The 72,089-nt window shown below is 49.2% G+C and overlaps 1 protein-coding gene across 1 annotated transcript; it reads left to right on the top strand.

Annotated features, from left to right (window-relative positions):
- Positions 1-15,115: 15,115 nt before the first annotated feature.
- Positions 15,116-51,893, top strand: LOC142190745 (tyrosinase-like). Its single transcript, XM_075262316.1, has 6 exons — positions 15,116-15,217; positions 16,239-16,397; positions 39,231-40,100; positions 41,652-41,862; positions 43,087-43,228; positions 51,710-51,893. The coding sequence occupies exons 1-6, from the start codon at positions 15,116-15,118 to the stop codon at positions 51,891-51,893; spliced, it is 1,668 nt and encodes a 555-aa protein (XP_075118417.1).
- Positions 51,894-72,089: the final 20,196 nt, after the last annotated feature.

Genomic DNA, 72,089 nt, shown 5'->3' with positions numbered 1-72,089 from the left:
TTTATCCTAAACTAGCCCATGAGAGGCCGCTCTGAAGACAAAACTGAGCGGACCTGTCCTGGGCTGACGTAGACGTCTCCGCACAGGCGGCCATACTAAGACATCATCACGCCTCCTGTGCTGGGACGCAGATGTCTTATGCGCGGGTGATGGTAGCAGCTCCATCGAGGGCTCACAGGTAGGTGAGTGAGGGTCCCTTGTGCTGGAGTTATCCCTGCAGGTAACGGCCTATGTCCCCACCTCTCCCCAGTCCTGCTCATGGCCGCCCCCGCTTCCCCTTCTGCTATAGGACACAGTAATGGGGAGCAGAAGCGGCTGAGAACAGGAGTGGGCCCGGGGCCCGCCAACCCCAACAACTACCACCATTGTTATAATAATCAGAGACCCGAGAGGTGAAGACACATAATAATCCGTGTTACTCACCTCTCCCTGCTCCAGTGTTACTCCTCACACAGGCGACTTATCATGTTATGTCCATATTCATTATTCATTTATATCTGTATGTATTTACAATGTTACCACTAGCAGATGTGTATAGTATACAGTCGGGGGGGGGGGGGCATCCTGTAATTGTCCGCGTCAGGGAGCACAGAGCCCTGGTTCACCACTAGTTTAGATCATATGGAGGGTACACAGTATGGCATTGGATTACTGTGCCCCACTAGTGATTACTGTGCCCCACTAGTGATTACTGTGCCCCACTAGTGACTAATGTGCCCCACTAGTGATTAATGTGCCCCACTAGTGATTAATGTGCCCCACTAGTGATTTCTGTGCCCCACTAGTGATTAATGTGCCCCACTAGTGATTAATGTGCCCCACCAGTGATTAATGTGCCCCACCAGTGATTAATGTGCCCCACTAGTGATTAATGTGCCCCACCAGTGATTAATGTGCCCCACCAGTGATTAATGTGCCCCACTAGTGATTACTGTGCCCCACTAGTGATTAATGTGCCCCACTAGTGATTAATGTGCCCCACCAGTGATTAATGTGCCCCACTAGTGATTAATGTGCCCCACCAGTGATTAATGTGCCCCACCAGTGATTAATGTGCCCCACTAGTGATTAATGTGCCCCACTAGTGATTAATGTGCCCCACCAGTGATTAATGTGCCCCACCAGTGATTAATGTGCCCCACCAGTGATTAATGTGCCCCACTAGTGATTAATGTGCCCCACCAGTGATTAATGTGCCCCACCAGTGATTAATGTGCCCCACCAGTGATTAATGTGCCCCACTAGTGATTAATGTGCCCCACCAGTGATTAATGTGCCCCACCAGTGATTAATGTGCCCCACCAGTGATTAATGTGCCCCACTAGTGATTACTGTGCCCCACTAGTGATTAATGTGCCCCACCAGTGATTAATGTGCCCCACCAGTGATTAATGTGCCCCACTAGTGACTACTTCCATGTGATCTCCGCACCAGGAGACTGGGCTTTCCAGGATTTCTCAGCACAACCTTCCATTATTATGGCACTTGTGTGTCACTCAGCTTTCTAAGACACAGGAGCGGTGCCGGCATCTTCTGATCTTCCAGCACTTTCCCTCTCTCACAGTCTAGGATAGAATTTCTTTATCCTGTTTCAGGGTTGACGTTGCGATTTCTCTCCGCCCACTTGACATATTTCCCAATGTCTCATTTTACTTCATTACAGAAATATCAAAGAAGAAAACTCAAATAAATGTGCGAAAATCGGCCGAGCCCTGTCCGCAGAATCCTGCATGGCGCCACACCACTGGATCTGTGAGAGAGAAGCCAAGAGATCCGACACCCAGTCCTGACATATTGTCTGCACAGGGAGGAACACGGGTCACATGGTACAAGAGGGGGCGGGGAGATGGTGCAGGGTCAGGAACAAGGTCACAGGGAGGTCAAGGGGTCACATGAAATAAATATCCACCTAGATAATAATACTGCACATAGAGCTTAATAATAATAATGTACATATAGTGAGCGCAGCTCTGGAGTATAATACAGGAGAAGTAATATAATGTAATACAAAAAACTCTCTGAATGAGAAGGCGTGGCCAAACTTTTGGTCTGTACTGGAACTCCTCCACCCCCACACCAGATCCCCTTCTACCCTATATAACTCCTCCACACCACACCAGATCCCCTTCTACCCTATATAACTCCTCCACCCCCTCACCAGATCCCCTTCTACCCTATATAACTCCTCCACCCCCACACCAGATCCCCTTCTACCATATAACTCCTCCACCCCCACACCAGATCCCCTTCTACCCTATATAGCTCCTCCACCCCCACACCAGATCCCCTTCTACCCTATATAACTCATCCACCACCACACCAGATCCCCTTCTACCCTATATAACTCCTCCACCCCCACACCAGATCCCCTTCTACCCTATATAACTCCTCCACACCACACCAGATCCCCTTCTACCCTATATAACTCATCCACCCCCACAACAGATCCCCTTCTACCCTATATAACTCATCCACCCCCACAACAGATCCCCTTCTACCCTATATAACTCCTCCACCCCCACACCAGATCCCCTTCTACCGTATATAACTCATCCACCCCCACACCAGATCCCCTTCTACCCTATATAACTCATCCACCACCACACCAGATCTCCTTCTACCCTATATAGCTCCTCCACCTCCACACCAGATCCCCTTCTACCCTATATAACTCCTCCACACCACACCAGATCCCCTTCTACCCTATATAACTCCTCCACCCCCACACCAGATCCCCTTCTACCCTATATAACTCCTCCACACCACACCAGATCCCCTTCTACCCTATATAACTCATCCACCCCCACAACAGATCCCCTTCTACCCTATATAACTCATCCACCCCCACAACAGATCCCCTTCTACCCTATATAACTCCTCCACCCCCACACCAGATCCCCTTCTACCGTATATAACTCATCCACCCCCACACCAGATCCCCTTCTACCCTATATAACTCATCCACCACCACACCAGATCTCCTTCTACCCTATATAGCTCCTCCACCTCCACACCAGATCCCCTTCTACCCTATATAACTCCTCCACACCACACCAGATCCCCTTCTACCCTATATAACTCCTCCACCCCCACACCAGATCCCCTTCTACCATATAACTCCTCCACCCCCACACCAGATCCCCTTCTACCCTATATAACTCCTCCACCCCCACACCAGATCCCCTTCTACCCTATATAACTCATCCACCACCACACCAGATCCCCTTCTACCCTATATAACTCCTCCACCCCCACACCAGATCCCCTTCTACCCTATATAACTCCTCCACACCACACCAGATCCCCTTCTACCCTATATAACTCATCCACCCCCACAACAGATCCCCTTCTACCCTATATAACTCCTCCACCCCCACACCAGATCCCCTTCTACCGTATATAACTCATCCACCCCCACACCAGATCCCCTTCTACCCTATATAACTCATCCACCACCACACCAGATCTCCTTCTACCCTATATAGCTCCTCCACCTCCACACCAGATCCCCTTCTACCCTATATAACTCCTCCACACCACACCAGATCCCCTTCTACCCTATATAACTCCTCCACCCCCACACCAGATCCCCTTCTACCATATAACTCCTCCACCCCCACACCAGATCCCCTTCTACCCTATATAACTCCTCCACCCCCACACCAGATCCCCTTCTACCCTATATAACTCATCCACCACCACACCAGATCCCCTTCTACCCTATATAACTCCTCCACCCCCACACCAGATCCCCTTCTACCCTATATAACTCCTCCACACCACACCAGATCCCCTTCTACCCTATATAACTCATCCACCCCCACAACAGATCCCCTTCTACCCTATATAACTCCTCCACCCCCACACCATATCCCCTTCTACCGTATATAACTCATCCACCCCCACACCAGATCCCCTTCTACCCTATATAACTCATCCACCACCACACCAGATCGCCTTCTACCCTATATAGCTCCTCCACCCCCACACCAGATCCCCTTCTACCCTATATAACTCCTCCACACCACACCAGATCCCCTTCTACCCTATATAACTCATCCACCCCCACACCAGATCCCCTTCTACCCTATCTAACTCCTCCACCCCCACACCAGATCCCCTTCTACCCTATATAACTCCTCCACCACCACACCAGATCCCCTTCTACCCTATATAACTCATCCACCACCACACCAGATCTCCTTCTATTACATATAACTCCTCCACCACCACATCAGATCCCATTCTATCACAGATAACTCCTCCACCACCACCACACCAGATCCCCTTCTACCCTATATAACTCATCCACCACCACACCAGATCTCCTTCTATCACATATAACTCATCCACCACCACACCAGATCTCCTTCTATCACATATAACTCCTCCACCACCACACCAGATCCCCTTCTACCCTATATAACTCCTCCACCACCACACCAGATCCCCTTCTACCCTATATAACTCCTCCACCCCCACACCAGATCCCCTTCTACACTATATAACTCATCCACCACCACACCAGATCTCCTTCTATCACATATAACTCCTCCACCACCACATCAGATCCCCTTCTACCCTATATAACTCATCCACCACCACACCAGATCTCCTTCTATCACATATAACTCATCCACCACCACACCAGATCTCCTTCTATCACATATAACTCCTACACCACCACACCAGATCCCCTTCTACCCTATATAACTCCTCCACCCCCACACCAGATCCCCTTCTACCCTATATAACTCCTCCACCCCCACACCAGATCTCCTTCTATCACATATAACTCCTCCACCACCACACCAGATCCCCTTCTACCCTATATAACTACTCCACCCCCACACCAGATCCCCTTCTACCCTATATAACTCATCCACCACCACACCAGATCTCCTTCTATCACATATAACTCCTCCACCACCACATCAGATCCCCTTCTATCACAGATAACTCCTCCACCACCACACCAGATCCCCTTTTACTCTATATAACTCATCCACCACCACACCAGATCTCCTTCTATCACATATAACTCATCCACCACCACACCAGATCTCCTTCTATCACATATAACTCCTCCACCACCACATCAGATCCCCTTCTATCACAGATAACTCCTCCACCACCACACCAGATCCCCTTTTACCCTATATAACTCATCCACCACCACACCAGATCTCCTTCTATCACATATAACTCATACACCACCACACCAGATCTCCTTCTATCACATATAACTCCTCCACCACCACACCAGATCCCCTTCTACCCTATATAACGCCTCCACCCCCACACCAGATCCCCTTCTACCCTATATAACTCATCCACCACTACACCAGATTTCCTTCTATCACATATAACTCCTCCACCACCACACCAGATCCCCTTCTACCCTATATAACTCCTCCACACCACACCAGATCCCCTTCTACCCTATATAACTCTTCCACCACCACACCAGATCCCCTTCTACCCTATATAACTCCTCCACCCCACACCAGATCCCCTTCTACCCTATATAACTCCTCCACCCCCACACCAGATCCCCTTCTACCGTATATAACTCATCCACCCCCACACCAGATCCCCTTCTACCCTATATAACTCCTCCACCCCCACACCAGATCCCCTTCTACCCTATATAACTCCTCCACCCCCACACCAGATCTCCTTCTATCACATATAACTCATCCACCACCACACCAGATCTCCTTCTATCACATATAACTCCTCCACCACCACACCAGATCCCCTTCTACCCTATATATCTCCTCCACCCCCACACCAGATCCCCTTCTACCCTATATAACTCATCCACCCCCACACCAGATCCCCTTCTACCCTATATAACTCCTCCACCCCACACCAAATCCCCTTCTACCCTATATAACTCCTCCACCCCCACACCAGATCCCCTTCTACCGTATATAACTCATCCACCCCCACACCAGATCCCCTTCTACCCTATATAACTCCTCCACCCCCACACCAGATCCCCTTCTACCCTATATAACTCCTCCACCCCACACCAGATCCCCTTCTACCCTATATAACTCCTCCACCCCCACACCAGATCCCCTTCTACCGTATATAACTCTTCCACCACCACACCAGATCCCCTTCTACCCTATATAACTCCTCCACCCCACACCAGATCCCCTTCTACCCTATATAACTCCTCCACCCCCACACCAGATCCCCTTCTACCGTATATAACTCATCCACCCCCACACCAGATCCCCTTCTACCCTATATAACTCCTCCACCCCCACACCAGATCCCCTTCTACCCTATATAACTCCTCCACCCCCACACCAGATCTCCTTCTATCACATATAACTCATCCACCACCACACCAGATCTCCTTCTATCACATATAACTCCTCCACCACCACACCAGATCCCCTTCTAACCTATATAACTCCTCCACCCCCACACCAGATCCCCTTCTACCCTATATAACTCATCCACCCCCACACCAGATCCCCTTCTACCCTATATAACTCATCCACCCCCACACCAGATCCCCTTCTACCCTATATAACTCCTCCACCCCACACCAGATCCCCTTCTACCCTATATAACTCCTCCACCCCCACACCAGATCCCCTTCTACCCTATATAACTCATCCACCCCCACACCAGATCCCCTTCTACCCTATATAACTCATCCACCCCCACACCAGATCCCCTTATACCCTATATAACTCCTCCACCCCCACACCAGATCTCCTTCTATCACATATAACTCCTCCACCACCACACCAGATCCCCTTCTACCCTATATAACTCCTCCACCACCACACCAGATCCCCTTCTACCCTATATAACTCATCCACCACCACACCAGATCTCCTATCACATATAACTCCTCCACCACCACACCAGATCCCCTTCTACCGTATATAACTCATCCACCCCCACACCAGATCCCCTTCTACCCTATATAACTCCTCCACCCCCACACCAGATCCCCTTCTACTCTATATAACTCCTCCACCACCACACCAGATCCCCTTCTACCCTATATAACTCATCCACCCCCACACCAGATCTCCTTCTATCACATATAACTCCTCCACCACCACATCAGATCCCCTTCTATCACAGATAACAACTCCACCACCACACCAGATCCCCTTCTACCCTATATAACTCATCCACCACCACACCAGATCTCCTTCTATCACATATAACTCATCCACCACCACACCAGATCCCCTTCTACCCTATATAACTCATCCACCACCACACCAGATCCCCTTCTACCCTATATAACTCCTCCACCCCCACACCAGATCTCCTTCTACCCTATATAACTCCTCCACCACCACACCAGATCCCCTTCTACCCTATATAACTCCTCCACCACCACACCAGATCCCCTTCTACCCTATATAACTCATCCACCACCACACCAGATCTCCTATCACATATAACTCCTCCTCCACCACACCAGATCCCCTTCTACCGTATATAACTCATCCACCCCACACCAGATCCCCTTCTACCCTATATAACTCCTCCACCCCCACACCAGATCCCCTTCTACCCTTTATAACTCATCCACCCCCACACCAGATCCCCTTCTACCCTATATAACTCCTCCACCCCCACACCAGATCTCCTTCTATCACATATAAGTCCTCCACCACCACATCAGATCCCCTTCTATCACAGATAACTCCTCCACCACCACATCAGATCCCCTTCTACCCTATATAACTCCTCCACCACCACACCAGATCCCCTTCTACCCTATATAACTCATCCACCACCACACCAGATCTCCTTCTATCACATATAACTCCTCCACCACCACACCAGATCCCCTTCTAACCTATATAACTCCTCCACCACACCAGATCCCCTTCTACCCTATATAACTCCTCCACCCCCACATCAGATCCCCTTCTACCCTATATAACTCCTCCACCCCCACACCAGATCTCCTTCTATCACATATAACTCCTCCACCCCCACACCAGATCCCCTTCTACCCTATATAACTCATCCACCACCACACCAGATCTCCTTCTATCACATATAACTCATCCACCACCACACCAGATCTCCTTCTATCACATATAACTCCTCCACCACCACACCAGATCCCCTTCTACCCTATATAACTACTCCACCCCCACACCAGATCCCCTTCTACCCTATATAACTCCTCCACCACCACATCAGATCCCCTTCTATCACAGATAACTCCTCCACCACCACACCAGATCTCCTTCTATCACATATAACTCATCCACCACCACACCAGATCTCCTTCTATCACATATAACTCCTCCACCACCACATCAGATCCCCTTCTATCACAGATAACTCCTCCACCACCACACCAGATCCCCTTTTACCCTATATAACTCATCCACCACCACACCAGATCTCCTTCTATCACATATAACTCATACACCACCACACCATATCTCCTTCTATCACATATAACTCCTCCACCACCACACCAGATCCCCTTCTACCCTATATAACGCCTCCACCCCCACACCAGATCCCCTTCTACCCTATATAACTCATCCACCACTACACCAGATTTCCTTCTATCACATATAACTCCTCCACCACCACACCAGATCCCCTTCTACCCTATATAACTCCTCCACACCACACCAGATCCCCTTCTACCCTATATAACTCTTCCACCACCACACCAGATCCCCTTCTACCCTATATAACTCCTCCACCCCACACCAGATCCCCTTCTACCCTATATAACTCCTCCACCCCCACACCAGATCCCCTTCTACCGTATATAACTCATCCACCCCCACACCAGATCCCCTTCTACCCTATATAACTCCTCCACCCCCACACCAGATCCCCTTCTACCCTATATAACTCCTCCACCCCCACACCAGATCTCCTTCTATCACATATAACTCATCCACCACCACACCAGATCTCCTTCTATCACATATAACTCCTCCACCACCACACCAGATCCCCTTCTAACCTATATAACTCCTCCACCACCACACCAGATCCCCTTCTACCCTATATAACTCCTCCACCCCCACACCAGATCCCCTTCTACCCTATATAACTCATCCACCCCCACACCAGATCCCCTTCTACCCTATATAACTCCTCCACCCCACACCAGATCCCCTTCTACCCTATATAACTCCTCCACCCCCACACCAGATCCCCTTCTACCGTATGTAACTCATCCACCCCCACACCAGATCCCCTTCTACCCTATATAACTCCTCCACCCCCACACCAGATCCCCTTCTACCCTATATAACTCCTCCACCCCACACCAGATCCCCTTCTACCCTATATAACTCCTCCACCCCCACACCAGATCCCCTTCTACCGTATATAACTCTTCCACCACCACACCAGATCCCCTTCTACCCTATATAACTCCTCCACCCCCACACCAGATCCCCTTCTACTCTATATAACTCCTCCACCACCACACCAGATCCCCTTCTACCCTATATAACTCATCCACCCCCACACCAGATCTCCTTCTATCACATATAACTCCTCCACCACCACATCAGATCCCCTTCTATCACAGATAACAACTCCACCACCACACCAGATCCCCTTCTACCCTATATAACTCATCCACCACCACACCAGATCTCCTTCTATCACATATAACTCATCCACCACCACACCAGATCCCCTTCTACCCTATATAACTCATCCACCACCACACCAGATCCCCTTCTACCCTATATAACTCCTCCACCCCCACACCAGATCTCCTTCTACCCTATATAACTCCTCCACCACCACACCAGATCCCCTTCTACCCTATATAACTCCTCCACCACCACACCAGATCCCCTTCTACCCTATATAACTCATCCACCACCACACCAGATCTCCTTCTATCACATATAACTCCTCCACCACCACATCAGATCCCCTTCTATCACAGATAACAACTCCACCACCACACCAGATCCCCTTCTACCCTATATAACTCATCCACCACCACACCAGATCTCCTTCTATCACATATAACTCATCCACCACCACACCAGATCCCCTTCTACCCTATATAACTCATCCACCACCACACCAGATCCCCTTCTACCCTATATAACTCCTCCACCCCCACACCAGATCTCCTTCTACCCTATATAACTCCTCCACCACCACACCAGATCCCCTTCTACCCTATATAACTCCTCCACCACCACACCAGATCCCCTTCTACCCTATATAACTCATCCACCACCACACCAGATCTCCTATCACATATAACTCCTCCTCCACCACACCAGATCCCCTTCTACCGTATATAACTCATCCACCCCACACCAGATCCCCTTCTACCCTATATAACTCCTCCACCCCCACACCAGATCCCCTTCTACCCTATATAACTCATCCACCCCCACACCAGATCCCCTTCTACCCTATATAACTCATCCACCCCCACACCAGATCTCCTTCTATCACATATAACTCCTCCACCACCACATCAGATCCCCTTCTATCACAGATAACAACTCCACCACCACACCAGATCCCCTTCTACCCTATATAACTCATCCACCACCACACCAGATCTCCTTCTATCACATATAACTCATCCACCACCACACCAGATCCCCTTCTACCCTATATAACTCATCCACCACCACACCAGATCCCCTTCTACCCTATATAACTCCTCCACCCCCACACCAGATCTCCTTCTACCCTATATAACTCCTCCACCACCACACCAGATCCCCTTCTACCCTATATAACTCCTCCACCACCACACCAGATCCCCTTCTACCCTATATAACTCATCCACCACCACACCAGATCTCCTATCACATATAACTCCTCCTCCACCACACCAGATCCCCTTCTACCGTATATAACTCATCCACCCCACACCAGATCCCCTTCTACCCTATATAACTCCTCCACCCCCACACCAGATCCCCTTCTACCCTATATAACTCATCCACCCCCACACCAGATCCCCTTCTACCCTATATAACTCCTCCACCCCCACACCAGATCTCCTTCTATCACATATAAGTCCTCCACCACCACATCAGATCCCCTTCTATCACAGATAACTCCTCCACCACCACATCAGATCCCCTTCTACCCTATATAACTCCTCCACCACCACACCAGATCCCCTTCTACCCTATATAACTCATCCACCACCACACCAGATCTCCTTCTATCACATATAACTCCTCCACCACCACACCAGATCCCCTTCTAACCTATATAACTCCTCCACCACACCAGATCCCCTTCTACCCTATATAACTCCTCCACCCCCACATCAGATCCCCTTCTACCCTATATAACTCCTCCACCCCCACACCAGATCTCCTTCTATCACATATAACTCCTCCACCCCCACACCAGATCCCCTTCTACCCTATATAACTCATCCACCACCACACCAGATCTCCTTCTATCACATATAACTCATCCACCACCACACCAGATCTCCTTCTATCACATATAACTCCTCCACCACCACACCAGATCCCCTTCTACCCTATATAACTACTCCACCCCCACACCAGATCCCCTTCTACCCTATATAACTCCTCCACCACCACATCAGATCCCCTTCTATCACAGATAACTCCTCCACCACCACACCAGATCTCCTTCTATCACATATAACTCATCCACCACCACACCAGATCTCCTTCTATCACATATAACTCCTCCACCACCACATCAGATCCCCTTCTATCACAGATAACTCCTCCACCACCACACCAGATCCCCTTTTACCCTATATAACTCATCCACCACCACACCAGATCTCCTTCTATCACATATAACTCATACACCACCACACCATATCTCCTTCTATCACATATAACTCCTCCACCACCACACCAGATCCCCTTCTACCCTATATAACGCCTCCACCCCCACACCAGATCCCCTTCTACCCTATATAACTCATCCACCACTACACCAGATTTCCTTCTATCACATATAACTCCTCCACCACCACACCAGATCCCCTTCTACCCTATATAACTCCTCCACACCACACCAGATCCCCTTCTACCCTATATAACTCTTCCACCACCACACCAGATCCCCTTCTACCCTATATAACTCCTCCACCCCACACCAGATCCCCTTCTACCCTATATAACTCCTCCACCCCCACACCAGATCCCCTTCTACCGTATATAACTCATCCACCCCCACACCAGATCCCCTTCTACCCTATATAACTCCTCCACCCCCACACCAGATCCCCTTCTACCCTATATAACTCCTCCACCCCCACACCAGATCTCCTTCTATCACATATAACTCATCCACCACCACACCAGATCTCCTTCTATCACATATAACTCCTCCACCACCACACCAGATCCCCTTCTAACCTATATAACTCCTCCACCACCACACCAGATCCCCTTCTACCCTATATAACTCCTCCACCCCCACACCAGATCCCCTTCTACCCTATATAACTCATCCACCCCCACACCAGATCCCCTTCTACCCTATATAACTCCTCCACCCCACACCAGATCCCCTTCTACCCTATATAACTCCTCCACCCCCACACCAGATCCCCTTCTACCGTATGTAACTCATCCACCCCCACACCAGATCCCCTTCTACCCTATATAACTCCTCCACCCCCACACCAGATCCCCTTCTACCCTATATAACTCCTCCACCCCACACCAGATCCCCTTCTACCCTATATAACTCCTCCACCCCCACACCAGATCCCCTTCTACCGTATATAACTCTTCCACCACCACACCAGATCCCCTTCTACCCTATATAACTCCTCCACCCCACACCAGATCCCCTTCTACCCTATATAACTCCTCCACCCCCACACCAGATCCCCTTCTACCGTATATAACTCATCCACCCCCACACCAGATCCCCTTCTACCCTATATAACTCCTCCACCCCCACACCAGATCCCCTTCTACCCTATATAACTCCTCCACCCCCACACCAGATCTCCTTCTATCACATATAACTCATCCACCACCACACCAGATCTCCTTCTATCACATATAACTCCTCCACCACCACACCAGATCCCCTTCTAACCTATATAACTCCTCCACCCCCACACCAGATCCCCTTCTACCCTATATAACTCATCCACCCCCACACCAGATCCCCTTCTACCCTATATAACTCATCCACCCCCACACCAGATCCCCTTCTACCCTATATAACTCCTCCACCCCACACCAGATCCCCTTCTACCCTATATAACTCCTCCACCCCCACACCAGATCCCCTTCTACCCTATATAACTCATCCACCCCCACACCAGATCCCCTTCTACCCTATATAACTCATCCACCCCCACACCAGATCCCCTTATACCCTATATAACTCCTCCACCCCCACACCAGATCTCCTTCTATCACATATAACTCCTCCACCACCACACCAGATCCCCTTCTACCCTATATAACTCCTCCACCACCACACCAGATCCCCTTCTACCCTATATAACTCATCCACCACCACACCAGATCTCCTTCTATCACATATAACTCCTCCACCACCACACCAGATCCCCTTCTACCGTATATAACTCATCCACCCCCACACCAGATCCCCTTCTACCCTATATAACTCCTCCACCCCCACACCAGATCCCCTTCTACCCTATATAACTCCTCCACCACCACACCAGATCCCCTTCTACCCTATATAACTCATCCACCCCCACACCAGATCTCCTTCTATCACATATAACTCCTCCACCACCACATCAGATCCCCTTCTATCACAGATAACAACTCCACCACCACACCAGATCCCCTTCTACCCTATATAACTCATCCACCACCACACCAGATCTCCTTCTATCACATATAACTCATCCACCACCACACCAGATCCCCTTCTACCCTATATAACTCATCCACCACCACACCAGATCCCCTTCTACCCTATATAACTCCTCCACCCCCACACCAGATCTCCTTCTACCCTATATAACTCCTCCACCACCACACCAGATCCCCTTCTACCCTATATAACTCCTCCACCACCACACCAGATCCCCTTCTACCCTATATAACTCATCTACCACCACACCAGATCTCCTTCTATCACATATAACTCCTCCACCACCACATCAGATCCCCTTCTATCACAGATAACTCCTCCACCACCACATCAGATCCCCTTCTACCCTATATAACTCCTCCACCACCACACCAGATCCCCTTCTACCCTATATAACTCCTCCACCACCACACCAGATCCCCTTCTAACCTATATAACTCCTCCACCACCACACCAGATCCCCTTCTACCCTATATAACTCCTCCACCCCCACACCAGATCCCCTTCTACCCTATATAACTCATCCACCCCCACACCAGATCCCCTTCTACCCTATATAACTCCTCCACCCCACACCAGATCCCCTTCTACCCTATATAACTCCTCCACCCCCACACCAGATCCCCTTCTACCGTATGTAACTCATCCACCCCCACACCAGATCCCCTTCTACCCTATATAACTCCTCCACCCCACACCAGATCCCCTTCTACCCTATATAACTCCTCCACCCCCACACCAGATCTTCTTCTATCACATATAACTCCTCCACCCCCACACCAGATCCCCTTCTATCACATATAACTCCTCCACCACCACACCAGATCCCCTTCTACCCTATATAACTACTCCACACCACACCAGATCCCCTTCTACCCTATATAACTCATCCACCACCACACCAGATCCCCTTCTACCCTATATAACTCATCCACCCCCACACCAGATCCCCTTCTATCACATATAACTCATCTAATATCTCTATGGGATTTTCTCTACTTGAGTCTGATGAAGTCCATGTAATACGGCCGAAACGTTACTCTACACCTTGTTATGTTTGTAAATAAAACACTGGAATTGCAAGACATGTACAGTCTGAAGTGTGAAGTCTTTTCCTTCTTGCCAGTAAGAATTAAGGCACCACCCCTTAATTACCAAACTGATAGGCTAAGATCAGAGACGCCAAGAACTCCATAAAGCCAATGGGATGTTCAGATGTTTCTTTCCTGCAGTGCGGGGAGTGTGTCGCCAAATATGAGACAGATATTATGTAGGATTGGAGATGAGTCCAGAGAGGACGGTAAAGCCATACTATAAGATTGTGCGTGTGGATTCCATCTGTACCCAGGATTTAGGGTTGGTGAAGCGCCATCAGTCTGATAGGGTAGAGAGATGAGAGGCGGGATCGTAGTCTGGAGTGTTTGGGACTCCGAGTGAGGGAATCATTGTAATTCCCAAGTAGTCTAGTTCAGTCCATCTTCAGTCATAGGTGGGGTTGAGCCGATCTTGAGAGTTCAGGATCGATTTTAAATTCCAATTTCTGATCATTTTCCAGCCGAACCCAATTGCGAAATTTGCTCAATCACCGATCGGGTTCCAAACTTTCCCGATTCCGATTGCTTAACCCTGGTCAATGCTTCTCTATGGGAAAAGTCACTTTTAGGGTTGAGCCGATGTTGAGATTTCAAAATCCAATTTGCAATCACTTTCCAGCCGATCGCCAATCGGGATCCGATCTTTTCTGATCCCCATCGCTCAACCCCAGTCATAGGTAAAGTTCAGACTTAGATGTGCCAAGAGAGGAGGAGGACTGATCAGAGGGGGTATCTGGCTCTTATTTGGGGCCTTCAATGCGGAGAGATGTTCCTCTGGGAGATTCGGTAATTGGAGACGATGTAGAAATTTGGACACAAGATGCCCCATGTTACCACCACTGGTCTCGGTGATGAGGGGGCTGCGCTTATGCTGGGGGTGATTATTCCCCCAAAGGGGTTACCCTATACTCTACGGACTGGGGGTGTTCTGGGCGACCTGATGTTGTCGGTGCAGACACAGAAGATGAAACAGAGATGAACTTTTACTGAGGTGCAGATCCTTAAATATACAATAACGGGGTACACCTGGTGACACAGCAGAGTCCTGGGGTGCGGGGAGATTAGATGACGGGTGTTCCTCACCCTATAAATGTTACAGCCCTAAGGAGCATCCGGGTTCCTATTTGGCCCATAGGAGGACGCCCCCCACCATAATAGCACACAACATCCCCCTCATGTTACGGAGTCCTGATAGCTCAGAGTATTGGGGTGTAATAATTAGGGTGGGGGGATGCCCCACAGGTCTGGCCTTGGCCCCTGGCTCCTGTGGTCATGCTATGGAGCTTGTGTTCCAGAATATTCTCTCCACAGGCTCAGGCTGACAAAATGGTGATACCGGACCCCCTTCAGGGTGATGGCTGGACAGACAGGGGACGGGATCTTGTGAATAGTTGGAGGATGTCACCTCCCCAACCTTCAGATACCGACACTGAGCTCTCTGTTTACCTCACAGGACTTCACTTTTACCAGGTGATGTCCTCCCATTGGACATTGGGTTACTATACAATCCTATGGGCGGTGTAATGTATATGTGAGACTCACTAGGTGGCACTGAGACTCAGGATCTGATGGTGTGATCTGGCTAGAAGGATGCGGGATCCGGGTCCAAGATGGCGGGTCCCGAGGAGAAGGCGAGCAGTAGGTCACAGGACTGAGCGTTGTGAGGGAATCTTGAAGATTGTCCAAAAGAAGCCCAATTAGAAAGACTGGGGATTGGAGGAGAGGTAAAAGTGAGATGTGAAGGGGGCCTTCTCCAAACTGCCACCAAGAGATCTCTCCCCCTCCCCCACAGGTGTTCTATGGGATTCAGGGCTGGACTCATTGCTGCCACTTTACAAGTCTCCAGGGCTTTCTCTCACCACCATTTTCTAGTGCTGACCTGAAGTGTGTTTTGGGTCCTTGTCCTGCTGGAAGAGCCCTGACCTCTGAGGGAGACCCAGCTTTCTCACACTGGGCCCTACATGATGCTGCACAATGTGTTGTTCGTCTTCAGACTTCATAATGCCATGCACACGGTCAAGCAGTCCAGTGCCAGAGGCAGTAAAGCAACCCCAAACCATCAGGGACCTCCGCCATGTCTGACTGTAGGGGGCGTCTTCTTCTCTTTTTCCTGTAATCTCTATGTTGAGGCCTTCTCCTACTTTTGTCTCCTCTGACCAGAGAACATTCTTCCAGAACGGTTTTGGCTTTCTCAGGTAAGTTTTGGCAAACTCCAGCCTGGCTTCTGTCTGTGGGTAAGAAGTGGGGTCTTCCTGGGTCTCCTACCATACAGTCCCTTCTCATTCAGACGCTGACACTGGATAGTACAGGGTGACACTGTTGTACCCTCGGACTGCAGGGCAGCTTGGACTTGTTTGGATGTTAGTCGAGGTTCTTTATCCGCCATCCGCACAATCTTGCGGTGAAATCTCTGGTCAATGTTTCTTTTGCGTCCACATCACGGGAGGTTAGCCACAGGGCCATGGGCTTTACACTTCTTACTGACACTGCGCACGGTAGACACAGGAACATTCAGGGCTTTGGAGATGGACTTGTAGCCTTGAGATTGCTCCGGCTTCCTCACAATTTTGCTTCTCAGGTCCTCAGACAGTTCTTTGGTCTTCTTTCTTTTCTCCATGCTCAATGTGGTCACACAAGGACACAGGACAGAGGTGGAGTCAACTTTAATCCATTTCACCTGGCTTCAAGTGTGATTTAGTTATTGCCACCACCTGTTAGGTGCCTCAGGTAAGTAACAGGTGCTGTTAATCACACAAATTACAGAAACATCACATGATTTATCAAACAGTGCCAATACTTTTGTCCACCCCCTTTTTTATGTTTGCTGTGGAATTAGATCCAATTTGGCTTTTTGACAATTCTTTTTGTGGTTTTCCATTGAAGACAAATTAAATGAAGAAAATACCAAAGAATTTGTGCTGTGTAATCATTATCTGGAAGAACACGAGGATTATCTGACAGAATCGCAGGGGTGCCAATACTTTTGGCCAACACTGTATGTATTATGACTACTTGTACTGCTCAGTTATGCAGATGGAAGGGGGAAGTCGGGACCAGCGCTAACCTCAGAGACACTGCTATACAAGGTCAAGATAGAAGATTCATCTTTTCTGGATAAAAAGTTGTTCATCCCTGACTTCAAGCAGTGAGGGGGGAGGGGGGGAGCAACTCTGCAGTAAGCCATAAGAAAATACTACTAATAATTCATCTATCTCCACACCAGTTCTATCCTATAGACCATCCACCACCACACCAGATCCCCTTCTATCCTATACCATCCACCACCACACCAGATCCCCTTCTATTCTCATATAACTCATCCACCACCACACCAGATCCCCTTCTATTCTCATATAACTCATCCACCACCACACCAGATCCCCTTCTATTCTCATATAACTCATCCACCACCACACCAGATCCCCTTCTATTCTCATATAACTCATCTACCACCACACCAGATCCCCTTCTATTCTCATATAACTCCTCCACCACCACACCAGATCCCCTTCTATTCTCATATAACTCATCCACCACCACACCAGATCCCCTTCTATTCTCATATAACTCATCTACCACCACACCAGATCCCCTTCTATTCTCATATAACTCATCCACCACCACACCAGATCCCCTTCTATTCTCATATAACTCATCTACCACTACACCAGATCCCCTTCTATCCTATAGACCAACCACCACCACACCAGATCCCCTTCTATCCTATAGACCAACCACCACCACACCAGATCCCCTTCTATCCTAAATACCATCTACCACCACACCAGATCCCCTTCTATTCTCATATAACTCATCTACCACTACACCAGATCCCCTTCTATCCTATAGACCAACCACCACCACACCAGATCCCCTTCTATCCTATAGACCAACCACCACCACACCAGATCCCCTTCTATCCTATAGACCAACCACCACCACACCAGATCCCCTTCTATCCTAAATACCATCTACCACCACACCAGATCCCCTTCTATTCTCATATAACTCATCCACCACCACACCAGATCCCCTTCTATTCTCATATAACTCATCCACCACCACACCAGATCCCCTTCTATTCTCATATAACTCATCTACCACCACACCAGATCCCCTTCTATTCTCATATAACTCATCTACCACTACACCAGATCCCCTTCTATCCTATAGACCAACCACCACCACACCAGATCCCCTTCTATCCTAAATACCATCTACCACCACACCAGATCCCCTTCTATTCTCATATAACTCATCTACCACTACACCAGATCCCCTTCTATCCTATAGACCAACCACCACCACACCAGATCCCCTTCTATCCTATAGACCAACCACCACCACACCAGATCCCCTTCTATCCTATAGACCAACCACCACCACACCAGATCCCCTTCTATCCTAAATACCATCTACCACCACACCAGATCCCCTTCTATTCTCATATAACTCATCCACCACCACACCAGATCCCCTTCTATTCTCATATAACTCATCCACCACCACACCAGATCCCTTTCTATCCTATATACCATCCACCACACCAGATCCCCTTCTATCCTATATACCATCCACCACCACACCAGATCTCCTTCTATTCTCATAAGACTCAGTGACCGGCTCACCAGATCTTCCCTATTCTCATGGCGTAAACCAAACACCAGGAGATCACCGAGCCGCGCATAGTGTAACACTGTTTACAAGAATAGACAATGGAGGGGATATAGTGGATGAGATTGTCACCTTGGCAGGTTGTGAACTCGGCCACAGCCACTAGGAGGCAGTATGGAGGCAATTACCAGAGTGTCCCTCTCTGGGCAGATGGGACAGCAGGATCCCATAGGCACCCAAGGGCGTCACTGGGAATGTAAGAAGGACTGAAGGTCACCTAAGGATTGGGTCAGGAGAAGAGGAACCGTGCATTACCCAGGAAGAGTACAATCCAAAGTCTGTATTGATACAACACTGCTCGTTTCGGGGTTGATTTCCCCTTTTCATGTGTACAATAAAACAATATCTAAGTTATTTATCCATTCCCTATTGTCACTCCCTCCTCACTGATGTCACAGTTGTCTTGTAAGTCGTCTTCTGTATCCTAGGACTGACGTTGTCTCCTCACTTTGTGGCTCCGCCATGGTTCCTGCACTTCGTACTTTTCCCCTTAGGGCAATGACTACTGGAAGGATTTCTTACCGCAGCTCCAGAGTCGCGCAGACTTGGCAGGGACTAATATTTGACTTCAGTCTCCCCACCTGCTTGTCGTTGATCTTCTTGCATCAGTCAGACATTGTGCACCAGTTACTTCACAGACGGCAGCGATGACGTCTCAGGTAGGACCTCTGCTTAAGGGTCTCCATACCTAGGACTGTATCTTCTCAGGTTATTTATGACCAGGGCTCAGGTACCTGATGGTGAACGTTACACGGGAGTGATATACTGGGCTCGGTCCCATATGTGCAGGCAGGACCATATGCTCCATATTCAGGACTATCATGTATAGATCTATAGAGGCGGCTGATCCAGTCCATCATGGCCAAGTGAAGCCTTTCCTATGGGGAGGTCACATATCAGAAGGTACCTGGGCTGCTCCAAGAATGGGGCAATGTGGTCACTATAGTGAAATATTCCCAGATATGGTGGTGGCCACTCGGGTATCTATGTACACTCTCTATGGGAACAGTGTGATCACTATGGTCACTATGGTCACTGGTCTGTAGGATCACTATGATCACTGGTCTGTAGGACAACTATGGTCACTGCTCTGTAGGGTCACTATGGTCACTGGTCTGTATGATCACTATGGTCACTGGTCTGTAGGATCACTATGGTCACTGGTCTGTAGGATCACTATGGTCACTGGTCTGTAGGATCACTATGATCACTGGTCTGTAGGATCACTATGATCACTGGTCTGTAGGATCACTATGGTCACTGCTCTGTAGGGTCACTATGGTCACTGGTCTGTATGATCACTATGGTCACTGGTCTGTAGGATCACTATGGTCACTGGTCTGTAGGATCACTATGGTCACTGGTCTGTAGGATCACTATGGTCACTGGTCTGTAGGATCACTATGGTCACTGGTCTGTAGGATCACTATGGTCACTGGTCTGTATGATCACTATGGTCACTGGTCTGTAGGATCACTATGGTCACTGGTCTGTAGGATCACTATGGTCACTGGTCTGTAGGATCACTATGATCACTGGTCTGTAGGATCACTATGATCACTGGTCTGTAGGATCACTATGGTCACTGCTCTGTAGGGTCACTATGGTCACTGGTCTGTATGATCACTATGGTCACTGGTCTGTAGGATCACTATGGTCACTGGTCTGTAGGATCACTATGGTCACTGGTCTGTAGGATCACTATGGTCACTGGTCTGTATGATCACTATGGTCACTGGTCTGTATGATCACTATGGTCACTGGTCTGTAGGATCACTATGGTCACTGCTCTGTAGGGTCACTATGATCACTGGTCTGTATGATCACTATGGTCACTGGTCTGTAGGATCACTATGGTCACTGGTCTGTAGGATCACTATGGTCACTGGTCTGTAGGATCACTATGGTCACTGGTCTGTAGGATCACTATGGTCACTGCTCTGTAGGGTCACTATGATCACTGGTCTGTATGATCACTAGTCTGTAGGATCACTATGGTCACTGGTCTGTAGGATCACTATGGTCACTGCTCTGTAGGATCACTATGGTCACTGCTCTGTAGGATCACTATGGTCACTGCTCTGTAGGATCACTATGATCACTGGTCTGTAGGATCAGTATGGTCACTGGTCTGTAGGATCACTATGGTCACTGGTCTGTAAGATCACTATGGTCACTGGTCTGTAGGATCACTATGGTCACTGCTCTGTAGGATCACTATGATCACTGCTCTGTAGGATCACTATGGCACTGGTCTGTAGGATCACTATGGTCACTGCTCTGTAGGATCACTATGGTCACTGCTCTGTATGATCTCTATGATCACTGGTCTGTAGGATCACTATGATCACTGGTCTGTAGGATCACTATGGTCACTGCTCTGTAGGATCACTATGATCACTGGTCTGTAGGATCTCTATGGTCACTGGTCTGTAGGATCACTATGGTCACTGGTCTGTAGGATCACTATGGCACTGCTCTGTAGGATCACTATGGTCACTGGTCTGTAGGATCACTATGATCACTGGTCTGTATGATCACTATGGTCACTGGTCTGTAGGATCACTATGGTCACTGCTCTGTAGGGTCACTATGGTCACTGGTCTGTATGATCACTATGGTCACTGGTCTGTAGGATCACTATGGTCACTGGTCTGTAGGATCACTATGGTCACTGGTCTGTAGGATCACTATGATCACTGGTCTGTAGGATCACTATGGTCACTGGTCTGTAGGATCACTATGGTCACTGGTCTGTAGGATCACTATGGTCACTGGTCTGTAGGATCACTATGGTCACTGGTCTGTATGATCACTATGGTCACTGGTCTGTAGGATCACTATGGTCACTGGTCTGTAGGATCACTATGGTCACTGGTCTGTAGGATCACTATGGTCACTGGTCTGTAGGATCACTATGGTCACTGGTCTGTAGGATCACTATGGTCACTGGTCTGTAGGATCACTATGGTCACTGGTCTGTATGATCACTATGGTCACTGGTCTGTATGATCACTATGGTCACTGGTCTGTAGGATCACTATGGTCACTGCTCTGTAGGGTCACTATGGTCACTGGTCTGTAAGATCACTATGGTCACTGGTCTGTAGGATCACTATGGTCACTGGTCTGTATGATCACTATGGTCACTGGTCTGTATGATCACTATGGTCACTGGTCTGTAGGATCACTATGGTCACTGCTCTGTAGGGTCACTATGGTCACTGGTCTGTAGGATCACTATGGTCACTGGTCTGTAGGATCACTATGGTCACTGGTCTGTAGGATCACTATGGTCACTGGTCTGTAGGATCACTATGGCACTGGTCTGTAGGATCACTATGATCACTGGTCTGTAGGATCACTATGGTCACTGGTCTGTAGGATCACTATGGTCACTGCTCTGTAGGATCACTATGATCACTGCTCTGTAGGATCACTATGGCACTGGTCTGTAGGATCACTATGGTCACTGCTCTGTATGATCTCTATGATCACTGGTCTGTAAGATCACTATGATCACTGGTCTGTAGGATCACTATGGTCACTGCTCTGTAGGATCACTATGATCACTGCTCTGTAGGATCACTATGATCACTGCTCTGTAGGATCACTATGGTCACTGGTCTGTAGGATCACTATGGTCACTGCTCTGTAGGATCACTATGATCACTGCTCTGTATGATCTCTATGGTCACTGCTCTGTAGGATCACTATGGTCACTGCTCTGTAGGATCACTATGGTCACTGGTCTGTAAGATCACTATGGTCACTGGTCTGTAGGATCACTATGGTCACTGGTCTGTAGGATCTCTATGATCACTGGTCTGTAGGGTCACTATGGTCACTGGTCTGTAGGATCACTATGGTCACTGGTCTGTAGGATCACTATGATCACTGGTCTGTAGGATCACTATGGTCACTGGTCTGTATGATCACTATGATCACTGGTCTGTAGGATCACTATGGTCACTGGTCTGTAGGATCACTATGGTCACTGGTCTGTAGGATCACTATGGTCACTGGTCTGTAGGATCACTATGGTCACTGGTCTGTAGGATCACTATGGTCACTGGTCTGTAGGATCACTATGATCACTGCTCTGTAGGATCACTATGGTCACTGGTCTGTAGGATCACTATGGTCACTGGTCTGTAGGATCACTATGGTCACTGGTCTGTAGGATCACTATGGTCACTGGTCTGTATGATCACTATGATCACTGGTCTGAAGGATCACTATGGTCACTGCTCTGTAGGATCACTATGGCACTGCTCTGTAGGATCTCTATGATCACTGCTCTGTAGGGTCACTATGGTCACTGGTCTGTATGATCTCTATGATCACTGGTCTGTAGGATCACTATGGTCACTGGTCTGTAGGATCACTATGGTCACTGCTCTGTATGATCTCTATGGTCACTGGTCTGTAGGATCACTATGGTCACTGCTCTGTAGGATCACTATGGTCACTGGTCTGTAAGATCACTATGGTCACTGGTCTGTAGGATCACTATGGTCACTGGTCTGTAGGATCTCTATGATCACTGGTCTGTAGGGTCACTATGGTCACTGGTCTGTAGGATCACTATGGTCACTGGTCTGTAGGATCACTATGATCACTGGTCTGTAGGATCACTATGGTCACTGGTCTGTATGATCACTATGATCACTGGTCTGTAGGATCACTATGGTCACTGGTCTGTAGGATCACTATGGTCACTGGTCTGTAGGATCACTATGGTCACTGGTCTGTAGGATCACTATGGTCACTGGTCTGTAGGATCACTATGGTCACTGGTCTGTAGGATCACTATGATCACTGCTCTGTAGGATCACTATGGTCACTGGTCTGTAGGATCACTATGGTCACTGGTCTGTAGGATCACTATGGTCACTGGTCTGTATGATCACTATGATCACTGGTCTGTAGGATCACTATGGTCACTGGTCTGTAGGATCACTATGGTCACTGGTCTGTATGATCACTATGATCACTGCTCTGTAGGGTCACTATGGTCACTGGTCTGTAGGGTCACTATGGTCACTGCTCTGTAGGATCACTATGGTCACTGGTCTGTATGATCTCTATGATCACTGGTCTGTAGGATCACTATGGTCACTGGTCTGTAGGATCACTATGGTCACTGGTCTGTAGGATCACTATGGTCACTGCTCTGTAGGATCACTATGGTCACTGGTCTGTAGGATCACTATGATCACTGCTCTGTAGGGTCACTATGGTCACTGGTCTGTAGGATCACTATGGTCACTGCTCTGTAGGATCACTATGGTCACTGGTCTGTAGGATCACTATGATTACTGGTCTATAGGATCTCTATGATTACTGGTCTATAGGATCACTATGATCACTGGTCTGTAGGATCTCTATGATTACTGGTCTGTAGGATCACTATGATCACTGGTATGTAGGATCACTATGATCACTGCTCTGTAGGATTACTATGACACTGGTCTGTAGGATCACTATGGTCACTGGTCTGTAGGATCACTATGATCACTGCTCTGTAGGATCACTATGATCACTGCTCTGTAGGATCACTATGATCACTGCTCTGTAGGATCACTATGATCACTGCTCTGTAGGATCACTATGGCACTACTCTGTAGGATCTCTATGATCACTGGTCTGTAGGATCACTATGGTCACTGGTCTGTAGGATCTCTATGATTACTTGTCTGTAGGATCACTATGGCACTGGTCTGTAGGATCACTATGGTCACTGGTCTGTAGGATCACTATGATCACTGCTCTGTAGGATCACTATGATCACTGCTCTGTAGGATCACTATGATCACTGCTCTGTAGGATCACTATGATTACTGGTCTATAGGATCACTATGATCACTGGTCTGTAGGATCTCTATGATTACTGGTCTGTAGGATCACTATGGTCACTGGTCTGTAGGATCTCTATGATCACTGGTCTGTAGGATGACTTTGATCACTGCTCTGTAGGATCACTATGGTCACTGCTCTGTAGGATCACTATGGTCACTGGTCTGTAGGATCACTATGATCACTGGTCTGTAGGATCACTATGATCACTGGTCTGTATGATCACTATGGTCACTGGTCTGTAGGATCACTATGGTCACTGGTCTGTAGGATCACTATGGCACTGGTCTGTATGATCTCTATGGTCACTGGTCTGTATGATCTCTATGGTCACTGGTCTGTAGGATCACTATGATCACTGCTCTGTAGGATCACTATGGTCACTGCTCTGTAGGATCACTATGGTCACTGGTCTGTAGGATCACTATGGTCACTGGTCTGTAGGATCACTATGATCTCTATGGTCACTGGTCTGTAGGATCTCTATGATCACTGGTCTGTAGGATCACTATGATCACTGCTCTGTAGGATCACTATGGCACTGGTCTGTAGGATCACTATGGTCACTGCTCTGTAGGATCACTATGGTCACTGCTCTGTAGGATCACTATGGTCACTGCTCTGTAGGATCACTATGGTCACTGCTCTGTAGGATCACTATGATCACTGGTCTGTAGGATCTCTATGGTCACTGCTCTGTAGGATCACTATGGCACTGCTCTGTAGGATCACTATGGTCACTGCTCTGTAGGATCACTATGGCACTGCTCTGTAGGATCTCTATGGTCACTGCTCTGTAGGATCACTATGGCACTGCTCTGTAGGATCACTATGGTCACTGCTCTGTAGGATCACTATGGTCACTGCTCTGTAGGATCACTATGGTCACTGCTCTGTAGGATCACTATGGTCACTGGTCTGTAGGATCACTATGGTCACTGGTCTGTATGATCACTATGGTCACTGGTCTGTAGGATCACTATGGCACTGGTCTGTAGGATCACTATGGTCACTGCTCTGTAGGATCTCTATGATCACTGGTCTGTAGGATGACTTTGATCACTGCTCTATAGGATCACTATGGCACTGCTCTGTAGGATCACTATGGTCACTGCTCTGTAGGATCACTATGGTCACTGCTCTGTAGGATCACTATGGCACTGGTCTGTAGGATCACTATGGCACTGCTCTGTAGGATCACTATGATCACTGCTCTGTAGGATCACTATGGTCACTGGTCTGTAGGATCACTATGGCACTGCTCTGTAGGATCTCTATGGTCACTGGTCTGTAGGATCACTATGGTCACTGCTCTGTAGGATCACTATGGCACTGCTCTGTAGGATCACTATGGTCACTGCTCTGTAGGATCTCTATGGTCACTGGTCTGTAGGATCACTATGGTCACTGCTCTGTAGGATCACTATGGCACTGCTCTGTAGGATCACTATGGTCACTGCTCTGTAGGATCACTATGGCACTGCTCTGTAGGATCTCTATGGTCACTGCTCTGTAGGATCACTATGGCACTGCTCTGAAGGATCACTATGGTCACTGCTCTGTAGGATCACTATGGTCACTGCTCTGTAGGATCACTATGGTCACTGGTCTGTAGGATCTCTATGGTCACTGCTCTGTAGGATCACTATGGCACTGCTCTGTAGGATCACTATGGTCACTGGTCTGTAGGATCACTATGGCACTGGTCTGTAGGATCTCTATGGTCACTGGTCTGTAGGATGACTTTGATCACTGCTCTGTAGGATCACTATGGTCACTGGTCTGTAGGATCACTATGGCACTGGTCTGTAGGATCTCTATGGTCACTGGTCTGTAGGATGACTTTGATCACTGCTCTGTAGGATCACTATGGTCACTGGTCTGTAGGATCACTATGGCACTGGTCTGTAGGATCACTATGGCACTGCTCTGTAGGATCACTATGGTCACTGGTCTGTAGGATCACTATGGTCACTGGTCTGTAGGATCACTATGGTCACTGGTCTGTAGGATCACTATGGTCACTGGTCTGTAGGATCACTATGGCACTGGTCTGTAGGATCACTATGGTCACTGCTCTGTAGGATCACTATGGCACTGGTCTGTAGGATCACTATGGCACTGCTCTGTAGGATCTCTATGATCACTGGTCTGTAGGATCACTATGGTCACTGGTCTGTAGGATCACTATGGTCACTGGTCTGTAGGATCACTATGGTCACTGGTCTGTAGGATCACTATGGTCACTGCTCTGTAGGGTCACTATGGTCACTGGTCTGTATGATCACTATGGTCACTGGTCTGTAGGATCACTATGGTCACTGGTCTGTAGGATCACTATGGTCACTGGTCTGTAGGATCACTATGATCACTGGTCTGTAGGATCACTATGGTCACTGGTCTGTAGGATCACTATGGTCACTGCTCTGTAGGGTCACTATGGTCACTGGTCTGTATGATCACTATGGTCACTGGTCTGTAGGATCACTATGGTCACTGGTCTGTAGGATCACTATGGTCACTGGTCTGTAGGATCACTATGGTCACTGGTCTGTATGATCACTATGGTCACTGGTCTGTAGGATCACTATGGTCACTGCTCTGTAGGGTCACTATGATCACTGGTCTGTATGATCACTATGGTCACTGGTCTGTAGGATCACTATGGTCACTGCTCTGTAGGATCACTATGATCACTGGTCTGTAGGATCTCTATGGTCACTGGTCTGTAGGATCACTATGGCACTGCTCTGTAGGATCACTATGGTCACTGGTCTGTAGGATCACTATGATCACTGGTCTGTATGATCACTATGGTCACTGGTCTGTAGGATCACTATGGTCACTGCTCTGTAGGGTCACTATGGTCACTGGTCTGTATGATCACTATGGTCACTGGTCTGTTGGATCACTATGGTCACTGGTCTGTAGGATCACTATGGTCACTGGTCTGTAGGATCACTATGATCACTGGTCTGTAGGATCACTATGGTCACTGGTCTGTAGGATCACTATGGTCACTGGTCTGTAGGATCACTATGGTCACTGGTCTGTAGGATCACTATGATCACTGGTCTGTAGGATCACTATGGTCACTGGTCTGTAGGATCACTATGGTCACTGGTCTGTAGGATCACTATGGTCACTGGTCTGTAGGATCACTATGGTCACTGGTCTGTATGATCACTATGGTCACTGGTCTGTAGGATCACTATGGTCACTGGTCTGTAGGATCACTATGGTCACTGGTCTGTAGGATCACTATGATCACTGGTCTGTAGGATCACTATGGTCACTGGTCTGTAGGATCACTATGGTCACTGGTCTGTAGGATCACTATGGTCACTGGTCTGTAGGATCACTATGGTCACTGGTCTGTATGATCACTATGGTCACTGGTCTGTATGATCACTATGGTCACTGGTCTGTAGGATCACTATGGTCACTGCTCTGTAGGGTCACTATGGTCACTGGTCTGTAAGATCACTATGGTCACTGGTCTGTAGGATCACTATGGTCACTGGTCTGTATGATCACTATGGTCACTGGTCTGTATGATCACTATGGTCACTGGTCTGTAGGATCACTATGGTCACTGCTCTGTAGGGTCACTATGGTCACTGGTCTGTAGGATCACTATGGTCACTGGTCTGTAGGATCACTATGGTCACTGGTCTGTAGGATCACTATGGTCACTGGTCTGTAGGATCACTATGGCACTGGTCTGTAGGATCACTATGGTCACTGCTCTGTAGGATCACTATGATCACTGCTCTGTAGGATCACTATGGCACTGGTCTGTAGGATCACTATGGTCACTGCTCTGTATGATCTCTATGATCACTGGTCTGTAGGATCACTATGATCACTGGTCTGTAGGATCACTATGGTCACTGCTCTGTAGGATCACTATGATCACTGCTCTGTAGGATCACTATGATCACTGCTCTGTAGGATCACTATGGTCACTGGTCTGTAGGATCACTATGGTCACTGCTCTGTAGGATCACTATGATCACTGCTCTGTAAGATCTCTATGGTCACTGGTCTGTAGGATCACTATGGTCACTGCTCTGTAGGATCACTATGGTCACTGGTCTGTAAGATCACTATGGTCACTGGTCTGTAGGATCACTATGGTCACTGGTCTGTAGGATCTCTATGATCACTGGTCTGTAGGGTCACTATGGTCACTGGTCTGTAGGATCACTATGGTCACTGGTCTGTAGGATCACTATGATCACTGGTCTGTAGGATCACTATGGTCACTGGTCTGTAGGATCACTATGATCACTGGTCTGTAGGATCACTATGGTCACTGGTCTGTAGGATCACTATGGTCACTGGTCTGTAGGATCACTATGGTCACTGGTCTGTAGGATCACTATGGTCACTGGTCTGTAGGATCACTATGGTCACTGGTCTGTATGATCACTATGGTCACTGGTCTGTAGGATCACTATGATCACTGGTCTGTAGGATCACTATGGTCACTGGTCTGTAGGATCACTATGGTCACTGGTCTGTAGGATCACTATGGTCACTGGTCTGTAGGATCACTATGATCACTGGTCTGTAGGATCACTATGATCACTGGTCTGTAGGATCACTATGGTCACTGGTCTGTAGGATCACTATGGTCACTGCTCTGTAGGGTCACTATGGTCACTGGTCTGTAGGATCACTATGGTCACTGGTCTGTAGGATCACTATGGTCACTGGTCTGTATGATCACTATGATCACTGGTCTGAAGGATCACTATGGTCACTGCTCTGTAGGATCACTATGGCACTGCTCTGTAGGATCTCTATGATCACTGCTCTGTAGGGTCACTATGGTCACTGGTCTGTATGATCTCTATGATCACTGGTCTGTAGGATCACTATGGTCACTGGTCTGTAGGATCACTATGGTCACTTGTCTGTATGATCACTATGATCACTGCTCTGTATGATCTCTATGGTCACTGCTCTGTAGGATCACTATGGTCACTGGTCTGTAAGATCACTATGGTCACTGGTCTGTAGGATCACTATGGTCACTGGTCTGTAGGATCTCTATGATCACTGGTCTGTAGGGTCACTATGGTCACTGGTCTGTAGGATCACTATGATCACTGGTCTGTAGGATCACTATGGTCACTCGTCTGTAGGATCTCTATGATCACTGGTCTGTAGGATCACTATGGTCACTGGTCTGTATGATCACTATGATCACTGGTCTGTAGGATCACTATGGTCACTGGTCTGTAGGATCACTATGGTCACTGGTCTGTAGGATCACTATGGTCACTGGTCTGTAGGATCACTATGGTCACTGGTCTGTAGGATCACTATGGTCACTGGTCTGTAGGATCACTATGATCACTGCTCTGTAGGATCACTATGGTCACTGGTCTGTAGGATCACTATGGTCACTGGTCTGTAGGATCACTATGGTCACTGGTCTGTATGATCACTATGATCACTGGTCTGTAGGATCACTATGGTCACTGGTCTGTAGGATCACTATGGTCACTGGTCTGTATGATCACTATGATCACTGCTCTGTAGGGTCACTATGGTCACTGGTCTGTAGGGTCACTATGGTCACTGCTCTGTAGGATCACTATGGTCACTGGTCTGTATGATCTCTATGATCACTGGTCTGTAGGATCACTATGGTCACTGGTCTGTAGGATCACTATGGTCACTGGTCTGTAGGATCACTATGGTCACTGCTCTGTAGGATCACTATGGTCACTGGTCTGTAGGATCACTATGATCACTGCTCTGAAGGGTCACTATGGTCACTGGTCTGTAGGATCACTATGGTCACTGCTCTGTAGGATCACTATGGTCACTGGTCTGTAGGATCACTATGATTACTGGTCTATAGGATCTCTATGATTACTGGTCTATAGGATCACTATGATCACTGGTCTGTAGGATCTCTATGATTACTGGTCTGTAGGATCACTATGATCACTGGTATGTAGGATCACTATGATCACTGCTCTGTAGGATTACTATGACACTGGTCTGTAGGATCACTATGGTCACTGGTCTGTAGGATCACTATGATCACTGCTCTGTAGGATCACTATGATCACTGCTCTGTAGGATCACTATGATCACTGGTCTGTAGGATCTCTATGATCACTGGTCTGTAGGATCACTATGGTCACTGGTCTGTAGGATCTCTATGATTACTTGTCTGTAGGATCACTATGGCACTACTCTGTAGGATCTCTATGATCACTGGTCTGTAGGATCACTATGGTCACTGGTCTGTAGGATCTCTATGATTACTTGTCTGTAGGATCACTATGGCACTGGTCTGTAGGATCACTATGGTCACTGGTCTGTAGGATCACTATGATCACTGCTCTGTAGGATCACTATGATCACTGGTCTGTAGGATCTCTATGATTACTGGTCTATAGGATCACTATGATCACTGGTCTGTAGGATCTCTATGATTACTGGTCTGTAGGATCACTATGGTCACTCGTCTGTAGGATCTCTATGATCACTGGTCTGTAGGATGACTTTGATCACTGCTCTGTAGGATCACTATGGTCACTGGTCTGTAGGATCACTATGGTCACTGCTCTGTAGGATCACTATGGTCACTGCTCTGTAGGATCACTATGGTCACTGCTCTGTAGGATCACTATGGTCACTGGTCTGTAGGATCACTATGGTCACTGGTCTGTAGGATCACTATGGTCACTGGTCTGTAGGATCACTATGATCACTGGTCTGTAGGATCACTATGATCACTGGTCTGTATGATCACTATGGTCACTGGTCTGTAGGATCACTATGGTCACTGGTCTGTAGGATCACTATGGCACTGGTCTGTATGATCTCTATGGTCACTGGTCTTTATGATCTCTATGGTCACTGGTCTGTAGGATCACTATGATCACTGCTCTGTAGGATCACTATGGTCACTGCTCTGTAGGATCACTATGGTCACTGGTCTGTAGGATCACTATGGTCACTGCTCTGTAGGATCACTATGGTCACTGCTCTGTAGGATCACTATGGTCACTGGTCTGTAGGATCACTATGGTCACTGGTCTGTAGGATCACTATGATCTCTATGGTCACTGGTCTGTATGATCTCTATGGTCACTGGTCTGTAGGATCACTATGATCACTGCTCTGTAGGATCACTATGGCACTGGTCTGTAGGATCACTATGGTCACTGCTCTGTAGGATCACTATGGTCACTGCTCTGTAGGATCACTATGGTCACTGCTCTGTAGGATCACTATGGTCACTGCTCTGTAGGATCTCTATGGTCACTGCTCTGTAGGATCACTATGGCACTGCTCTGTAGGATCACTATGGTCACTGCTCTGTAGGATCACTATGGTCACTGCTCTGTAGGATCTCTATGATCACTGGTCTGTAGGATCACTATGGTCACTGCTCTGTAGGATCACTATGGTCACTGCTCTGTAGGATCACTATGGTCACTGGTCTGTATGATCACTATGATCACTGGTCTGTATGATCACTATGGTCACTGCTCTGTATGATCACTATGGTCACTGGTCTGTAGGATCACTATGGTCACTGCTCTGTAGGATCACTATGGTCACTGGTCTGTAGGATCACTATGGTCACTGGTCTGTATGATCACTATGGTCACTGGTCTGTAGGATCACTATGGCACTGGTCTGTAGGATCACTATGGTCACTGCTCTGTAGGATCTCTATGGTCACTGGTCTGTAGGATGACTTTGATCACTGCTCTATAGGATCACTATGGCACTGCTCTGTAGGATCACTATGGCACTGGTCTGTAGGATCACTATGATCACTGGTCTGTAGGATCACTATGGTCACTGGTCTGTAGGATCACTATGATCACTGCTCTGTAGGATCACTATGGTCACTGGTCTGTAGGATCACTATGGTCACTGGTCTGTAGGATCACTATGGTCACTGCTCTGTAGGATCTCTATGGTCACTGGTCTGTAGGATCACTATGGTCACTGCTCTGTAGGATCACTATGGCACTGCTCTGTAGGATCACTATGGTCACTGCTCTGTAGGATCACTATGGCACTGCTCTGTAGGATCTCTATGGTCACTGCTCTGTAGGATCACTATGGCACTGCTCTGTAGGATCTCTATGGTCACTGCTCTGTAGGATCACTATGGCACTGCTCTGTAGGATCTCTATGGTCACTGCTCTGTAGGATCACTATGGCACTGCTCTGTAGGATCACTATGGCACTGCTCTGTAGGATCTCTATGGTCACTGCTCTGTAGGATCACTATGGCACTGCTCTGTAGGATCACTATGGTCACTGCTCTGTAGGATCACTATGGTCACTGCTCTGTAGGATCACTATGGCACTGCTCTGTAGGATCTCTATGGTCACTGCTCTGTAGGATCACTATGGCACTGCTCTGTAGGATCACTATGGTCACTGCTCTGTAGGATCACTATGGTCACTGGTCTGTAGGATCTCTATGGTCACTGCTCTGTAGGATCACTATGGCACTGCTCTGTAGGATCACTATGGTCACTGCTCTGTAGGATCACTATGGTCACTGGTCTGTAGGATCACTATGATCACTGGTCTGTAGGATGACTTTGATCACTGCTCTATAGGATCACTATGGCACTGGTCTGTAGGATCACTATGGCACTGCTCTGTAGGATCACTATGGTCACTGGTCTGTAGGATCACTATGGTCACTGGTCTGTAGGATCACTATGGTCACTGGTCTGTAGGATCACTATGGTCACTGGTCTGTAGGATCACTATGGCACTGGTCTGTAGGATCACTATGGTCACTGCTCTGTAGGATCACTATGGCACTGGTCTGTAGGATCACTATGGTCACTGCTCTGTATGATCTCTATGATCACTGGTCTGTAGGATCACTATGGCACTGGTCTGTAGGATCACTATGGCACTGGTCTGTAGGATCACTATGGTCACTGGTCTGTAGGATCACTATGGTCACTGGTCTGTAGGATCACTATGGTCACTGCTCTGTAGGGTCACTATGGTCACTGGTCTGTAGGATCACTATGGTCACTGGTCTGTAGGATCACTATGGTCACTGGTCTGTAGGATCACTATGGCACTGGTCTGTAGGATCACTATGATCACTGCTCTGTAGGATCACTATGGTCACTGCTCTGTAGGATCACTATGATCACTGGTCTGTAGGATGACTTTGATCACTGCTCTGTAGGATCACTATGATCACTGGTCTGTAGGATCACTATGGTCACTGGTCTGTAGGATGACTTTGATCACTGCTCTGTAGGATCACTATGGTCACTGGTCTGTAGGATCACTATGGTCACTGGTCTGTAGGATCACTATGGCACTGGTCTGTAGGATCACTATGGTCACTGCTCTGTAGGATCACTATGGCACTGGTCTGTAGGATCACTATGGCACTGGTCTGTAGGATCACTATGGTCACTGCTCTGTATGATCTCTATGATCACTGGTCTGTAGGATCACTATGGCACTGGTCTGTAGGATCACTATGGCACTGGTCTGTAGGATCACTATGGTCACTGGTCTGTAGGATCACTATGGTCACTGGTCTGTAGGATCACTATGGTCACTGCTCTGTAGGGTCACTATGGTCACTGGTCTGTAGGATCACTATGGTCACTGGTCTGTAGGATCACTATGGTCACTGGTCTGTAGGATCACTATGGCACTGGTCTGTAGGATCACTATGATCACTGGTCTGTAGGATCACTATGGTCACTGGTCTGTAGGATGACTTTGATCACTGCTCTGTAGGATCACTATGGTCACTGGTCTGTATGATCACTATGATCACTGGTCTGTAGGATCACTATGGTCACTGGTCTGTAGGATCACTATGGCACTGGTCTGTAGGATCACTATGGCACTGCTCTGTATGATCCCGTTGATCCCTACAGACTGTTAATCTAATTCTCGGTTATTCTGGACTCCAGGTACATGAAATAAATGCCTGAACTGTAGTAACAGCTGTCACTGAGGAGATGGGGAGGGCGCAGGAGGGAAGACGGCACAATACGGAAGATGTCAGGACATTGCGGGTATTTGGGGAATGGGACGACATTAGAACGAGCTATCTAGAGAATAAACGAAGGAACACGCCATAGTCATCGTGCAATGTTTACAAACACCAGTGATCTGCCCATGTGACAGCGAGCAACCAATCAGGAGTGACAAATAGGACTAAGGTCACTAATGACTCAAAATATTATGCCCAGGTAAGAAGAGGAGAAGGAGCCATGTTATATAGAAACATACTGTATATAGAATAGAGAGAGATAGGAGATAATACACAGATAATACAGTGTGGGGGGTTCTGGGGATTAGTGTAGTGTTATACTAGAGAGATAGGAGATAATACACAGATAACACAGTGTGGGGGGTTCTGGGGATTAGTGTAGTGTTATACTAGAGAGAGATAGGAGATAATACACAGATAATACAGTGTGGGGGGTTCTGGGGATTAGTATAGTGTTATACTAGAGAGAGATAGGAGATAATACACAGATAATACAGTGTGGGGGGTTCTGGGGATTAGTATAGTGTTATACTAGAGAGAGATAGGAGATAATACAGTGTGGGGGGTTCTGGGGATTAGTGTAGTGTTATACTAGAGAGAGATAGGAGATAATACACAGATAATACAGTGTGGGGGTTCTGGGGATTAGTGTAGTGTTATACTAGAGAGAGATAGGAGATAATACACAGATAATACAGTGTGGGGGGTTCTGGGGATTAGTATAGTGTTATACTAGAGAGAGATAGGAGATAATACACAGATAATACAGTGTGGGGGGTTCTGGGGATTAGTATAGTGTTATACTAGAGAGAGATAGGAGATAATACAGTGTGGGGGGTTCTGGGGATTAGTGTAATGTTATACTAGAGAGAGATAGGAGATAATACACAGATAATATAGTGTGGGGGGTTCTGGGGATTAGTGTAGTGTTATACTAGAGAGAGATAGGAGATAATACACAGATAATACAGTGTGGGGGGTTCTGAGGATTAGTGTAGTGTTATACTAGAGAGAGATAGGAGATAATACACAGATAATACAGTGTGGGGGGTTCTGGGGATTAGTATAGTGTTATACTAGAGAGAGATAGGAGATAATACACAGATAATACAGTGTGGGGGGTTCTGAGGATTAGTGTAGTGTTATACTAGAGAGAGATAGGAGATAATACACAGATAATACAGTGTGGGGGGTTCTGGGGATTAGTGTAGTGTTATACTAGAGAGAGATAGGAGATAATACACAGATAATACAGTGTGTGGGGGTTCTGGGGATTAGTATAGTGTTATACTAGAGAGAGATAGGAGATAATACACAGATAATACAGTGTGGAGGGGTTCTGGGGATTAGTGTAGTGTTATACTAGAGAGAGATAGGAGATAATACACAGATAATACAGTGTGGGGGGTTCTGGGGATTAGTGTAGTGTTATACTAGAGAGAGATAGGAGATAATACACAGATAATACAGTGTGGGGGGTTCTGGGGATTAGTGTAGTGTTATACTAGAGAGATAGGAGATAATACACAGATAACACAGTGTGGGGGGTTCTGGGGATTAGTGTAGTGTTATACTAGAGAGAGATAGGAGATAATACACAGATAATACAGTGTGGGGGGTTCTGGGGATTAGTATAGTGTTATACTAGAGAGAGATAGGAGATAATACACAGATAATACAGTGTGGGGGTTCTGGGGATTAGTGTAGTGTTATACTAGAGAGAGATAGGAGATAATACACAGATAATACAGTGTGGGGGGTTCTGGGGATTAGTATAGTGTTATACTAGAGAGAGATAGGAGATAATACACAGATAATACAGTGTGGGGGGTTCTGGGGATTAGTATAGTGTTATACTAGAGAGAGATAGGAGATAATACAGTGTGGGGGGTTCTGGGGATTAGTGTAATGTTATACTAGAGAGAGATAGGAGATAATACACAGATAATATAGTGTGGGGGGTTCTGGGGATTAGTGTAGTGTTATACTAGAGAGAGATAGGAGATAATACACAGATAATACAGTGTGGGGGGTTCTGAGGATTAGTGTAGTGTTATACTAGAGAGAGATAGGAGATAATACACAGATAATACAGTGTGGGGGGTTCTGGGGATTAGTATAGTGTTATACTAGAGAGAGATAGGAGATAATACACAGATAATACAGTGTGGGGGGTTCTGAGGATTAGTGTAGTGTTATACTAGAGAGAGATAGGAGATAATACACAGATAATACAGTGTGGGGGGTTCTGGGGATTAGTGTAGTGTTATACTAGAGAGAGATAGGAGATAATACACAGATAATACAGTGTGTGGGGGTTCTGGGGATTAGTATAGTGTTATACTAGAGAGAGATAGGAGATAATACACAGATAATACAGTGTGGAGGGGTTCTGGGGATTAGTGTAGTGTTATACTAGAGAGAGATAGGAGATAATACACAGATAATACAGTGTGGGGGGTTCTGGGGATTAGTGTAGTGTTATACTAGAGAGAGATAGGAGATAATACACAGATAATACAGTGTGGGGGGTTCTGGGGATTAGTATAGTGTTATACTAGAGAGAGATAGGAGATAATATACAGATAATACAGTGTGGGGGGTTCTGGGGATTAGTGTAGTGTTATACTAGAGAGAGATAGGAGATAATACACAGATAATACAGTGTGGGGGGTTCTGGGGATTAGTGTAATGTTATACTAGAGAGAGATAGGAGATAATACACAGATAATATAGTGTGGGGGGTTCTGGGGATTAGTGTAATGTTATACTAGAGAGAGATAGGAGATAATACACAGATAATACAGTGTGGGGGGTTCTGAGGATTAGTGTAGTGTTATACTAGAGAGAGATAGGAGATAATACACAGATAATACAGTGTGGGGGGTTCTGGGGATTAGTGTAGTGTTATACTAGAGAGAGATAGGAGATAATACACAGATAATATAGTGTGGGGGGTTCTGGGGATTAGTGTAGTGTTATACTAGAGAGAGATAGGAGATAATACACAGATAATACAGTGTGGGGGGTTCTGGGGATTAGTGTAGTGTTATACTAGAGAGAGATAGGAGATAATACACAGATAATACAGTGTGGAGGGTTCTGGGGATTAGTGTAGTGTTATACTAGAGAGAGATAGGAGATAATACACAGATATTACAGTGTGGGGGGTTCTGGGTTTTTCTTTATGTCTCACCAAGGCTCTTCTCCCACCATTGCTCAGTTTGGCTGGACAGCCGGGACTAGGAAGAGTTCTGGTCATCCCAAACTTCTTCCATGTAAGGATTATGGAGGCCGCTGTGCTCTGAGGAACCTTGGCCAGATCTGGGCCTTGCCACAATCCTGTCTCTGAGCTCCTTGGGCAGTTCCTTTGACCTCCTGATTCTCCTTTGCTGTGACCTGCGCTGTGAGCTGTGAGGTCTTATATAGAAAGGTCTGTGCCTTTCCTAATCACGTCCAATCAGGTTAATTACACACAGCCGGACTCTAATGAAGGAGAAGCAACATCTCAAGGAGGATCAGAAGGAAATGGACACATGTGAGTTACATATGAGCGTCACAGCAAAGGCTCCGGATACTTCTGGCCAGGGGAGATTATATGTGTTTCCAATCTAAGTGCATGTATTGCCCTATTCTTCCCATGGGTTCCTGACCCTGGTGGACACTCTGGTGTAGGGTCACCTGTTATTTGATACTGATATTAGTTTCTTCTCATCCTTCTCTTGCAGATTTTTACCAATTATGGAGCCCTTTGCACAGATGACTGCACCATATTTATTAGATCCATTATTCGGATGTTCCTCATCCCTTTGGTCCTCGTCCTTGGATTCTCTGCAGTACACGGGCAGTTCCCCAAGGAGTGCACCACAGACTTGGCATTAAAGAGTAAAATCTGCTGCCCCCTATGGAAAGGAAGCCCCTGTGGTGAGCACGCTGGTCGAGGAGAATGCCCCATTAAATATATTGCAGAATACAGCCAAGTCTCGGAGGCACCTCATGAGGGAAAGCGTTACAATGACGACCGCCTGAACTGGCCTACAAGCTATTTTAAGTATTACTGTAGATGTAAAGGAAATTACACCGGCTACGACTGTGGACAATGCAAATACGGCCTGTACGGGGAGAAATGCCAGCAGAGGAAGACTGTGGTGAGGAAGGAGATCCATAAACTGAATGAGACCGAAAAGGAAAGGTTCATCTGCTATCTGAATATGACCAAGTACACCACCAGTAAAGACTATGTCATCCTGGTGACCGATAACAGGGACGACCCCAGTACATATCGCTTCATCAATGCCTCCATATACAACATGCTTGTGTGGATACACCACTATCTCATGAAGCCCGTGAGAATAAATGGCACTTATCAACATAACACCAATTTTGCCCACAAGGGACCCGCGTTTGCCCCCTGGCACCGATGTATGCTCCTCTTCGCGGAGAGAGAGATCCAGCTCTGCACTGGAAATGAAGACTTTGCTCTCCCGCTATATGACTCCACTCAAGATGAGAACTGCTCCATCTGCAGCAACGACTTACTGGGCCCAAGCGATATGGAAGGGAAGATTCTGAATAGCTCCTGCTTCTCCTCCTGGAGGGTGAGTTTCCCCGGGGTCTCATGGTCTCCACATCACAGCACTCAGGACACAAGTGTAGAAGAATTACCCATGTGGTCAGGTGGTCAGTGGAGATGCAAAGTCTGAATTAGGCAGAAATTACCGGACACTCCGAGCCATGGTCCTCCCACCACTTAGTCATACATCCCAACTATAGAGAGCACCAGTACAGAGATATTAGGTGGCACACACAGGGCCATGGTCCTCCCACCACTTAGTCATACATCCCAACTATAGAGAGCACCAGTACAGAGATATTAGGTGGCACACACAGGGCCATGGTCCTCCTACCACTTAGTCATACATCCCAACTATAGGGGGCACCAGTACACAGATATTAGGTGGCACACACAGGGCCATGGTCCTCCTACCACTTAGTCATACATCCCAACTATAGAGGGCACCAGTACACAGATATTAGGTGGCACACACAGGGCCATGGTCCTCCTACCACTTAGTCATACATCCCAACTATAGGGGGCACCAGTACACAGATATTAGGTGGCACACACAGGGCCATGGTCCTCCTACCACTTAGTCATACATCCCAACTATAGAGGGCACCAGTACACAGATATTAGGTGGCACACACAGGGCCATGGTCCTCCTACCACTTAGTCATACATCCCAACTATAGAGGGCACCAGTACACAGATATTAGGTGGCACACACAGGGCCATGGTCCTCCTACCACTTAGTCATACATCCCAACTATAGAGGGCACCAGTACACAGATATTAAGTGGCACACACAAATCTCCTGTCCACGTGTCCTGATTTCTATAGAAGTGGACGCTGATATGGAGCTCCAACCATCAGCCACGGTGACAAAGGACACCACTACTTGCCATAAATCTCCTGTCCACATGTCCTGATCTCTATAGAGGTGGACACTGGCATGGAGCTCTAACCATCAGCCACGGTGACAAAGGACACCACTACTGGCCATAAATCTCCTGTCCACGTGTCCTGATTTCTATAGAAGTGGACGCTGACATGGAGCTCCAACCATCGGCTACGGTGACAAAGGACACCACTACTGGCCATAAATCTCCTGTCCACGTGTCCTGATTTCTATAGAAGTGGACGCTGACATGGAGCTCCAACCATCGGCTACGGTGACAAAGGACATCACTACTGGCCATAAATCTCCTGTCCACATGTCCTGATCTCTATAGAAGTGGACGCTGATATGGAGCTCCAACCATCAGCCACGGTGACAAAGGACACCACTACTGGCCATAAAACTCCTGTCCACGTGTCCTGATCTCTATAGAGGTGGACGGTGGAGAGACCATGAGAAAAGATGGATGGAAGTGATAGTTACTGAGTGATGGGGACTTTGGGGTTATTCATGGGGCGGAGGCAGCCAAGCCCTGGGTCAGACCTGGTCACTTGGGTAGATATAGCTTACTCCCCAGATCTATGGGGCCAGTAGGAGAGGGCTAAGAGTGAAGGTCTCTAGTATTGGGGTTCTCTATGTAATGTTGGAGCTTGTACCATTCTCTCTTGTGTTTTGTCACTTGATTGTTAGATGATGTGCAGCGATAGTGGGTCCCCATACACGTACTGCGAGTCCGCCATCTACGATACCCCCAAAGACTGTGTACAGAGGACCCCAGGGATAGAGAAACAGAGCACCCTGCCTTCTCGCCCAGAAATGCTGAACATCCTGAAGTGGAAAGACTATGACACTCCCCCATATAACACAGGGTCTCTGTGCAGCTTCCGGAACGCTTTAGAAGGTAAGATTGATTCCATGGTGGGATAAGACGACATGAGATAAGGAGGTATGACAGTCTGAGTGTCGGGGCCTCCTGAAAGAAGGAAGGGTCTCTGATTGCTTAAAAAAGATCGGGAACGGAATTCCGATCCCGATCGCTCAACCTTACCTGCATAGAACCGCTGCCGCTCCCCGGAGCTCCGACCGTTGTTCTCTGTCCTCTCCTCTCTCATTCACAGCCCTGCAGAGCGCCATGCGTGCCCCCGCCTCCCTAGGCTAGTGTTACTGATGCTGGGAGTAGGCGGGGCTAGTTGTGGCTTAGGAGTGGGTGGGTACAGGGCGGGGAGACATTAGTGCATCACTAGGGAGTCGGGGGTGCGTACGGCGCTCTGCCGGCGTCTGAATGAGAGAGGAGAGAAACGGACAGAACAACGGCCCGGAGCTCCGGGGAGCGGCGTACACACCGGGAGGGGAGGCAGTGGCAGCAGTTCTGTGCAGGTAACCCCAAAAATCCCTCTGACTTGCATTAGGATTGGAATTGGGATCGGGATCGGCTGGAAAATGATCGGAAATCGGATTTTAAAAACGATCCTGAAATCTCAACATGGGATCAACCCTGGCCATGTCGTATTGACTGGAGTGAAATCTCCCATCAGATCTCATGGTCACTACTTGTCCCATGTAGGCTAAGAGTCCTCAGCCGTCTCCCCACCTGTCCCTCCATGGCAGCGCTTCAATGTTGCTGCACTATCTGACTCTCTACTCCATCTTCATCCACCATCATCATCTCACAGCAAAACCTTCACTTACTCTTGTGACATAAGAAATATGGAAGACGGGTGGAAAAGTGAGCCAAGAGCTGTGAGGTCAGACAAGTAGCACTCTGGGGAGAGTCAATGGACTAGACTCAGGGTGTGGACACCAAAGGTGGGGAAAACCCAGAAACAACCAAAACATAGAGCAAGGAGAGAAGCAAGCCAACTTCTCCAACATGTCTGCTCTCAGGTCTGGGGTTGTATCCGATGGTGGTAGCCATATTTGTATGAGAATCAGCCGCATGAGAGGCTCGGGGTCCTACTGCAAAGTACATGGTTAAGGAAGGACCTCTCCCGGGACACTTCTCCAACACTCACTTGTGTCATCCATCATGTAATAAGTCCTTTAGAATCTGACATGATGTCTTATCTATGGGCCGACACCAAAGATGTCTAACTGCAGCTTCTGCTCCTCCGTCTTCTCCTCCCAGGCAACATAGACGCGTCAGATGGGAGAACGCCTGGAAACTTCGCACACAACAAGGTCCATGGATACATGGGAGGCGCAATGGCCATGGTTTCCGTATCTGCCAATGACCCCATGTTCTTTGTTCACCATTGCTATATTGACTTGTAAGTATTGTATATGTGACACCCCTTCGGGCCGACCCTCAGAGGCGGAGAGTGTAGTAGTCCTCACCACGGGGCAATGACTACACCAAAACTGGAGGGTCTCCCACATATACCAGGGGTCACTCAGCGCTCCGAACACAAGTCATAAGGGCAAAACTAGTAACAGTACAAAAGGACGAGGTGGTAAGATGGAGCCACTGGGAACGGGCGACACATCGGGAGGGCCTAAGACTATACGTGTCCAGCTGCCTCACCAGGGGGCAGCCACTGATGGAGATGGAGCCACTGGGAACGGGCGACACATCGGGAGGGCCTAAGACTATACGTGTCCAGCTGCCTCACCAGGGGGCAGCCACTGATGGAGATGGAGCCACTGGGAACGGGCGACACATCGGGAGGGCCTAAGACTATACGTGTCCAGCTGCCTCACCAGGGGGCAGCCACTGATGGAGATGGAGCCACTGGGAACGGGCGACACATCGGGAGGGCCTAAGACTATACGTGTCCAGCTGCCTCACCAGGGGGCAGCCACTGATGGAGATGGAGCCACTGGGAACGGGCGACACATCGGGAGGGCCTAAGACTATACGTGTCCAGCTGCCTCACCACGGGGCAATGACTACACCCAAATTGGAGGGTCTCCCACATATACCAGGGGTCACTCAGTGCTCCGAACACGCTCACAAGTCATAAGGGTAAAACTAGTAACAGTACAATAGGACAACATGGTAAGATGGAGCCATTGGGAGCGGGCGACACACCCGGAGGGCCTAAGACTATACGTGGCAGGATCGTGTCCAGCTGCCTCACCACGGGGCAGCCACTGATGGAGATGGAGCCACTGGGAACGGGCGACACACCGGGCCTGGAGGGCTTGAAACTATAGGTGTCCAGCTGCCTCACCTTTAAGGTTACCATGTCAACCAGGGAAAATCTAAAGTTTCAGAAGTTCCCTTGATAGATACAAGTAGCAGCTGAGGAGGCTTATATAAGACCCCGCCCTCCTGACACAAGGGCTGACTATATAAGACCCCGCCCTCCTGACACAAGTGCTGACTATATAAGACCCCGCCCTCCTGACACAAGGGCTGACTATATAAGACCCCGCCCTCCTGACACAAGTGCTGACTATATAAGACCCCGCCCTCCTGACACAAGGGCTGACTATATAAGACCCCGCCCTCCTGACACAAGTGCTGACTATATAAGACCCCGCCCTCCTGACACAAGGGCTGACTATATAAGACCCCGCCCTCCTGACACAAGGGCTGACTATATAAGACCCTGCCCTCCTGACACAAGGGCTGACTATATAAGACCCCGCCCTCCTGACACAAGGGCTGACTATATAAGACCCCGCCCTCCTGACACAAGGGCTGACTATATAAGACCCCGCCCTCCTGACACAAGTGCTGACTATATAAGACCCCGCCCTCCTGACACAAGGGCTGACTATATAAGACCCCGCCCTCCTGACACAAGGGCTGACTATATAAGACCCCGCCCTCCTGACACAAGGGCTGACTATATAAGACCCCGCCCTCCTGACACAAGTGCTGACTATATAAGACCCCGCCCTCCTGACACAAGGGCTGACTATATAAGACCCCGCCCTCCTGACACAAGTGCTGACTATATAAGACCCCGCCCTCCTGACACAAGGGCTGACTATATAAGACCCCGCCCTCCTGACACAAGTGCTGACTATATAAGACCCCGCCCTCCTGACACAAGGGCTGACTATATAAGACCCCGCCCTCCTGACACAAGGGCTGACTATATAAGACCCCGCCCTCCTGACACAAGTGCTGACTATATAAGACCCCGCCCTCCTGACACAAGGGCTGACTATATAAGACCCCGCCCTCCTGACACAAGGGCTGACTATGTAAGACCCCGCCCTCCTGACACAAGTGCTGACTATATAAGACCCCGCCCTCCTGACACAAGGGCTGACTATATAAGACCCCGCCCTCCTGACACAAGTGCTGACTATATAAGACCCCGCCCTCCTGACACAAGGGCTGACTATATAAGACCCCGCCCTCCTGACACAAGTGCTGACTATATAAGACCCCGCCCTCCTGACACAAGGGCTGACTATATAAGACCCCGCCCTCCTGACACAAGGGCTGACTATGTAAGACCCCGCCCTCCTGACACAAGTGCTGACTATATAAGACCCCGCCCTCCTGACACAAGGGCTGACTATATAAGACCCCGCCCTCCTGACACAAGGGCTGACTATATAAGACCCCGCCCTCCTGACACAAGGGCTGACTATATAAGACCCCGCCCTCCTGACACAAGTGCTGACTATATAAGACCCCGCCCTCCTGACACAAGGGCTGACTGTATAAGACCCCGCCCTCCTGACACAAGGGCTGACTATATAAGACCCCGCCCTCCTGACACAAGTGCTGACTATATAAGACCCCGCCCTCCTGACACAAGGGCTGACTGTATAAGACCCCGCCCTCCTGACACAAGGGCTGAATATATAAGACCCCGCCCTCCTGACACAAGTGCTGACTATATAAGACCCCGCCCTCCTGACACAAGTGCTGACTATATAAGACCCCGCCCTCCTGACACAAGTGCTGACTATATAAGACCCCGCCCTCCTGACACAAGGGCTGACTATATAAGACCCCGCCCTCCTGACACAAGGGCTGACTGTATAAGACCCCGCCCCCCTGACACAAGGGCTGAATATATAAGACCCCGCCCTCCTGACACAAGGGCTGACTATATAAGACCCCGCCCTCCTGACACAAGGGCTGACTATATAAGACCCCGCCCTCCTGACACAAGTGCTGACTATGTAAGACCCCGCCCTCCTGACACAAGGGCTGACTATATAAGACCCCGCCCTCCTGACACAAGTGCTGACTATGTAAGACCCCGCCCTCCTGACACAAGGGCTGAATATATAAGACCCCGCCCTCCTGACACAAGGGCTGAATATATAAGACCCCGCCCTCCTGACACAAGTGCTGACTATATAAGACCCCGCCCTCCTGACACAAGTGCTGACTATATAAGACCCCGCCCTCCTGACACAAGGGCTGACTATATAAGACCCCGCCCTCCTGACACAAGGGCTGACTATATAAGACCCCGCCCTCCTGACACAAGGACTGACTATATAAGACCCCGCCCTCCTGACACAAGGACTGACTATATAAGACCCCACCCTCCTGACACAAGGACTGACTATATAAGACCCCGCCCTCCTGACACAAGGGCTGACTATATAAGACCCTGCCCTCCTGACACAAGTGCTGACTGTATAAGACCCCGCCCTCCTGACACAAGGGCTGACTATATAAGACCCCGCCTTCCTCACACAAGGGCTGACTGTATAAGACCCCGCCCTCCTGACACAAGGGCTGACTATATAAGACCCCGCCCTCCTGACACAAGGGCTGACTATATAAGACCCCGCCCTCCGGACACAAGGGCTGACTATATAAGACCCCGCCCTCCTGACACAAGGGCTGAATATATAAGACCCCGCCCTCCTGACACAAGGACTGACTATATAAGACCCCGCCCTCCTGACACAAGGGCTGACTATTTAAGACCCCGCCCTCCGGACACAAGTGCTGACTATATAAGACCCCGCCCTCCTGACACAAGAGCTGACTATATAAGACCCCGCCCTCCTGACACAAGGACTGACTATATAAGACCCCGCCCTCCTGACACAAGGGCTGACTATATAAGACCCCGCCCTCCTGACACAAGTGCTGACTATATAAGACCCCGCCCTCCTGACAGAAGTGCTGACTATATAAGACCCCGCCCTCCTGACACAAGGGCTGACTGTATAAGACCCCGCCCTCCTGACACAAGGACTGACTATATAAGACCCCGCCCTCCTGACACAAGGGCTGACTATATAAGACCCCGCCCTCCTGACACAAGTGCTGACTATATAAGACCCCGCCCTCCTGACACAAGGGCTGACTGTATAAGACCCCGCCCTCCTGACATAAGTGCTGACTGTATAAGACCCCGCCCTCCTGACACAAGGGCTGACTATATAAGTCCCCGCCCTCCTGACACAAGGGCTGACTATTTAAGACCCCGCCCTCCGGACACAAGGGCTGACTATATAAGACCCCGCCCTCCTGACACAAGGGCTGAATATATAAGACCCCGCCCTCCTGACAGAAGTGCTGACTATATAAGACCCCGCCCTCCTGACACAAGTGCTGACTATATAAGACCCCGCCCTCCTGACACAAGTGCTGACTGTATAAGACCCCGCCCTCCTGACACAAGGGCTGACTATATAAGACCCCGCCCTCCTGACACAAGTGCTGACTATGTAAGACCCCGCCCTCCTGACACAAGGGCTGACTATATAAGACCCCGCCCTCCTGACACAAGGGCTGACTATATAAGACCCCGCCCTCCTGACACAAGAGCTGACTATATAAGACCCCGCCCTCCTGACACAAGGGCTGACTATATAAGACCCCGCCCTCCTGACAGAAGTGCTGACTATATAAGACCCCGCCCTCCTGACACAAGTGCTGACTATATAAGACCCCGCCCTCCTGACACAAGTGCTGACTGTATAAGACCCCGCCCTCCTGACACAAGGGCTGACTATATAAGACCCCGCCCTCCTGACACAAGTGCTGACTATGTAAGACCCCGCCCTCCTGACACAAGGGCTGACTATATAAGACCCCGCCCTCCTGACACAAGGGCTGACTATTTAAGACCCCGCCCTCCGGACACAAGGGCTGACTGTATAAGACCCCGCCCTCCTGACACAAGGGCTGACTGTATAAGACCCCGCCCTCCTGACACAAGTGCTGACTATATAAGAGCCCGCCCTCCTCACACAAGGGCTGACTATATAAGACCCCGCCCTCCTGACACAAGAGCTGACTATATAAGACCCCGCCCTCCTGACACAAGAGCTGACTATATAAGACCCCGCCCTCCTGACACAAGGACTGACTATATAAGACCCCGCCCTCCTGACACAAGGGCTGACTATATAAGACCCCGCCCTCCTGACAGAAGTGCTGACTATATAAGACCCCGCCCTCCTGACACAAGTGCTGACTATATAAGACCCCGCCCTCCTGACACAAGTGCTGACTGTATAAGACCCCGCCCTCCTGACACAAGGGCTGACTATATAAGACCCCGCCCTCCTGACACAAGTGCTGACTATGTAAGACCCCGCCCTCCTGACACAAGGGCTGACTATATAAGACCCCGCCCTCCTGACACAAGGGCTGACTATATAAGACCCCGCCCTCCTGACACAAGAGCTGACTATATAAGACCCCGCCCTCCTGACACAAGGGCTGACTATATAAGACCCCGCCCTCCTGACACAAGGACTATATCATGTACTGCAGTTGTGGGTGATGTAATAATACAAGGGGTCGTTAGGAGGGGGAATTATATCTATAAGGAAGATTCATTAGGGGAATACAAGGGGACATTAGGGGGGGGGTGCTTATGTCTGGGGGTATCAGGGGTATAATATTAGGGGGTAATTCATTAAGGTGTGTGTAATGGTCGTCATCCTATCAGGTCTTCCCGGGGTCTGTATACGGCTGACTGCTGGCTTCAGTCCGCGCCGGTGGCTACCAGCTAGGGTTCTTGGCCCAGTTTCGGAGGAGAGTTTTGTGGGAGTTGTGCGGCCTCTGGAGCTGATGTGGAAGTGTTGCGAGTCTGTTCTGTGTGATGGAGACATTTCGGAGAGACGTCCTCAGTGGTTGATTCATTTTTTATGGCTAACTTAAAAAATGTTTTGATGCCATATCGAGCTTTCTAGACTATAGAGGTCCCTTCATCAGGCCGGTATAACACAATGTCTGGAGGTAGGTATATATATATATATATATATATATATATATATATATATATATATATATATATATATATACACACACACAGAGGAGTGGGGTGTCAGATGGAAAACATAACATGTAAATACAGTATATAACCCATATCTATCAGTCACAGGAAGGTTCTCTGGGTTTATGGCTTCTTTTGATCAGTGACGTGTTTCGGATGAAAGCTATCCCATCTTAGGTAGGTCGGGCGGTCAATCGGCTTCCGATACAGCGATTTCCAAGAAGGAGTGATTGAGCGTCAGGTTGATGGTGGGATGGAACTGGTGGAATTGGTCATGGAAGGTTTTCAGCTGTTCCTCAGACCCAGTCCACAGGATTAGGATATCGTCAGTGAAGCGGTAGTAGGCCCGAGGCCTGGTGGTGCAGATGGATAGGAAGTCACTCTCCAGCTTGGCCATGAAGAGATTAGCGGACTGTGGCGCCATTTTGCTCCCCATTGCGGTGGCGGTCTGCTGTAGGTAGATGCAGTCACCAAAAGAGAAGTAATTGTGGGTGAGGAGACGCAGTCATCAAGATACAGGACAACAAAATGGAGACATCGCTGTATCGGAAGCCAATTGACCGACCAACCTACCTAAGATGGGATAGCTTTCATCCCAAACACATAAAGAACTCCATTGTCTACAGCCAGGCCATCAGATACCATCACATATGTTCAGACCCTGCAGATAGAGACGAACACCTTGGAGGCCTCAGTAACACATTCTTGAGGCAGGGTTACCATCCAAGAACAATTGATAACCAAATCACCAGAGCCACCAGGATACCAAGATCGGAGTTATTAATATACAACACCAAACAGGAGAACAATCGGGGGCCCCTGGTGTCACATATAACCCCCACCTGGAGACGCTGAGAGGAATCACATGCAAATTACATCCACTACTGTAATAAGACCACCGTGTAATATCCAGATCTCCAGACCCCCCTCCCCTGTGCTACAGACACCAAACCTCAGGAATATGGTGATCAGCAGCTCACTGTCACCTCCAACTAACACAGGAACATTCCCATGTGGACAGAAGAGGAGCAAAACCTGCCCCCACATACTGACCCCTGACAGGATAGAGATCCCAAACTCTGATCAGCACTACAAGATCCCGGGACCTTCACCTGCAGCCACCTAATGTAGTGTGTGTGATATTGTGTAGTAAGTGTCCTGGGGTCCTGTATGTAGGTGAGACAGGACAGTCACTGAGGATGAGGAGGAACTCACACAGACATACGATTAGAGAACAGAGAATGGACCTCCCGGGGCCAAAACACTTCTGTAATGAAAGTCATAACATGACCCTGGATATGAAGATCCTGGTACTGAGAGGGAATTTCAGAAACAGAAAGGATCGCCGCATATGGGAGATTAAACTCATGACGACCTTCAACACTCTCCAAAGGGGATAAACCAGGCCCAGGGTTTTATGGCCTTTCATAACCACTACACACCAGGTCACTGATCAAAGAAGCCACAAACCCAGAGAACTGTCCTGTGACTGATAGATATGGATTATATACTGTGTATTTACATGTTCTGTTTTCCATCTATTTTGCATCTAACACCCCTCTCCTCTGTATATATATATGTACCTACCTCCAGACATTGTGTTATACCATCCTGATGAAGGGACCTCTACAGTCTTGAAAGCTCGATATGTCATCAGAAATTTTTTTAAGTTAGCCATTAAAAAAGGAATCAACTACTGAGGACTTCTCTCCGAAAATGTCTTTCATTTCATATCCCCTGGCGAACACGGTACAAGGAGATGTCTTCTGTTCTGTGTGTGAGTCTGTGTTCCCTCATACTCTCCTTCTCGCCCCCTGTCCTGTATCTCTGGCTGCCTGTCACTGTTTGGTATTAGTGAGTTTGTGTTTTGGGTTCCAGGCTTGTTTAGCCTCCGTCCTGTGATACCCTTTCCTCACTACCCCACTCTTCCTCTCCTCCTGTTGTGTGTTTATGGTTGTGCTGCGCCTGTTAGTTCTCCAGCGTGTCCTGGTTGTTTCTATTTGCAGCTGCACCTATTCTTTCATTAGGGGTGACCGCCTCTAGTACCCCAGTCCCTAGCCTCTTGCAGCTCTCATCCCACCTGTCTGTTAGATCTTCGTGTTTAGAGAGCCAGAAGTTGTCGGGGCCGAGCTTAGCTTGGGAGCCGCCGACCATCACCTGCAGGCAGGACCTAGTCAGCCGTCGTAGCACCGGGGACAGCTCACCTACCCCAGTTCCCTAGAATTGCAAGCAGCATTCAGTATACGGTTGTCGGGCATCTTCTTGACTGTGACGTATATATGATGTAGTGATGGGTCTGTGCTTGGTGATGTCATGTTCTATGTATGATATCACATATTATATGATGTATATATGATGTAGTGATGGGTCTGTGCTTGAAGATGTCATGTTCTATGTCACCTTGGGATTATATTACAGGTATTATATGACAGTCCGTAGGTGGATGGTGACGTCATGTTACACGTGTGATGTTATATCACTAATGACATGATGATGGGCTGATGGTAGAGACCATTGGAAGTCACTGGTTGCTTTCCGTTGGTTCTGTAGATCTGGCAGCTCATTCATTTCTCTTTTGTTTCACAGTTGTTATCAGAAATGGATTGAAAAATACAATGTGCGTCCTGAAGACTTTCCCGAGAACCCCATCCCGGGGCATCATCCTCAGGACTTCCCTCCCCCATTTTATCCTGCTTATAAGCTCAGTGACTTCCACCAGACATCCTGGGCACTTGGATATACATATGATAATATTGAAGGATATCATTAAACCGTGAAAACGACCATTTATGTGAGGAAGTGGAATGAACGAGAGACTTCTACCTGGAGACTCCTCCCACAAAATGGCGGCTTTACCAGGTTCAGTCTAAGCCTCATTCCATGTAAATCCTATAATTTAATAAATGGATTTTCACAATATCTCTCCGCCTGCTGTGCATTCTATCCTTGTCCATCTATTTATGGAGAGGGGATGGCTTCAGAGTATTCCTGTCATCTGACAAGGGGCGGCGGGCTGATATAAAGCTCCTCCCTGGACCTCCTGTTATTACTCTCCTCCCCTGAGCTTCCTGTTATTACTCTACTCCCCAGGACCTCCTGTTATTACTCTCCTCCCCTGGGCTTCCTGTTATTACTCTCCTTCCCTGAGCCTCCTGTTATTACTCTCCTCCCCTGAGCTTCCTGTTATTACTCTCCTCCCCTGGGCCTCCTGTTATTACTCTCCTCCCCAGGGCTTCCTGTTATTACTCTCCTCCCCTGGGCTTCCTGTTATTACTCTCCTCCCCTGGACCTCCTGTTATTACTCTCCTCCCCTGGACCTCCTGTTATTACTCTCCTCCCCTGAGCTTCCTGTTATTACTCTCCTCCCCTGGGCCTCCTGTTATTACTCTCCTTCCCTGAGCTTCCTGTTATTACTCTCCTCCCTTGGCCTCCTGTTATTACTCTCCTTCCCTGAGCCTCCTGTTATTACTCTCCTCCCCTGAGCCTCCTGTTATTACTCTCCTCCCCTGGGCTTCCTGTTATTACTCTCCTCCACTGGGCTTCCTGTTATTACTCTCCTCCCCTGGGCTTCCTGTTATTACTCTCCTCCCCTGGGCCTCCTGTTATTACTCTCCTCCCCTGAGCCTCCTGTTATTACTCTCCTCTCCTGAGCCTCCTGTTATTACTCTCCTCCTCTGAGCTTCCTGTTATTACTCTCCTCCCCTGGACCTCCTGTTATTACTCTCCTCCCCTGGGCCTCCTGTTATTACTCTCCTCCCCTGGGACTCCTGTTATTATGCTCCTCCCCTGAGCCTCCTGTTATTACTCTCCTCCCTGGACCTACGGTTATTACTCTCCTCCCTGGACCTGCTGTCATTACTCTCCTCCCCTGAGCCTCCTGTTATTACTCTCCTCCCCTGGGACTCCTGTTATTATGCTCCTCCCCTGAGCCTCCTGTTATTATGCTCCTCCCTGGATCTTCGGTTATTACTCTCCTCCCTGGACCTGCTGTCATTACTCTCCTCCCCTGAGCCTCCTGTTATTACTCTCCTCCCCTGGGACTCCTGTTATTACTCTCCTCCCCTGGACCTGCTGTTATTACTCTCCTCCCCTGGATCTCCAGTTATTACGCTTTTCCCTGGACCTCCTGTTATTACTCTCCTCCCCTGGGACTCCTGTTATTACTCTCCTCCCCTGGACCTGCTGTTATTACTCTCCTCCCCTGAGCCTCCTGTTATTACTCTCCTCCCCTGAGCCTCCTGTTATCACTCTCCTCCCCTGAGCCTCCTGTTATTACTCTCCTCCCCTGAGCCTCCTGTTATTACTCTCCTCCCCTGGGACTCCTGTTATTACACTCCTCCCCTGGGCCTCCTGGTATTACTCTCCTCCCCTGGACCTTCGGTTATTACTCTCCTCCCCTGAGCCCCCTGTTATTACTCTCCTCCCCTGAGCCTCCTGTTATTACTCTCCTCCCCTGAGCCTCCTGTTATTACTCTCCTCCCCTGAGCCTCCTGTTATTACTCTCCTCCCCTGGGCTTCCTGTTATTACTCTCCTCCCCTGAGTCTCCTTTTATTACTCTCCTCCCCTGGGCCTCCTGTTATTACTCTCCTCCCCTGGGCCTCCTGTTATTACTCTCCTCCCCTGAGCCTCCTGTTATTACTCTCCTCCCCTGAGCCTCCTGTTATTACTCTCCTCCCCTGAGCCTCCTGTTATTACTCTCCTCCCCTGGGCTTCCTGTTATTACTCTCCTCCCCTGAGTCTCCTTTTATTACTCTCCTCCCCTGGGCCTCCTGTTATTACTCTCCTCCCCTGGGCCTCCTGTTATTACTCTCCACCCCTGGGCTTCCTGTTATTACTCTTCTCCCCTGGGCCTCCTGTTATTACTCTCCTCCCCTGGGCTTCCTGTTATTACTCTCCTCCCCTGGACCTCCTGTTATTACTCTCCTCCCCTGAGCCTCCTGTTATTACTCTCCTCCCCTGGGCCTCCTGTTATTACTCTCCTCCCCTGGGCTTCCTGTTATTACTCTTCTCCCCTGGGCCTCCTGTTATTACTCTCCTCCCCTGGACCTCCTGTTATTACTCTCCTCCCCTGAGCCTCCTGTTATTACTCTCCTCCCCTGGACCTCCTGTTATTACTCTCCTCCCCTGAGCTTCCTGTCATTACTCTCCTCCCCTGGACCTCCTGTTATTACTCTCCTCCCCTGAGCTTCCTGTTATTACTCTCCTCCCCTGGACCTCCTGTTATTACTCTCCTCCCCTGGACCTCCTGTTATTACTCTCCTCCCCTGGACCTCCTGTTATTACTCTCCTCCCCTGGACCTCCTGTTATTACTCTCCTCCCCTGGACCTACTGTTATTACTCTCCTCCCCTGGACCTCCTGTTATTACTCTCCTCCCCTGGACTTCCTGTTATTACTCTCCTCCCCTGGACCTCCTGTTATTACTCTACTCCCCTGAGCTTCCTGTTATTACTCTCCTCCCCTGAGCCTCCTGTTATTACTCTCCTCCCCTGGACCTCCTGTTATTACTCTCCTCCCCTGAGCTTCCTGTTATTACTCTCCTCCCCTGAGCTTCCTGTTATTACTCTCCTTCCCTGGGCTTCCTGTTATTACTCTCCTCCCCTGGACCTCCTGTTATTACTCTCCTCCCCTGGGCTTCCTGTTATTACTCTCCTCCCCTGAGCTTCCTGTAATTACTCACCTCCCCTGGGCCTCCTGTTATTACTCTCCTCCCCTGAGCCTCCTGTTATTACTCTCCTCCCCTGGGCTTCCTGTTATTACTCTCCTCCCCAGGACCTCCTGTTATTACTCTCCTCCCCAGGACCTCCTGTTATTACTCTCCTCCCCTGGGCTTCCTGTTATTACTCTCCTCCCCTGGACCTCCTGTTATTACTCTCCTCCCCTGGGCTTCCTGTTATCACTCTCCTCCCCTGGGCTTCCTGTTATTACTCTCCTCCCCAGGACCTCCTGTTATTACTCTCCTCCCCTGGACCTCCTGTTATTACTCTCCTCCCCTGGGCTTCCTGTTATTACTCTCCTCCCCTGAGCTTCCTGTTATTACTCACCTCCCCTGGGCTTCCTGTTATTACTCTCCTCCCCTGGGCTTCCTGTTATTACTCTCCTCCCCAGGACCTCCTGTTATTACTATCCTCCCCTGGGCTTCCTGTTATTACTCTCCTCCCCAGGACCTCCTGTTATTACTATCCTCCCCTGAGCTTCCTGTTATTACTCTCCTCCCTTGAGCTTCCTGTTATTACTCTCCTCCCCTGAGCTTCCTGTTATTACTCACCTCCCCTGGGCTTCCTGTTATTACTCTCCTCCCCTGGGCTTCCTGTTATTACTCTCCTCCCCAGGACCTCCTGTTATTACTATCCTTCCCTGGGCTTCCTGTTATTACTCTCCTCCCCAGGACCTCCTGTTATTACTCTCCTCCCCAGGACCTCCTGTTATTACTCTCCTCCCCTGGGCTTCCTGTTATTACTCTCCTCCCCTGGACCTCCTGTTATTACTCTCCTCCCCTGGACCTCCTGTTATTACTCTCCTCCCCTGGACCTCCTGTTATTACTCTCCTCCCCTGGACCTCCTGTTATTACTCTCCTCCCCTGGACCTCCTGTTATTACTCTCCTCCCCTGGGCTTCCTGTTATTACTCTCCTCCCCTGGACCTCCTGTTATTACTCTCCTCCCCTGGACCTCCTGTTATTACTCTCCTCCCCTGGACCTCCTGTTATTACTCTCCTCCCCTGGACCTCCTGTTATTACTCTCCTCCCCTGGACCTCCTGTTATTACTCTCCTCCCCTGAGCCTCCTGTTATTACTCTCCTCCCCTGGACCTCCTGTTATTACTCTCCTCCCCTGGGCTTCCTGTTATTACTCTCCTCCCCTGGACCTCCTGTTATTACTCTCCTCCCCTGGACCTCCTGTTATTACTCTCCTCCCCTGGACCTCCTGTTATTACTCTCCTCCCCTGGACCTCCTGTTATTACTCTCCTCCCCAGGACCTCCTGTTATTACTCTCCTCCCCTGAGCCTCCTGTCATTACTCTCCTCCCCTGAGCTTCCTGTTATTACTCTCTGTCACGGGATGGTTAGAGTCTATACTATAGGCCATGTGTAATATATATTTCATGTGGAATGTATTCTCTAACCTGTTATATACATCAATGTGTAGTTGGCTGATTGGGGTCTAGTGTGTTAGCACATTGTATGCAAATCCCTCTAACTAGTGAGGACCATGGGTGGAGATAATCTGATCAGTGTCTCCAAGAAGATGTTGGATGGTGCATTGTCCACAGGAGACAGGGAGTCTGCTCTCCTTGGCATAGGTGAGGGGGGAAGGATCTGTGACTCAGCCCTTCCCACCCACAGATATAGGTGTAACAGTCTTAGTATATAGTATATAGCTAGCAGTTAGTATGTGTTAGCCGGCCTGTGCACAGCTCTGCAGAGAGCCAGGATTTAGTTACAGGACCAAGGAGCCAAAGCTATCATTGGATTGGGACTTCCGTGGACTTATTGTTGTTACGGTTGATGTGACCGCCGCCGGCTACTAACTTTGTGGATTACAATAAATTGCTGTTGTCTCCCGACCTCTTGCGTCCGTGTTGATTCAAAAGACCATCCGGAGGAAGACGTATACCTTTGCTCCGTGACAACTGGTTGGCAGCGGTGGGATCAACAGCGGACAGCGAGATGGACTACAGCAGCCCAGCGATTAATGGAGCCACAACCTCAGAATACAGGAACTGGACTATGGCAAGTCTACAAGTAAGGGCCCGGGAACTAAACCTGAGTTACCAGGGAAGAACGAAAGAGCAACTGATCGAGGCACTGGAGGAGATGACCCTGCAAAGCGACCATGAGGAGGGCTGCCCCCAGGAGACTGGAGAGATACGGGAGTGGCAGGTACAGACCCAAAAGAGCAGATGGGTTGTTTTGTATGAGGAGGAATTGGCAGTGCTGGGGCTAGAAGCAACTGCAGAGCAAAGGAGTAGAGCATTACAGAGGGCTCAGGAAACGGAGAAGGAGGAACAGAGAATGGCGCATGAAAAGGAAAGAATGGCGCATGAAATGCGAATGGCTGAGATAACTATGAGGAATTATAATCAAACGTCGACCCCCAGCCCAACAGTGAGAGAACCACCATATGTCTCCCATAAACACTTCAAGACCTTTGAGGAAGCGGCTGGGGATGTTGATGGATATTTTCAGGACTTCGAACACCAGTGCCACCTGATGGAAGTCCCAGAGAAGGATTGGGTCCGGTATCTGGTGGGGCACCTACGAGATGGGGCTGCGGAAGCTCTCAGAGCCATGGACCCTAGTGATCAGCGGGACTATGAGGCCATTAAAAGAGCGGTGCAGAAGTATTATGCAGTCACTCCAGAGACCTACCGAGTTCAGTTCCGCTCTTTGTCTTACAATGGGGGAAGCTCCTTCCACATGTTCGCCCACAAGTTGAAGCAAGCATGCAAGCGCTGGCTAGAAGGAGAGGAGGCTGTCACAGTCGATAAGATCCTCCAAGTCATACTTAAGGAACAGTTCTTTTCCCAGTGCCCCGCTGAGATCCGTGAGTGGGTGCTGGAACGGAACCCAGCCACAGTTGAGCAAGCTGCTTCTCTTGCAGATGAGGGCCTGACCATCAAGCCGCAGTGGAAGAGGTTGTTTGCAGAGGAACGGAAAACTACCACAGTCCGCCAGACACCCTTCAGCCAGCCACCCACCTTTCGTGTCCGGCCTCAGGATTACAATTCCCCCTCTACCCCTGCCCCAGCCCATCGGCCTCCAGCTATGAACAACCCTGTCCCTAGACAACGACCTACTGGAAGAATGCTAGAGCGCAGATGTTTTGGGTGCGGGCGGCCTGGACATTTGCAAGCTAGTTGCCCTGCTAACATGGGGGCACGGGCCACCGTGGCATCCCGGCCTATTCACTACCTGGGAACCACCCCTAGGACAGAAAGTTTGGCCCCATTTCCAGATGACTCCATGAATGACACATCTGTTCCACCTCCAGGGGTCTATGGGATTCAGCCTTCCGCCACACATCCCGCAAACCTTCAGCGGAAGCACTTGCAGGAGGTCCTACTGGATGGCCGAACAGTTGTTGGATTCCGGGACTCGGGAGCTTTCCTAACGGTAGCGGACCCCCGAGTTGTGCGACCCGAGGCCCTAGAGGAGGGCCCTGGCATTTCTATCAAGTTGGCAGGGGGTACTCAAAGACGTATTCCTAAAGCTACCGTGGAACTCGACTATGGTTATGGACCAAAACGATGCACAATTGGTGTGATGAGCGGGCTGCCGGCCGATGTTCTGTTAGGCAACGATGTTGGAAATCTACAGTGCCACTTTGTGGGAGCAGTGACCCGAAGCCAAGCTCAGGGAGAAGCCAACATGGATCCACCGGATTTTCTGACAGATGCCAGCCCTTCAACCCTACAACTTTACCATTCAGTACCGCCGAGGGAACCAACACCAGAACGCAGATGGGTTATCCCAGCAGGAGGACATATGAGCTATAGAGACTGATGTGCATTCCCCAATTTACCTGTGTAGGCCAATTGTGTCATGCACATGTTTTGAGAGGGGGAGGGGTTGTCACGGGATGGTTAGAGTCTATACTATAGGCAATGTGTAATATATATTTCATGTGGAATGTATTCTCTAACCTGTTGTATACATCAATGTGTAGTTGGCTGATTGGGGTCTAGTGTGTTAGCACATTGTATGCAAATCCCTCTAACTAGTGAGGACAATGGGTGGAGATAATCTGATCAGTGTCTCCAAGAAGATGTTGGATGGTGCATTGTCCATAGTAGACAGGGAGTCTGTGACTCAGCCCTTCCCACCCACAGATATAGGTGTAACAGTCTTAGTATATAGTATATAGCTAGCAGTTAGTATGTGTTAGCCGGCCTGTGCACAGCTCTGTAGAGAGCCAGGATTTAGTTACAGGACCAAGGAACCAAAGTTATCATTGGATTGTGACTTCTGTGGACTTATTGTTGTTACGGTTGATGTGACCGCCGCCGGCTACTAACTTTGTGGATTACAATAAATTGCTGTTGTCTCCCGACCTCTTGCGTCCGTGTTGATTCAAAAGACCTTCCGGAGGAAGACGTATACCTTTGCTCCGTGACACTCTCCTCCCCTGAGCTTCCTGTTATTACTCTCCTCCCCTGGACCTCCTGTTATTACTCTCCTCCCCTGGGCCTCCTGTTATTACTCTCCTCCCCTGGACCTCCTGTTATTACTCTCCTCCCCTGGACCTCCTGTTATTACTCTCCTCCCCTGAGCCTCCTGTTATTACTCTCCTCCCCTGAGCCTCCTGTTATTACTCTCCTCCCCAGGACCTCCTGTTATTACTCTCCTCCCCTGAGCTTCCTGTTATTACTCTCCTCCCCTGGACCTCCTGTTATTACTCTCTTCCCCTGGACCTCCTGTTATTACTCTCCTCCCCAGGACCTCCTGTTATTACTCTCCTCCCCTGAGCTTCCTGTTATTACTCTCCTCCCCTGAGCCTCCTGTTATTACTCTCCTCCCCTGGGCCTCCTGTTATTACTCTCCTCCCCTGGGCCTCCTGTTATTACTCTCCTCCCCTGAGCCTCCTGTTATTACTCTCCTCCCCTGGGCCTCCTGTTATTACTCTCCTCCCCTGAGCCTCCTGTTATTACTCTCCTCCCCTGAGCCTCCTGTTATTACTCTCCTCCCCTGAGCTTCCTGTTATTACTCTCCTCCCCTGAGCCTCCTGTTATTACTCTCCTCCCCTGGGCTTCCTGTTATTACTCTCCTCCCCTGGGCCTCCTGTTATTACTCTCCTCCCCTGAGCCTCCTGTTATTACTCTCCTCCCCTGAGCCTCCTGTTATTACTCTCCTCCCCTGAGCCTCCTGTTATTACTCTCCTCCCCTGAGCTTCCTGTTATTACTCTCCTCCCCTGGACCTCCTGTTATTACTCTCCTCCCCTGAGCCTCCTGTTATTACTCTCCTCCCCTGAGCCTCCTGTTATTACTCTCCTCCCCTGAGCCTCCTGTTATTACTCTCCTCCCCTGAGCTTCCTGTTATTACTCTCCTCCCCTGGACCTCCTGTTATTACTCTCCTCCCCTGAGCTTCCTGTTATTACTCTCCTCCCCTGAGCTTCCTGTTATTACTCTCCTCCCCTGGACCTCCTGTTATTACTCTCCTCCCCTGGACCTCCTGTTATTACTCTCCTCCCCTGAGCCTCCTGTTATTACTCTCCTCCCCTGGACCTCCTGTTATTACTCTCCTCCCCTGAGCCTCCTGTTATTACTCTCCTCCCCTGAGCCTCCTGTTATTACTCTCCTCCCCTGAGCTTCCTGTTATTACTCTCCTCCCCTGGGCCTCCTGTTATTACTCTCCTCCCCTGGACCTCCTGTTATTACTCTCCTCCCCTGGACCTCCTGTTATTACTCTCCTCCCCTGGGCCTCCTGTTATTACTCTCCTCCCCTGAGCTTCCTGTTATTACTCTCCTCCCCTGAGCTTCCTGTTATTACTCTCCTCCCTTGAGCCTCCTGTTATTACTATTATTATAAATGATATATATATATATTATTAGTCTGATACAACTGGCCAGACCGGTTCTCCAACTCCTGCTCATACATTAGGAAGAAGCGCAGCAGAGTCCCGGAGCCTCGGCTTGTCTGAGGTTTGTACCAGTGTTACAAGGTTTAGGCAATGCCAGATATCCAAGAGAGCCCTTGCGGGGTGGTGTCATGGTGCGACACAGGCAGTTGAAGGGGGATAACAGGGGTCTACTGTGCAGGGACGGGGCTCATCTCACTGACATCGGCCTGGATATCTTTTTGGATGGTATTGAGAGGGCTCTGTTTCTGCTCTTAGAGGGGGTCGGACCCCGGTGTAGGGTTACACGGTGCTCCGGTGGCATGTTGGCAGGACCTTGTCCCTCCCCTTTGGCATTCGGAGAGAAGAGGAGAGGCGCGTCACCCGCTGAACATCTCTTACATGCCCAAGTGGTGGCGGGGCATTCTGGTGACGCGCCATAGAGATCGTCATGGGGTAATAAAGCTGTGGCCGACCCCCATAATTTACCCAAAGTCGTCTTGTGCCTGATTTCTGTCTCTATTATCATTCAGGTGCCGGGAGGGGTTTTGGTTTCCCCCAGGACATTGCACTTAGTCTTATTTCCAGGAGTGTTTCTCCTATTGAGAGGGTCTGTAACCCTATAAGGGGTGGAGATCGGACCCCTCCTCACAGGAGTGACATATTGGACACCTACCTTGGATACTTGTGCACCTTGTGGTGGGGGTCTGCACCTCTGGGGGGGTCTCGTGTATGATTGCAGTGTTACATTATGTATGATGTCAGATTGTGACTCCCATGTTGTATCTGTAGTCCCACCTGTGTTACCCCACGGAGGGGGGATTGGGGGTCACTGAAGACTTTTCATGTTTTCTTGTGTTTTCTCCCTCATTCTACATCTGAATCCGTCAGGTGGGAGGAGTTACTGTCTGGCGCACATACTGTTGGTTTTTTGTCAATGTTTTTAGTGGTTTTGTATTTTTGCTGTATTTCGGCTGGAGCTCTGTGACCCTGCGGCGACCCTGACTGCGGACACAATGGACGGTCTGTCCTCAGGGCCAGTGCGGGTGTCCAGCAGGGTCCGGTATACGCTGCAGTCACTGCCGCCCTGGGGTAGATGTCAGGGACGCCCTATAGCAATGCACAGACCCGCCTCCTATAGGATTGCTGAAATCCATGGACAACCCCTATAATGGCGCCATATTGTACTGCAGGCAGACACAGGAGAGCGGCCGCACCTTCTCCTCAGGGAGCGCGCAGGGTTAACGGCGGCAGTTCTTGTATTTCTAATTTCACTTTCATTCTTTATATTTTGGGGTATAGAAGTGAAAGTCTCGCTCTCTATTTATAAATGTGAAACTTTTTTCATTCCTGTTTTATTAATTCTCCGTAGGGTCGGCCATATTGTGTAGCCGCAGGTCACAGGGGAGAGGAGGATGGAGGAGAGGATGGCGGAGAGAGGAGAGGATGGAAGGGAGGATGGAGGAGAGGATGGAGGAAAGGATGGAGAAGAGGATGGAGGAAAGGATGGAGGAGAGAGGAGAGGATGGAGGAGAGGACGGAGGAAAGGATGGAGAAGAGGATGGAGGAAAGGATGGAGGAGAGAGGAGAGGATGGAGAGGAGGATGGAGAAGAGGATGGAGGAAAGGATGGAGGAGAGAGGAGAGGATGGAGGAGAGGATGGAGAAGAGGATGGAGGAGAGGGAAGGAGAGAGGAGAGGATGGAAGGGAGGATGGAGGAGAGGATGGAGGGGAGGATGGAGAGGAGGATGGAGGGAGAATGGAGTGGAGGATGGAGGGGAGGATGGAGGAGAGGATGGAGGAGAGGATGGAGGAGAGGAGGATGGAGGGGAGGATGGAGGAGAGGATGGAGGGAAGGATGGAGGGAAGGGAGGATGGAGGGAAGGATGGAGGGAAGGAGAGAGGAGAGGATGGAGGAGAGGATGGAGGGGAGGATGGAGGGGAGGAGAGAGGGGAGGATGGAGGGAGGGAAGGAGAGAGGAGAGGATGGAGGAGAGGATGGAGGAGAGAAGGAGAGGATGGAGGGGAGGGAAGGATGGAGGGAGAATGGAGTGGAGGATGGAGGAGAGGATGGAGGAGAGAAGGAGAGGATGGAGGGGAGGGAAGGATGGAGGGAGAATGGAGTGGAGGATGGAGGAGAGGATGGAGGGGAGGATGGAGGGGAGGATGGAGGGAGGGAAGGAGAGAGGAGAGGATGGACGGGTGGATGGAGGGGAGGATGAAGGAGAGAAGGAGAGGATGGAGGAGAGGATGGAGGGGAGGATGGAAGGGAGGAGAGAGGGGAGGAAGGAGGGAGGGAAAGAGAGAGGAGAGTATGGAGGAGAGTATGGAGGAGAGGATGGAGGGGAGGATGGAGGGGAGGAGAGAGGAGAGGATGGAGAGGTGGATGGAGGAGAGGATGGAGGGGGGAAGGAGAGAGGAGAGGATGGAGGGAGAATGGAGTGGAGGGAAGGAGAGAGGAGAAGATGGAAGGGAGGAGGATGGAGGAGAGGATGGAGGAGAGGATGGAGGAGAGGATGGAGGGGAGGATGGAGGGGTGGATGGAGAGGTGGATGGAGGAGAGGATGGAGAGGAGGATGGAGAGGAGGATGGAGAGGAGGTTGGAGGGGAGGATGGAGGGGAGGGAAGGATGGAGGGAGAATGGAGTGGAGAATGGAGGAGAGGATGGAGGAGAGAAGGAGAGGATGGAGGGGAGGGAAGGATGGAGGGAGAATGGAGTGGAGGATGGAGGAGAGGATGGAGGGGAGGATGGAGGGGAGGATGGAGGGAGGGAAGGAGAGAGGAGAGGATGGACGGGTGGATGGAGGGGAGGATGAAGGAGAGAAGGAGAGGATGGAGGAGAGGATGGAGGGGAGGATGGAAGGGAGGAGAGAGGGGAGGAAGGAGGGAGGGAAAGAGAGAGGAGAGTATGGAGGAGAGTATGGAGGAGAGGATGGAGGGGAGGATGGAGGGGAGGAGAGAGGAGAGGATGGAGAGGTGGATGGAGGAGAGGATGGAGGGGGGAAGGAGAGAGGAGAGGATGGAGGGAGAATGGAGTGGAGGGAAGGAGAGAGGAGAAGATGGAAGGGAGGAGGATGGAGGAGAGGATGGAGGAGAGGATGGAGGAGAGGATGGAGGGGAGGATGGAGGGGTGGATGGAGAGGTGGATGGAGGAGAGGATGGAGAGGAGGATGGAGAGGAGGATGGAGAGGAGGTTGGAGGGGAGGATGGAGGGGAGGATGGAGAGGAGGATGGAGGGGAGGATGGAGGAGAGGATGGAGGGGTGGATGGAGGAGAGGATGGAGAGGAGGATGGAGGGAGGGAAGGACAGAGGAGAGGATGGAGGTGAGGATGGAGAGGAGGATGGAGGAGAGGATGGAAGGGAGGATGGAGGGGAGGATGGAGGAGAGGATGGAGGGGAGGATGGAGGGGAGGATGGAGGGGAGGATGAAGGAGAGAATGGAGGGAGAATGGAGTGGAGGGAGAATGGAGTGGAGGGTAGCGAGAGGATGGAGGGGAGGGAAGGAGAGAGGAGAGGATGGAGGGGAGGATGGAGAGGAGAATGGAGGGGAGGATGGAGGGGAGGATGGAGAGGAGAATGGAGGGGTGGATGGAAGAGAGGATGGACGAGAGGATGGAGGGGAGGATGGAGGGGAGGATGGAGTGGAGGGTGGCGAGAGGATGGAGGGGAGGGAAGGAGAGAGGAGAGGATGGAGGGGAGGATGGAGAGGAGAATGGAGGGGTGGATGGAGGGGTGGATGGAGGAGAGGATGGAGGAGAGGATGGATGAGAGGATGGAGGGGAGGATGGAGGGGAGGATGATGGAGGGGTGGATGGAGGAGAGGATGGAGGGAGAGGATGGAGAGGAGGGAAGGAGAGAGGAGAGGATGGAGGGGAGGATGGAGGGAAGGATGGAGGGAGAGGATGGAGGGGAGGATGGAGGGAAGGATGGAGGGAGAGGATGGAGGGAGAGGATGGAGGGGAGGATGGAGAGGAGGATGGAGAGGAGGGAAGGAGGGAGGGGAGGATGGAGGAGAGGATGGAGAGGGGGATGGAGAGGAGGATGGAGAGGAGGGAAGGAGGGAGGGGGAGATGGAGGGAAGAATGGAGGGGAGGATGATGGGAGGATGGAGAGGAGGATGGAGGGAAGGAGGGAGGGGAGGATGGAGGTGAGTATAAGTGATTTTTGTGTTAAACATTGAGTTGGAACATAATGAAGAGGGTCCATAAAATTGGGCGCAGATGAAGGGGGGAGGGGAGAATGGCATGAAACTGAGGGCAGAGATGGGGGACATGAATCTGGGGCAGAAATGGAGGGGGGGCATATAATTTATGGTTGACTGTAGGAGGATTATACTGTGTGGGGGCACATGAAAAATGACTGAGAATGGGAGGAGTCAACATAAAAGTGGGTGGAGCTAAATTTGCTGCAGTTCTTCAAAATTTGGGAGGTATTGTTAACCCCTAGCTTGTCGTGTAGTTCAGGTTTTCAAAGTGCAAACAAAACAGCCAATAGAGGCTTTCTAATATCAATAGATCAGAAATTGCAACATTCTAGCAATGTATTCACATTGTGCATTGTAGTGACGGCTCCTCGGCTCGCAGGGGTTGATATCTCGGCTCAGTGTGAACGTCGCCCACTTTAGGTTCATTTTACAGTATTACAAACATTGCGAGACCTAATAGCAGTTCTCTCTCAGGTCCTCTGTCTTTGAGGTTTCTTCCAGGTCCACCGTTACTAGGCGGAGCCACAATGAATGGGAGGCTCCTAAGGGCTCCTTGTCCAAGGAGCAACTTCTCCCAACCAACCTGGACAACTTCTGCCGTCCATCCAAGACACATCTGGGGATGGACAATGCTTTTTCCAGCGTGGTGATGGCTCCTAACATCTCAATCCCATTGTGAACCTGTGAGCACAAACAAAACATAGACATTGTGATAAACTCCAGGCACGGATCAGGTAAGAAAGGGTTGTCAGTAGTCAGGATTTGGCTCCCTATAGCCGGCATGTCTGGAAGAATTGGAGAAGTTGTGTAAAGTCAGAGTCAACACTGGAGAGATCGAGGCTTTACCGAAACTTCATGGATTAGTCAATGAAAGTGTAAAAACTTCTGATACTTGTCAGTAACCAGAAAAACATCTGACAAGAAGATCTAAAAGCTCCAAAGCAGCAAATACTGCGATAACCAAAACTTGGGTCAGTCTCAAGACATTTGTCCACAAGTGTGTGATATGAACCTGCAGAGCCCTATTTTATGACATTCTGAGGCCAGAACTCGGCAGGGCTCGGTGACTTCAGCCCAGCAGGTCAACACTGTGTGAAGCAGAAGGTCTGCGGGGTCTCCAGTGTTGTGTGGTGTGATGGGGACATGAATGGTCTCATGGGTCCTTCCCTGCAGCTGACTGACCTTGAGATGAAGATCATTCTGATGCTCCTGGGTCACAGATGGGTGTTTAGCTTTCTTGGTGACCATTGCTGTACAATACAACGAGATGTGCGGCCCAAGACTGTAGTCACCTCCCATAAACCACACACTGTCTCTCCACCTCACTGCGTTCACTTCAAGTAAGTTCCCCGATCATCATCTCACTTCCCAACAGCTCTAGAGACGGGCAGTTCACCATGGCAGAGGAGATCATGTACGCCGAGATGAATCTGACCACTGGGAAAGGACAAGGAAAGTCTAATTCAGGTAAGGAGATTCTAGGGGAGGCCTGTAAGAGGTTGACCAAGTGGTGCAGGCGCATGAAAGACTAGATCATGCCAAGCTCTGTAGACCCGTCCAAGACAAGATCATACCAAGCTCTGTAGATCCAAGATCATGCCAAGCTCTGTAGACCCATCCAAGACAAGATCATACCAAGCTCTGTAGATCCAAGATCATACCAAGCTCTGTAGATCCATCAAAGATAAGATCATACCAAGCTCTGTAGATCCATCAAAGATAAGATCATACCAAGCTCTGTAGACCCATTCAAGACAAGATCATGCCAAGCTCTGTAGATCTAAGATCATGCCATGCTCTGTAGACCCATCAAAGACAAGATCATACCAAGCTCTGTAGATCCAAGATCATGTCAAGCTCTGTAGACCCATCCAAGACAAGATCATACCAAGCTCTGTAGCCCCATCCAAGACAAGATCATGCCAAGCTCTGTAGACCCATCAAATACAAGATCATACCAAGCTCTGTAGACCCATCCAAGACAAGATCATACCAAGCTCTGTAGACCCATCCAAGACAAGATCATACCAAGCTCTGTAGACCCATCCAAGACAAGATCATGCCAAGCTCTGTAGACCCATCAAAGATAAGATCTTGCTCAAACATGAAGCCCCTTCCTTAAGCTTTATGTATCAAGCATTAGGAGTAAAGATGACAATGTCTAAGGAAAAGTCTTCATACATGAATTGTAGGAGGAATTGTATGAGCATGGTGTCTCCTCTAGTGGGTGGTGCTGTAGGTGTCAATGATAGTGGGCACCATGGCTAATAATGGTAGGGACATGGTGACTATGGATGTAATGGGGGGACTCTGCTCTAGTGGAGGCTGCTCTGGCTCTCAAGGCTATTGATCTTATTGTGGGGGGCTTTATATTCCAGATGACTAGACTGGGCAGTGTCGGGGTGTCCTAGGTCACCTCATTCCCCTATGGAGCCTTCTTCTCCAGGACAAGATGCTGAATAGTCTGGAGTGCACAGACAGGACTCCCCCGATAATACTACAGCCATAGGATATATAGCACTGACATAGTCTGTAGTACTGTAGCAGACACAGGAGGAGTAATAATACTGTCAGGGTCGAATTCGACAGCACGGGTCAATCAGTCAGATCCAAATCAGTATTAGCATGTGTGCACGTTCGCTTTAAGATATGAGTCAGACACAATCTGTTTCAGAACTGTAGCTCATGCTATATCATCGCCTCCGGGCTAGCACTGAACTCACTTTATTTCACGTCACACATAGTTATACAGGAAAGGAAAGGGTTAATGCATAATATAACATGACATTCTTCTGACGTCCCGGGACTGCACACTCACGATTGGCTCCTGATTTTGACGCATAGCAGGTTGTAGTCTTGGTTACAATCTAAGGAATTCAGCAAAGCAGTGAGTCGGCGCCATCTTAGATACACTCTTGTTCCAAAGCTGATTTCTTTAGTAGCAAGGAAAATTAGTATTTGTAACACACAACATGTATAATATAAAAGTATCAAAATATTGCTTCATGTTCTCAGATCTGACAATGTGAGTGATGATGGTGTCAGATATGGAGGATGATGGGAGTGACCGATCGTGTCAGGACTCTTCATCCCATATCTATATGTCTAGCTCACCATGTAGAGCGCCCCCTCTGCTGATGGCTATTATATATATGATGTTACTGCCCCCTATAGGTCGGCGCCGCTGCTCTGTGCTCCTGGTCCCCTTTTTGGCCACCCTGTGTCTGGTTTTTCTCATCACCACCATTATCACCATCCGGGTCATGTGTGAGTTTACAGCATTTACTCATCTGGTCTTGTCACGTCAGAGTTACTGCATGTCATGTACCCCCCCCCCAACATGGGACACGCGTGTCAGCTCAGCACTGTATGTACATGGAATCCATTACCATCTCAGTCCTGGGGTTCATCTCTTCTCCTCCATTACCCTCTCGTCTCCATTGTCTTCCGTTGCTGTCTTGCCTGTCTTGTCCTCTCTTCTTCATTGTCTTCCATTGCTGTCTTGCCTATGTTGTCCTCTCTTCTCCATTGTCTTCTGTTGCTGTCTTGCCTGCGTTGTCCTCTCTTCTCCATTGTCTTCCATTGCTGTCTTGCCTGCGTTGTCCTCTCTTCTCCATTGTCTTCCGTTGCTGTCTTGCCTGCGTTGTCCTCTCTTCTCCATTGTCTTCCGTTGCTGTCTTGCCTGTGTTGTCCTCTCTTCTCCATTGTCTTCCGTTGCTGTCTTGCCTATGTTGTCCTCTCTTCTCCATTGTCTTCTGTTGCTGTCTTGCCTGCGTTGTCCTCTCTTCTCCATTGTCTTCCGTTGCTGTCTTGCCTGTCTTGTCCTCTCTTCTTCATTGTCTTCCATTGCTGTCTTGCCTATGTTGTCCTCTCTTCTCCATTGTCTTCTGTTGCTGTCTTGCCTGCGTTGTCCTCTCTTCTCCATTGTCTTCCGTTGCTGTCTTGCCTGCGTTGTCCTCTCTTCTCCATTGTCTTCCGTTGCTGTCTTGCCTGCGTTGTCCTCTCTTCTCCATTGTCTTCCGTTGCTGTCTTGCCTGCGTTGTCCTCTCTTCTCCATTGTCTTCCGTTGCTGTCTTGCCTGTCTTGTCCTCTCTTCTCCATTGTCTTCCGTTGCTGTCACACCTGTCCTGTCTTGTCTGGATGGTACAGGTGACGGTCTCTCCGCTGTGATGCCTCTCTCTTTAGCAGGTACAACAGGCACCTGTGGGCTCAGGAATGGCTCCAGATCATCAGCCACAGCAGGTACCGGTCACATCACTAATGTCCGCGGGACTTGGGAAAGTATTTGCCCCCTTCAGGTCTCCTCTATTTCTGCACCAATGTGTGACCACTATATCCACAGCTCATCACACATAGACTACAGCGTAACATGATACATTGTATCTCTATAGCACCCACATATTCCACAGCGATGTACAATCTGTAGGGTTCAAGTCACACAATGGACTGAGAAGAGATTGTAGAGTTTAGTGAGGGGAAGACGGATTAGTAAGGAGTTACAGTAGTCAAGGCGAGAATGAATCAGAGAGACAATAAGTGTCTTTAGTGTATCTCTGGTAAGGAAAGGGTGTATTCTGGAGATGTTTTTGAGGTGGAGGTGACATGAACATGCGAGTGATTCAATATGAGGGGTGAAGGAAAGGTCTGCGTCACACATGACCCCGAGGCAGCGGGCATGCTGCCTAGGAGTTATAGTAAGGCCTGAGACTGCAATGGATATATCAGGGACAGATCTATTAGATGGTGGAAACAGTAGTAGCTCAGTCTTAGAGAGATTTAGTGTCAGATAGAGCGAGGACATGATATTAGAGACAGCAGAGAGACAGTCACTGGTGTTCTGTATGAGTGCAGGGGTGATGTCACGGGAAGATGTGTATAATTGGGTGTCATCAGCATAAAGATGGTACCTGAAGCCAAATCTGGCGATGGTTTGTCCAATGGGGGCTGTGTAGAGAGAAGAGAGCAGGGGGCCGAGGACCGAGCCCTGAGGAACCCCAACAGCAAGGGAAAGAGAGGAGGAAACAGAGCCCGGGAATGATACACTGAAAGTGCGGTCTGAGAGATAAGAGGAGAACCAGGAGAGCGCAGTGTCCATGAGGCCGACTGAGCGGAGCAGAGCGAGGAGGAGATGATGGTCAACAGTGTCACAAGCTGCAGAGAGGTCCAGAAGAATAAGAAGAGAGAAGTCACCATTGGATTTAGCCATTAGGAGATCATTGGAGACTTTTGTGAGAGCCGTTTCAGTAGAGTGCAGAGCGCGGAAACCAGATTGTAAGGGGTCAAGCAGAGAGTTACAGAGAGATAGTGGATTAAACGAGAATAGGCCAGGCGTTCCAAGAGTTTAGAGATGAAGGGGAGGTTAGAGACGGGTCGATAGTTAGCAGCACAGGACGGGTCCAGGGAGGGTTTTATCAATAGCGGAGTTATAACAGCTTGAAGGAGGATGGGAAGATTCCAGAAGAGAGAGAGAGGGTAAATATTTTAGTAAGGTAAGTAGTGACAGCAGGCAACAGAGATTGGAGAAGGTGTGAGGGGAAGGGGTCACTACTGCAGGTTGTAGGGCGAGATGAGGAAAGTAGTTGAGAAACTTCCTCTTCTGTAATATGGTAGGTGAGGGGATAAGTACACACATAGACTACAGTGTAACAGCACATTACATACATAGACTAGTCAGAATAGAGAACCACTAGCCATGATCAGGGTCCATGTCCTGGCCAACCCCGAGGACAGCCCGGAGACTGTTGTGTAAATGGAGGGGTCAGATTATGGGGCTGTGAGGACCCTACAGGTGTATCGGTGGCAGATCTAGTACACACCAGTATGACCATCAGACATGGGGATGGGTGACAATGTGCGGTGTGATTATCTCACACATGAGACGCAATGTGTAGGGAACATTGTGGAGTAGGGGGGATGGTGGACAGGCGCTCATCCCCACACCCATGAGAGCCCAGGGCAGTCACTTTATATATCAGTACATCTTTGGGATGTGGGAAAAAATAAAGGACCCAAGAAAACACACAGAAACCCGAGGAGAACATATCGCCCTTGGATGGATTCGAACCCAGGACTCCAGCGCTGCAAGGTAACAGTGCTAAGATAGGGGACTGCTCTGCTCCCACTGTAATAAACCCCTCTAGGACCCCAAGGGGTCTAGAGACTTTTTGTAAGGATTGGAGTCAGGGTCAGGCAGTGCGAGATGACACAGCTGGGATGCAACACTGTGCAACTAATGACAAAAGGGGTCGTAGGCCCTGCAGCTATAACTATGCTGTTATATCTGAGGTGAGGCAGACCAATGCACTTCCTAATTGAAGTGCGCCTACCACGACTCCTACGCTACTGTCCAGGCGCCTAGGGTGAGGGAAGAGGAAGCCCTGAAAGTGCTAGGAGGACCAGGAAACACTAAGTGAATGGCTGGCAAGGATCCATGTCTGGGTGGGGTTTATATAACAGCAGAGAAAACAACCCACAACACCTGTGATGGCTAATGGCATGGAGAACTGAGAGTAAGGAAAATATTAACCCTTTATAACCTAAGCACAACCAACAGAACTCTTAACACATCTCCAGGGGAGGCGCCGCGCAGCAAGGAGACAGCGGCGACTCCGTATCCTGACAGTACCCCCCCTTTAAGGAGGGGCCTCTGGACCCTCAAGAGGACCCTTGCTTAGTAGGGCAAGAACGATAAAACTTCTCCACCAATCTAGGAGCGTGAAGGTCTCTGGCTGCCACCCAAACACGCTCCTCTGGTCCATACCCCTTCCAATGTATGAGGAACTGAAGGGAATTCCGCACTCTGCGTGAATCAATGACCCGTTCCACCTCATACTCTAGTTCCCCCTGAACGATCACTGGTTCGGGCGGGGAACGAGTGACCATTGCCGGAACATACTTTTTGAGTAGGGACTTATGAAAAACTGGGTGAATATGGAGGGACCTAGGAAGTGATAATTTGAATGACACAGGGTTGATTATTTCAGAAATGAGATATGGACCAATAAAACGCGGGGCAAACTTAGAAGATGGAACACGAAGTTGGAGATTTTTAGTGGATAACCAGATCTTGTCACCCACCACAAAGTCAGGTCCAGGGCGGCGCTTTCTGTTGGCGAAATTGACTTGATTAGCCTGGGCTTTTCTCAGCGATGCCAGGCTTTCAGCCCATACAGTACAGAGAGATTTAGCAACGTCCTCTACTGAG

This window comes from Leptodactylus fuscus, chromosome 1 (genome assembly GCF_031893055.1).
Source record: "Leptodactylus fuscus isolate aLepFus1 chromosome 1, aLepFus1.hap2, whole genome shotgun sequence".
NCBI classification, from domain to species: domain Eukaryota; kingdom Metazoa; phylum Chordata; class Amphibia; order Anura; family Leptodactylidae; genus Leptodactylus; species Leptodactylus fuscus.
Note: the sequence above shows the minus strand (reverse complement) of the source record. Positions and strands in the feature narration are given on the sequence as shown.

Excerpts from the sequence above, each read along its gene's own strand:
- LOC142190745 (XM_075262316.1), top strand. The coding sequence starts at position 15,116 with ATGAGTCCAGAGAGGACGGTAAAGCCATACTATAAGATTGTGCGTGTG. Across the intron at positions 15,218-16,238 it reads AGCGCCATCAGTCTGATAGG|GCTCAGGCTGACAAAATGGT; the intron begins GTAGAGAGATGA and ends TTCTCTCCACAG. Across the intron at positions 43,229-51,709 it reads CACCATTGCTATATTGACTT|TTGTTATCAGAAATGGATTG; the intron begins GTAAGTATTGTA and ends TTTGTTTCACAG.